The sequence below is a fragment of the Macaca nemestrina genome, chromosome Y (genome assembly GCF_043159975.1).
Source record: "Macaca nemestrina isolate mMacNem1 chromosome Y, mMacNem.hap1, whole genome shotgun sequence".
Lineage (NCBI taxonomy): Eukaryota > Metazoa > Chordata > Mammalia > Primates > Cercopithecidae > Macaca > Macaca nemestrina.
This window is the reverse complement of record NC_092146.1, coordinates 15,236,100-15,308,188: the sequence shown is the minus strand read 5'-3', so window position 1 is coordinate 15,308,188 and position 72,089 is coordinate 15,236,100.

Below are 72,089 nucleotides of genomic sequence, written 5' to 3'. Positions count from 1 at the left end.
CACACAGAGTTACAACCGAGTCTTCAGGAAGCCGTTCGCTAACACTGTTTCCGTGGAATCTGCAAAGTGATATTTGGGGGCGCATTGAGGCCCATGGTGAACACGGAGACATCCTCCGATAATAACTAGAAAGAAGCTGTCTCAGAAATTGCTCTGTGATGTTGAATCCACCACACAGAGATTCACCTTTACCTTCTCGTAGCGGTTTGCTAACACCGTTGCCGTGGATTCTGCAAAGTGATCTTTGGGAGCTCATTGTGGGCTACGGGGAACAGAAAATATCCTCAGATAAGAACCGGAAAGAAGCTTTCTGAGAAACTGCCTTGCGGTGTGTGAATGCGCCTCACGGAGTTACACTTTTCTCTTCAGTGATCAGTTTGCCAGCACCTCGTTTTCTTGAAGTTTGCGACGAGATACTTCTCAGCGCTATGCAGCTTACGGTGACAAAGGAAATATCCTCAGATAAGAAATGAAAGAAGCTTCCTCGGGAATTGCTTTCAGATACGAGACTTCAGCTCCCGGAGTTGCATCACTGGGTCTTGGAGCCGTTTCCTAGCACGGTTTTTGTGGATTCTGAGAACTCACAATTTCGGATGGGCTTGAAGAGTATAGGGGGACAGGAACTATCCTCCGAGAAAAACCGGAAGGAAGCTCTCTGAGAAACTGCTTCGTGATGTGTGAATTCATTTCACAGGGTTACACCACTCCTTCCTGGAGGAGTTTGCTAGCACTGTGTTTGTAGAATCTCACGAGTGATATCTTGGATAGCGTTGAATCCCATGGTGAATCGTGAAATCTCGAGACTCAGACAAATCCGCAGGGAGGATTCTCCTCAGAAACTCAAAGGAGTTTCTCCTCAGAAACTCCTTTGCTGTGGGTGAATTCGGCTCACAGAGTTCTATCATTGTTTCCATGGAGAAGCTTGCTAACAGTGTTTTCGCAGAACCTGCTCTAAGACACACAGTGGAGCTCCGAGACCACAAATAACCTCAGCTCGAAAACAAAAATATAGAAGCTTTCTGAGAAACTGCTTTGTGATGTGTGACTTCAACTCACTGAATTACACCTGTGCTTCATGGAGCCGTTGGCTACCCCTGTTTCTGTGGAATCTGGAAACTGATATTTCAGACCCCTTTGAGGACTACGGGGCCAAAGGAAATATCCTCCGTTACAAAGGAGAGGGAAGCTTTCTGAGAAACTTCTTTGTGATCTGTGAATTCATCTCACAGAATTGCAGCTTTCTCCTCCTGAAGCCCTTCGCGAAGACTGTTCTCGTGGAATTTGCAAAGCGATATTTGGGAGCTCATTGAGGGCTCCGGTGAAAAGGAAATAGCCTCAGATGCACACTGGCAAGAAGCTTTGTGAGAAACTGCATTGCGCTGTGTGAGTGCACCTCACAGAGTTACACTTTTCCCTTCAGTGATGAGTTTGACAAGACCGTTTCCTTGAAATCCGCAATGGGAGACTTCTTGGAGCTACGCAGCTTACCGTGACAAAGGAAGTATCCTCAGATAAAAATGACAGAAGCTTCCTCAGAAATTGCTTTCAGATACGTGACTTCATCTGACCGAGTTACATCACTGTTTCTTGGAGCCGTTCCCCAGCGCTGTTTTTGTGGATTCTGAGAACCGATATTTCGGATGGGTTTGGAGAGTGTGGGGAGAAAGGGAATATCCTCCGAGAAAAACCGGAGTGCAGCTTTCTGAGAAACAGCTTTGTGACGTGTGAGTTCATTTCAAAGGCTTACACCACTCTTGGGAGCCCACGGAGGGATATGGTGGAAAGAGAAACGTCCTCAGATACAAACTGGAAAGAAGCCTTCGGAGAAACTGCATTGTGACATGTGAATGCGACTCCTAGACTTCCACGCACCTTTTCACTGACCCGTTTGCTAACACTGTTTGATTGCAATCTGCACTGGGCTATTTCTCAGCGCAATGAAGCTCATGGTGACCAAGGAACTATCGTGAAATGAAAACTGGAAAGAGGCTTTGTGAGAAACTTCTCAGTGAAACGTGAATTCATCTCACAGAGTTCCCACTTAGTCTTCACGAAGCAGTTTGCTAACACCGTTTCCGTGGAATCTGCATAGTGCTATCTGGGAGCGCACTGAGGGCCCACGGTGAAAACGGAAACATCCTCAGGTCGTGACGAGAAAGAAGCTGTCTCCGAAATTGCTTTGTGATGTGTCAATTCACCACACAGAGATTCACCTTCCCTTCTTGTAGCAGTTGGCTAGCACTGTTTTCCTGGATTCCGCAAAGTGATATTTGGGAGCTCATTGAGGGCTACGGGGAAAAGGAAATAGCCTCCGATAAAAACTGGAAGGAAGCGTTCTGAGAAACTGCGTTGCGATGTGCGAATGCAACTCCCAGAGTGACACTTTTCTCTTCAGTGACCAGTTTGCTCACACAGTTTCCTTGAAATCTGCCTTGGGATGCTTCTTAGCGCAATGAAGCTTACGGGGACAAAGGAAATCTCCTCAGATCAAATGAAAAGAAGCTTTCTTAGAAACTGGTTTGCGATGTGTGAAATCATCTCCCAGCGTCACACCGGCGTTTCGTGGGGCAGTCGTTTAACACTGTCTCTCAGGAACCCGAGAAGGGCTACTTTGGATGGAATTGAGGCCTACGCTGAGGAAGGACATATCCCCAATTAAAAACGTGAGAGAAGCTTTGTGAGACACTTCTCTGTGCTACGTGAATTCAACACACAGAGTTACAGCTGAATCTTCAGGAAGCAGTTTGCTACCACTGTTTTCCTGGAATCTGCAAGGCGATATTTGGGGGCGCATTCAGGGCCCATGGTGCAAACGGAAACGTCCTCAGATGATAACTAGAGAGAAGCCGTCTCAGACATTGCTTTGTGATGTTGAATTCCCCACACGGAGCGTCACCTTTACCATCTTGTAGCAGTATGCTAACACTGTTTTCATGGATTCCGCAAAGGGATATTTGGGAGCTCATTGAGGCCTATGGTGAAAAGGGAAATGTCCTCAGACAAAAACAGGAAAGAAGTGTTTTGAGAAACGGCGTCGGGATGTGTGAATGCAACTCACAGAGTTACAGTTTTCTCTTCAGTGATCAACTTGCTAACACAGTTTTCCTGAAATCTGCCATGGCATATTTCTTAGCGCAATGAAGCTTACAGAGGACATATCCTCAGATAAAATGAGAAAGAAGCTGTCTTAGAAACTGGATTGTGATGTGAGAATTCATCTCACAGAGTTACACGCCCCTTTCATGGAAGAGTCATTTAACACGGTCTTTGAGGAACCTGAGGAGGGCTACTTTGGTTCGAATTCAGGCCTACGCTGAAATACCCTCGATGCAAAACGTGAGCGAAGCTGCGTGAGAAACTTCTCTGTGATACGTGAATTCATCACACAGACTTACAACCGAGTCTTCAGGAAGCCGTTCGCTAACACTGTTTCCGTGGAATCTGCAAAGTGATATTTGGGGGCGCATTGAGGCCCATGGTGAACACGGAGACATCCTCCGATAATAACTAGAAAGAAGCTGTCTCAGAAATTGCTCTGTGATGTTGAATCCACCACACAGAGATTCACCTTTACCTTCTCGTAGCGGTTTGCTAACACCGTTGCCGTGGATTCTGCAAAGTGATCTTTGGGAGCTCATTGTGGGCTACGGGGAACAGAAAATATCCTCAGATAAGAACCGGAAAGAAGCTTTCTGAGAAACTGCCTTGCGGTGTGTGAATGCGCCTCACGGAGTTACACTTTTCTCTTCAGTGATCAGTTTGCCAGCACCTCGTTTTCTTGAAGTTTGCGACGAGATACTTCTCAGCGCTATGCAGCTTACGGTGACAAAGGAAATATCCTCAGATAAGAAATGAAAGAAGCTTCCTCGGGAATTGCTTTCAGATACGAGACTTCAGCTCCCGGAGTTGCATCACTGGGTCTTGGAGCCGTTTCCTAGCACGGTTTTTGTGGATTCTGAGAACTCATAATTTCGGATGGGCTTGAAGAGTATAGGGGGACAGGAACTATCCTCCGAGAAAAACCGGAAGGAAGCTCTCTGAGAAACTGCTTCGTGATGTGTGAATTCATTTCACAGGGTTACACCACTCCTTCCTGGAGGAGTTTGCTAGCACTGTGTTTGTAGACTCTCACGAGTGATATCTTGGATAGCGTTGAATCCCATGGTGAATCGTGAAATCTCGAGACTCAGACAAATCCGCAGGGAGGATTCTCCTCAGAAACTCAAAGGAGTTTCTCCTCAGAAACTCCTTTGCTGTGGGTGAATTCGGCTCACAGAGTTCTATCATTGTTTCCATGGAGAAGCTTGCTAACAGTGTTTTCGCAGAACCTGCTCTAAGACACACAGTGGAGCTCCGAGACCACAAATAACCTCAGCTCGAAAACAAAAATATAGAAGCTTTCTGAGAAACTGCTTTGTGATGTGTGACTTCAACTCACTGAATTACACCTGTGCTTCATGGAGCCGTTGGCTACCCCTGTTTCTGTGGAATCTGGAAACTGATATTTCAGACCCCTTTGAGGACTACGGGGCCAAAGGAAATATCCTCCGTTACAAAGGAGAGGGAAGCTTTCTGAGAAACTTCTTTGTGATCTGTGAATTCATCTCACAGAATTGCAGCTTTCTCCTCCTGAAGCCCTTCGCGAAGACTGTTCTCGTGGAATTTGCAAAGCGATATTTGGGAGCTCATTGAGGGCTCCAGTGAAAAGGAAATAGCCTCAGATGCACACTGGCAAGAAGCTTTGTGAGAAACTGCATTGCGCTGTGTGAGTGCACCTCACAGAGTTACACTTTTCTCTTCAGTGATGAGTTTGACAAGACCGTTTCCTTGAAATCCGCAATGGGAGACTTCTTGGAGCTACGCAGCTTACCGTGACAAAGGAAGTATCCTCAGATAAAAATGACAGAAGCTTCCTCAGAAATTGCTTTCAGATACGTGACTTCATCTGACCGAGTTACATCACTGTTTCTTGGAGCCGTTCCCCAGCGCTGTTTTTGTGGATTCTGAGAACCGATATTTCGGATGGGTTTGGAGAGTGTGGGGAGAAAGGGAATATCCTCCGAGAAAAACCGGAGTGCAGCTTTCTGAGAAACAGCTTTGTGACGTGTGAGTTCATTTCAAAGGCTTACACCACTCTTGGGAGCCCACGGAGGGATATGGTGAAAAGAGAAACGTCCTCAGATACAAACTGGAAAGAAGCCTTCGGAGAAACTGCATTGTGACATGTGAATGCGACTCCTAGACTTCCACGCACCTTTTCACTGACCCGTTTGCTAACACTGTTTGATTGCAATCTGCACTGGGCTATTTCTCAGCGCAATGAAGCTCATGGTGACCAAGGAACTATCGTGAAATGAAAACTGGAAAGAGGCTTTGTGAGAAACTTCTCAGTGAAACGTGAATTCATCTCACAGAGTTCCCACTTAGTCTTCACGAAGCAGTTTGCTAACACCGTTTCCGTGGAATCTGCATAGTGCTATCTGGGAGCGCACTGAGGGCCCACGGTGAAAACGGAAACATCCTCAGGTCGTGACGAGAAAGAAGCTGTCTCCGAAATTGCTTTGTGATGTGTCAATTCACCACACAGAGATTCACCTTCCTTTCTTGTAGCAGTTGGCTAGCACTGTTTTCCTGGATTCCGCAAAGTGATATTTGGGAGCTCATTGAGGGCTACGGGGAAAAGGAAATAGCCTCCGATAAAAACTGGAAGGAAGCGTTCTGAGAAACTGCGTTGCGATGTGCGAATGCAACTCCCAGAGTGACACTTTTCTCTTCAGTGACCAGTTTGCTCACACAGTTTCCTTGAAATCTGCCTTGGGATGCTTCTTAGCGCAATGAAGCTTACGGGGACAAAGGAAATCTCCTCAGATCAAATAAAAAGAAGCTTTCTTAGAAACTGGTTTGCGATGTGTGAAATCATCTCCCAGCGTCACACCGGCGTTTCGTGGGGCAGTCGTTTAACACTGTCTCTCAGGAACCCGAGAAGGGCTACTTTGGATGGAATTGAGGCCTACGCTGAGGAAGGACATATCCCCAATTAAAAACGTGAGAGAAGCTTTGTGAGACACTTCTCTGTGCTACGTGAATTCAACACACAGAGTTACAGCTGAATCTTCAGGAAGCAGTTTGCTACCACTGTTTTCCTGGAATCTGCAAGGCGATATTTGGGGGCGCATTCAGGGCCCATGGTGCAAACGGAAACGTCCTCAGATGATAACTAGAGAGAAGCCGTCTCAGACATTGCTTTGTGATGTTGAATTCCCCACACGGAGCGTCACCTTTACCATCTTGTAGCAGTATGCTAACACTGTTTTCATGGATTCCGCAAAGGGATATTTGGGAGCTCATTGAGGCCTATGGTGAAAAGGGAAATGTCCTCAGACAAAAACAGGAAAGAAGTGTTTTGAGAAACGGCGTCGGGATGTGTGAATGCAACTCACGGAGTTACAGTTTTCTCTTCAGTGATCAACTTGCTAACACAGTTTTCCTGAAATCTGCCATGGCATATTTCTTAGCGCAATGAAGCTTACAGAGGACATATCCTCAGATAAAATGAGAAAGAAGCTGTCTTAGAAACTGGATTGTGATGTGAGAATTCATCTCACAGAGTTACACGCCCCTTTCATGGAAGAGTCATTTAACACGGTCTTTGAGGAACCTGAGGAGGGCTACTTTGGTTCGAATTCAGGCCTACGCTGAAATACCCTCGATGCAAAACGTGAGCGAAGCTGCGTGAGAAAATTCTCTGTGATACGTGAATTCATCACACAGAGTTACAACCGAGTCTTCAGGAAGCCGTTTGCTAACACTGTTTCCGTGGAATCTGCAAAGTGATATTTGCGGGCTCATTGAGGCCCATGGTGAACACGGAGACATCCTCCGATAATAACTAGAAAGAAGCTGTCTCAGAAATTGCTCTGTGATGTTGAATCCACCACACAGAGATTCACCTTTACCTTCTCGTAGCGGTTTGCTAACACCGTTGCCGTGGATTCTGCAAAGTGATCTTTGGGAGCTCATTGTGGGCTACGGGGAACAGAAAATATCCTCAGATAAGAACCGGAAAGAAGCTTTCTGAGAAACTGCCTTGCGGTGTGTGAATGCGCCTCACGGAGTTACACTTTTCTCTTCAGTGATCAGTTTGCCAGCACCTCGTTTTCTTGAAGTTTGCGACGAGATACTTCTCAGCGCTATGCAGCTTACGGTGACAAAGGAAATATCCTCAGATAAGAAATGAAAGAAGCTTCCTCGGGAATCGCTTTCAGATACGAGACTTCAGCTCCCGGAGTTGCATCACTGGGTCTTGGAGCCGTTTCCTAGCACGGTTTTTGTGGATTCTGAGAACTCATAATTTCGGATGGGCTTGAAGAGTATAGGGGGACAGGAACTATCCTCCGAGAAAAACCGGAAGGAAGCTCTCTGAGAAACTGCTTCATGATGTGTGAATTCATTTCACAGGGTTACACCACTCCTTCCTGGAGGAGTTTGCTAGCACTGTGTTTGTAGAATCTCACGAGTGATATCTTGGATAGCGTTGAATCCCATGGTGAATCGTGAAATCTCGAGACTCAGACAAATCCGCAGGGAGGATTCTCCTCAGAAACTCCTTTGCTGTGGGTGAATTCGGCTCACAGAGTTCTATCATTGTTTCCATGGAGAAGCTTGCTAACAGTGTTTTCGCAGAACCTGCTCTAAGACACACAGTGGAGCTCCGAGACCACAAATAACCTCAGCTCGAAAACAAAAATATAGAAGCTTTCTGAGAAACTGCTTTGTGATGTGTGACTTCAACTCACTGAATTACACCTGTGCTTCATGGAGCCGTTGGCTACCCCTGTTTCTGTGGAATCTGGAAACTGATATTTCAGACCCCTTTGAGGACTACGGGGCCAAAGGAAATATCCTCCGTTACAAAGGAGAGGGAAGCTTTCTGAGAAACTTCTTTGTGATCTGTGAATTCATCTCACAGAATTGCAGCTTTCTCCTCCTGAAGCCCTTCGCGAAGACTGTTCTCGTGGAATTTGCAAAGCGATATTTGGGAGCTCATTGAGGGCTCCGGTGAAAAGGAAATAGCCTCAGATGCACACTGGCAAGAAGCTTTGTGAGAAACTGCATTGCGCTGTGTGAGTGCACCTCACACAGTTACACTTTTCTCTTCAGTGATGAGTTTGACAAGACCGTTTCCTTGAAATCCGCAATGGGAGACTTCTTGGAGCTACGCAGCTTACCGTGACAAAGGAAGTATCCTCAGATAAAAATGACAGAAGCTTCCTCAGAAATTGCTTTCAGATACGTGACTTCATCTGACCGAGTTACATCACTGTTTCTTGGAGCCGTTCCCCAGCGCTGTTTTTGTGGATTCTGAGAACCGATATTTCGGATGGGTTTGGAGAGTGTGGGGAGAAAGGGAATATCCTCCGAGAAAAACCGGAGTGCAGCTTTCTGAGAAACAGCTTTGTGACGTGTGAGTTCATTTCAAAGGCTTACACCACTCTTGGGAGCCCACGGAGGGATATGGTGAAAAGAGAAACGTCCTCAGATACAAACTGGAAAGAAGCCTTCGGAGAAACTGCATTGTGACATGTGAATGCGACTCCTAGACTTCCACGCACCTTTTCACTGACCCGTTTGCTAACACTGTTTGATTGCAATCTGCACTGGGCTATTTCTCAGCGCAATGAAGCTCATGGTGACCAAGGAACTATCGTGAAATGAAAACTGGAAAGAGGCTTTGTGAGAAACTTCTCAGTGAAACGTGAATTCATCTCACAGAGTTCCCACTTAGTCTTCACGAAGCAGTTTGCTAACACCGTTTCCGTGGAATCTGCATAGTGCTATCTGGGAGCGCACTGAGGGCCCACGGTGAAAACGGAAACATCCTCAGGTCGTGACGAGAAAGAAGCTGTCTCCGAAATTGCTTTGTGATGTGTCAATTCACCACACAGAGATTCACCTTCCCTTCTTGTAGCAGTTGGCTAGCACTGTTTTCCTGGATTCCGCAAAGTGATATTTGGGAGCTCATTGAGGGCTACGGGGAAAAGGAAATAGCCTCCGATAAAAACTGGAAGGAAGCGTTCTGAGAAACTGCGTTGCGATGTGCGAATGCAACTCCCAGAGTGACACTTTTCTCTTCAGTGACCAGTTTGCTCACACAGTTTCCTTGAAATCTGCCTTGGGATGCTTCTTAGCACAATGAAGCTTACGGGGACAAAGGAAATCTCCTCAGATCAAATGAAAAGAAGCTTTCTTAGAAACTGGTTTGCGATGTGTGAAATCATCTCCCAGCGTCACACCGGCGTTTCGTGGGGCAGTCGTTTAACACTGTCTCTCAGGAACCCGAGAAGGGCTACTTTGGATGGAATTGAGGCCTACGCTGAGGAAGGACATATCCCCAATTAAAAACGTGAGAGAAGCTTTGTGAGACACTTCTCTGTGCTACGTGAATTCAACACACAGAGTTACAGCTGAATCTTCAGGAAGCAGTTTGCTACCACTGTTTTCCTGGAATCTGCAAGGCGATATTTGGGGGCGCATTCAGGGCCCATGGTGCAAACGGAAACGTCCTCAGATGATAACTAGAAAGAAGCCGTCTCAGACATTGCTTTGTGATGTTGAATTCCCCACACGGAGCGTCACCTTTACCATCTTGTAGCAGTATGCTAACACTGTTTTCATGGATTCCGCAAAGGGATATTTGGGAGCTCATTGAGGCCTATGGTGAAAAGGGAAATGTCCTCAGACAAAAACAGGAAAGAAGTGTTTTGAGAAACGGCGTCGGGATGTGTGAATGCAACTCACGGAGTTACAGTTTTCTCTTCAGTGATCAACTTGCTAACACAGTTTTCCTGAAATCTGCCATGGCATATTTCTTAGCGCAATGAAGCTTACAGAGGACATATCCTCAGATAAAATGAGAAAGAAGCTGTCTTAGAAACTGGATTGTGATGTGAGAATTCATCTCACAGAGTTACACGCCCCTTTCATGGAAGAGTCATTTAACACGGTCTTTGAGGAACCTGAGGAGGGCTACTTTGGTTCGAATTCAGGCCTACGCTGAAATACCCTCGATGCAAAACGTGAGCGAAGCTGCGTGAGAAACTTCTCTGTGATACGTGAATTCATCACACAGAGTTACAACCGAGTCTTCAGGAAGCCGTTCGCTAACACTGTTTCCGTGGAATCTGCAAAGTGATATTTGCGGGCGCATTGAGGCCCATGGTGAACACGGAGACATCCTCCGATAATAACTAGAAAGAAGCTGTCTCAGAAATTGCTCTGTGATGTTGAATCCACCACACAGAGATTCACCTTTACCTTCTCGTAGCGGTTTGCTAACACCGTTGCCGTGGATTCTGCAAAGTGATCTTTGGGAGCTCATTGTGGGCTACGGGGAACAGAAAATATCCTCAGATAAGAACCGGAAAGAAGCTTTCTGAGAAACTGCCTTGCGGTGTGTGAATGCGCCTCACGGAGTTACACTTTTCTCTTCAGTGATCAGTTTGCCAGCACCTCGTTTTCTTGAAGTTTGCGACGAGATACTTCTCAGCGCTATGCAGCTTATGGTGACAAAGGAAATATCCTCAGATAAGAAATGAATGAAGCTTCCTCGGGAATCGCTTTCAGATACGAGACTTCAGCTCCCGGAGTTGCATCACTGGGTCTTGGAGCCGTTTCCTAGCACGGTTTTTGTGGATTCTGAGAACTCATAATTTCGGATGGGCTTGAAGAGTATAGGGGGACAGGAACTATCCTCCGAGAAAAACCGGAAGGAAGCTCTCTGAGAAACTGCTTCGTGATGTGTGAATTCATTTCACAGGGTTACACCACTCCTTCCTGGAGGAGTTTGCTAGCACTGTGTGTGTAGAATCTCACGAGTGATATCTTGGATAGCGTTGAATCCCATGGTGAATCGTGAAATCTCGAGACTCAGACAAATCCGCAGGGAGGATTCTCCTCAGAAACTCAAAGGAGTTTCTCCTCAGAAACTCCTTTGCTGTGGGTGAATTCGGCTCAAAGAGTTCTATCATTGTTTCCATGGAGAAGCTTGCTAACAGTGTTTTCGCAGAACCTGCTCTAAGACACACAGTGGAGCTCCGAGACCACAAATAACCTCAGCTCGAAAACAAAAATATAGAAGCTTTCTGAGAAACTGCTTTGTGATGTGTGACTTCAACTCACTGAATTACACCTGTGCTTCATGGAGCCGTTGGCTACCCCTGTTTCTGTGGAATCTGGAAACTGATATTTCAGACCCCTTTGAGGACTACGGGGCCAAAGGAAATATCCTCCGTTACAAAGGAGAGGGAAGCTTTCTGAGAAACTTCTTTGTGATCTGTGAATTCATCTCACAGAATTGCAGCTTTCTCCTCCTGAAGCCCTTCGCGAAGACTGTTCTCGTGGAATTTGCAAAGCGATATTTGGGAGCTCATTGAGGGCTCCGGTGAAAAGGAAATAGCCTCAGATGCACACTGGCAAGAAGCTTTGTGAGAAACTGCATTGCGCTGTGTGAGTGCACCTCACACAGTTACACTTTTCTCTTCAGTGATGAGTTTGACAAGACCGTTTCCTTGAAATCCGCAATGGGAGACTTCTTGGAGCTACGCAGCTTACCGTGACAAAGGAAGTATCCTCAGATAAAAATGACAGAAGCTTCCTCAGAAATTGCTTTCAGATACGTGACTTCATCTGACCGAGTTACATCACTGTTTCTTGGAGCCGTTCCCCAGCGCTGTTTTTGTGGATTCTGAGAACCGATATTTCGGATGGGTTTGGAGAGTGTGGGGAGAAAGGGAATATCCTCCGAGAAAAACCGGAGTGCAGCTTTCTGAGAAACAGCTTTGTGACGTGTGAGTTCATTTCAAAGGCTTACACCACTCTTGGGAGCCCACGGAGGGATATGGTGAAAAGAGAAACGTCCTCAGATACAAACTGGAAAGAAGCCTTCGGAGAAACTGCATTGTGACATGTGAATGCGACTCCTAGACTTCCACGCACCTTTTCACTGACCCGTTTGCTAACACTGTTTGATTGCAATCTGCACTGGGCTATTTCTCAGCGCAATGAAGCTCATGGTGACCAAGGAACTATCGTGAAATGAAAACTGGAAAGAGGCTTTGTGAGAAACTTCTCAGTGAAACGTGAATTCATCTCACAGAGTTCCCACTTAGTCTTCACGAAGCAGTTTGCTAACACCGTTTCCGTGGAATCTGCATAGTGCTATCTGGGAGCGCACTGAGGGCCCACGGTGAAAACGGAAACATCCTCAGGTCGTGACGAGAAAGAAGCTGTCTCCGAAATTGCTTTGTGATGTGTCAATTCACCACACAGAGATTCACCTTCCCTTCTTGTAGCAGTTGGCTAGCACTGTTTTCCTGGATTCCGCAAAGTGATATTTGGGAGCTCATTGAGGGCTACGGGGAAAAGGAAATAGCCTCCGATAAAAACTGGAAGGAAGCGTTCTGAGAAACTGCGTTGCGATGTGCGAATGCAACTCCCAGAGTGACACTTTTCTCTTCAGTGACCAGTTTGCTCACACAGTTTCCTTGAAATCTGCCTTGGGATGCTTCTTAGCGCAATGAAGCTTACGGGGACAAAGGAAATCTCCTCAGATCAAATGAAAAGAAGCTTTCTTAGAAACTGGTTTGCGATGTGTGAAATCATCTCCCAGCGTCACACCGGCGTTTCGTGGGGCAGTCGTTTAACACTGTCTCTCAGGAACCCGAGAAGGGCTACTTTGGATGGAATTGAGGCCTACGCTGAGGAAGGACATATCCCCAATTAAAAACGTGAGAGAAGCTTTGTGAGACACTTCTCTGTGCTACGTGAATTCAACACACAGAGTTACAGCTGAATCTTCAGGAAGCAGTTTGCTACCACTGTTTTCCTGGAATCTGCAAGGCGATATTTGGGGGCGCATTCAGGGCCCATGGTGCAAACGGAAACGTCCTCAGATGATAACTAGAGAGAAGCCGTCTCAGACATTGCTTTGTGATGTTGAATTCCCCACACGGAGCGTCACCTTTACCATCTTGTAGCAGTATGCTAACACTGTTTTCATGGATTCCGCAAAGGGATATTTGGGAGCTCATTGAGGCCTATGGTGAAAAGGGAAATGTCCTCAGACAAAAACAGGAAAGAAGTGTTTTGAGAAACGGCGTCGGGATGTGTGAATGCAACTCACGGAGTTACAGTTTTCTCTTCAGTGATCAACTTGCTAACACAGTTTTCCTGAAATCTGCCATGGCATATTTCTTAGCGCAATGAAGCTTACAGAGGACATATCCTCAGATAAAATGAGAAAGAAGCTGTCTTAGAAACTGGATTGTGATGTGAGAATTCATCTCACAGAGTTACACGCCCCTTTCATGGAAGAGTCATTTAACACGGTCTTTGAGGAACCTGAGGAGGGCTACTTTGGTTCGAATTCAGGCCTACGCTGAAATACCCTCGATGCAAAACGTGAGCGAAGCTGCGTGAGAAACTTCTCTGTGATACGTGAATTCATCACACAGAGTTACAACCGAGTCTTCAGGAAGCCGTTCGCTAACACTGTTTCCGTGGAATCTGCAAAGTGATATTTGCGGGCGCATTGAGGCCCATGGTGAACACGGAGACATCCTCCGATAATAACTAGAAAGAAGCTGTCTCAGAAATTGCTCTGTGATGTTGAATCCACCACACAGAGATTCACCTTTACCTTCTCGTAGCGGTTTGCTAACACCGTTGCCGTGGATTCTGCAAAGTGATCTTTGGGAGCTCATTGTGGGCTACGGGGAACAGAAAATATCCTCAGATAAGAACCGGAAAGAAGCTTTCTGAGAAACTGCCTTGCGGTGTGTGAATGCGCCTCACGGAGTTACACTTTTCTCTTCAGTGATCAGTTTGCCAGCACCTCGTTTTCTTGAAGTTTGCGACGAGATACTTCTCAGCGCTATGCAGCTTACGGTGACAAAGGAAATATCCTCAGATAAGAAATGAAAGAAGCTTCCTCGGGAATTGCTTTCAGATACGAGACTTCAGCTCCCGGAGTTGCATCACTGGGTCTTGGAGCCGTTTCCTAGCACGGTTTTTGTGGATTCTGAGAACTCACAATTTCGGATGGGCTTGAAGAGTATAGGGGGACAGGAACTATCCTCCGAGAAAAACCGGAAGGAAGCTCTCTGAGAAACTGCTTCGTGATGTGTGAATTCATTTCACAGGGTTACACCACTCCTTCCTGGAGGAGTTTGCTAGCACTGTGTGTGTAGAATCTCACGAGTGATATCTTGGATAGCGTTGAATCCCATGGTGAATCGTGAAATCTCGAGACTCAGACAAATCCGCAGGGAGGATTCTCCTCAGAAACTCAAAGGAGTTTCTCCTCAGAAACTCCTTTGCTGTGGGTGAATTCGGCTCACAGAGTTCTATCATTGTTTCCATGGAGAAGCTTGCTAACAGTGTTTTCGCAGAACCTGCTCTAAGACACACAGTGGAGCTCCGAGACCACAAATAACCTCAGCTCGAAAACAAAAATATAGAAGCTTTCTGAGAAACTGCTTTGTGATGTGTGACTTCAACTCACTGAATTACACCTGTGCTTCATGGAGCCGTTGGCTACCCCTGTTTCTGTGGAATCTGGAAACTGATATTTCAGACCCCTTTGAGGACTACGGGGCCAAAGGAAATATCCTCCGTTACAAAGGAGAGGGAAGCTTTCTGAGAAACTTCTTTGTGATCTGTGAATTCATCTCACAGAATTGCAGCTCTCTCCTCCTGAAGCCCTTCGCGAAGACTGTTCTCGTGGAATTTGCAAAGCGATATTTGGGAGCTCATTGAGGGCTCCGGTGAAAAGGAAATAGCCTCAGATGCACACTGGCAAGAAGCTTTGTGAGAAACTGCATTGCGCTGTGTGAGTGCACCTCACACAGTTACACTTTTCTCTTCAGTGATGAGTTTGACAAGACCGTTTCCTTGAAATCCGCAATGGGAGACTTCTTGGAGCTACGCAGCTTACCGTGACAAAGGAAGTATCCTCAGATAAAAATGACAGAAGCTTCCTCAGAAATTGCTTTCAGATACGTGACTTCATCTGACCGAGTTACATCACTGTTTCTTGGAGCCGTTCCCCAGCGCTGTTTTTGTGGATTCTGAGAACCGATATTTCGGATGGGTTTGGAGAGTGTGGGGAGAAAGGGAATATCCTCCGAGAAAAACCGGAGTGCAGCTTTCTGAGAAACAGCTTTGTGACGTGTGAGTTCATTTCAAAGGCTTACACCACTCTTGGGAGCCCACGGAGGGATATGGTGAAAAGAGAAACGTCCTCAGATACAAACTGGAAAGAAGCCTTCGGAGAAACTGCATTGTGACATGTGAATGCGACTCCTAGACTTCCACGCACCTTTTCACTGACCCGTTTGCTAACACTGTTTGATTGCAATCTGCACTGGGCTATTTCTCAGCGCAATGAAGCTCATGGTGACCAAGGAACTATCGTGAAATGAAAACTGGAAAGAGGCTTTGTGAGAAACTTCTCAGTGAAACGTGAATTCATCTCACAGAGTTCCCACTTAGTCTTCACGAAGCAGTTTGCTAACACCGTTTCCGTGGAATCTGCATAGTGCTATCTGGGAGCGCACTGAGGGCCCACGGTGAAAACGGAAACATCCTCAGGTCGTGACGAGAAAGAAGCTGTCTCCGAAATTGCTTTGTGATGTGTCAATTCACCACACAGAGATTCACCTTCCTTTCTTGTAGCAGTTGGCTAGCACTGTTTTCCTGGATTCCGCAAAGTGATATTTGGGAGCTCATTGAGGGCTACGGGGAAAAGGAAATAGCCTCCGATAAAAACTGGAAGGAAGCGTTCTGAGAAACTGCGTTGCGATGTGCGAATGCAAATCCCAGAGTGACACTTTTCTCTTCAGTGACCAGTTTGCTCACACAGTTTCCTTGAAATCTGCCTTGGGATGCTTCTTAGCGCAATGAAGCTTACGGGGACAAAGGAAATCTCCTCAGATCAAATGAAAAGAAGCTTTCTTAGAAACTGGTTTGCGATGTGTGAAATCATCTCCCAGCGTCACACCGGCGTTTCGTGGGGCAGTCGTTTAACACTGTCTCTCAGGAACCCGAGAAGGGCTACTTTGGATGGAATTGAGGCCTACGCTGAGGAAGGACATATCCCCAATTAAAAACGTGAGAGAAGCTTTGTGAGACACTTCTCTGTGCTACGTGAATTCAACACACAGAGTTACAGCTGAATCTTCAGGAAGCAGTTTGCTACCACTGTTTTCCTGGAATCTGCAAGGCGATATTTGGGGGCGCATTCAGGGCCCATGGTGCAAACGGAAACGTCCTCAGATGATAACTAGAAAGAAGCCGTCTCAGACATTGCTTTGTGATGTTGAATTCCCCACACGGAGCGTCACCTCTACCATCTTGTAGCAGTATGCTAACACTGTTTTCATGGATTCCGCAAAGGGATATTTGGGAGCTCATTGAGGCCTATGGTGAAAAGGGAAATGTCCTCAGACAAAAACAGGAAAGAAGTGTTTTGAGAAACGGCGTCGGGATGTGTGAATGCAACTCACGGAGTTACAGTTTTCTCTTCAGTGATCAACTAGCTAACACAGTTTTCCTGAAATCTGCCATGGCATATTTCTTAGCGCAATGAAGCTTACAGAGGACATATCCTCAGATAAAATGAGAAAGAAGCTGTCTTAGAAACTGGATTGTGATGTGAGAATTCATCTCACAGAGTTACACGCCCCTTTCATGGAAGAGTCATTTAACACGGTCTTTGAGGAACCTGAGGATGGCTACTTTGGTTCGAATTCAGGCCTACGCTGAAATACCCTCGATGCAAAACGTGAGCGAAGCTGCCTGAGAAACTTCTCTGTGATACGTGAATTCATCACACAGAGTTACAACCGAGTCTTCAGGAAGCCGTTCGCTAACACTGTTTCCGTGGAATCTGCAAAGTGATATTTGGGGGCGCATTGAGGCCCATGGTGAACACGGAGACATCCTCCGATAATAACTAGAAAGAAGCTGTCTCAGAAATTGCTCTGTGATGTTGAATCCACCACACAGAGATTCACCTTTACCTTCTCGTAGCGGTTTGCTAACACCGTTGCCGTGGATTCTGCAAAGTGATCTTTGGGAGCTCATTGTGGGCTACGGGGAACAGAAAATATCCTCAGATAAGAACCGGAAAGAAGCTTTCTGAGAAACTGCCTTGCGGTGTGTGAATGCGCCTCACGGAGTTACACTTTTCTCTTCAGTGATCAGTTTGCCAGCACCTCGTTTTCTTGAAGTTTGCGACGAGATACTTCTCAGCGCTATGCAGCTTACGGTGACAAAGGAAATATCCTCAGATAAGAAATGAAAGAAGCTTCCTCGGGAATTGCTTTCAGATACGAGACTTCAGCTCCCGGAGTTGCATCACTGGGTCTTGGAGCCGTTTCCTAGCACGGTTTTTGTGGATTCTGAGAACTCATAATTTCGGATGGGCTTGAAGAGTATAGGGGGACAGGAACTATCCTCCGAGAAAAACCGGAAGGAAGCTCTCTGAGAAACTGCTTCGTGATGTGTGAATTCATTTCACAGGGTTACACCACTCCTTCCTGGAGGAGTTTGCTAGCACTGTGTTTGTAGACTCTCACGAGTGATATCTTGGATAGCGTTGAATCCCATGGTGAATCGTGAAATCTCGAGACTCAGACAAATCCGCAGGGAGGATTCTCCTCAGAAACTCAAAGGAGTTTCTCCTCAGAAACTCCTTTGCTGTGGGTGAATTCGGCTCACAGAGTTCTATCATTGTTTCCATGGAGAAGCTTGCTAACAGTGTTTTCGCAGAACCTGCTCTAAGACACACAGTGGAGCTCCGAGACCACAAATAACCTCAGCTCGAAAACAAAAATATAGAAGCTTTCTGAGAAACTGCTTTGTGATGTGTGACTTCAACTCACTGAATTACACCTGTGCTTCATGGAGCCGTTGGCTACCCCTGTTTCTGTGGAATCTGGAAACTGATATTTCAGACCCCTTTGAGGACTACGGGGCCAAAGGAAATATCCTCCGTTACAAAGGAGAGGGAAGCTTTCTGAGAAACTTCTTTGTGATCTGTGAATTCATCTCACAGAATTGCAGCTCTCTCCTCCTGAAGCCCTTCGCGAAGACTGTTCTCGTGGAATTTGCAAAGCGATATTTGGGAGCTCATTGAGGGCTCCGGTGAAAAGGAAATAGCCTCAGATGCACACTGGCAAGAAGCTTTGTGAGAAACTGCATTGCGCTGTGTGAGTGCACCTCACACAGTTACACTTTTCTCTTCAGTGATGAGTTTGACAAGACCGTTTCCTTGAAATCCGCAATGGGAGACTTCTTGGAGCTACGCAGCTTACCGTGACAAAGGAAGTATCCTCAGATAAAAATGACAGAAGCTTCCTCAGAAATTGCTTTCAGATACGTGACTTCATCTGACCGAGTTACATCACTGTTTCTTGGAGCCGTTCCCCAGCGCTGTTTTTGTGGATTCTGAGAACCGATATTTCGGATGGGTTTGGAGAGTGTGGGGAGAAAGGGAATATCCTCCGAGAAAAACCGGAGTGCAGCTTTCTGAGAAACAGCTTTGTGACGTGTGAGTTCATTTCAAAGGCTTACACCACTCTTGGGAGCCCACGGAGGGATATGGTGAAAAGAGAAACGTCCTCAGATACAAACTGGAAAGAAGCCTTCGGAGAAACTGCATTGTGACATGTGAATGCGACTCCTAGACTTCCACGCACCTTTTCACTGACCCGTTTGCTAACACTGTTTGATTGCAATCTGCACTGGGCTATTTCTCAGCGCAATGAAGCTCATGGTGACCAAGGAACTATCGTGAAATGAAAACTGGAAAGAGGCTTTGTGAGAAACTTCTCAGTGAAACGTGAATTCATCTCACAGAGTTCCCACTTAGTCTTCACGAAGCAGTTTGCTAACACCGTTTCCGTGGAATCTGCATAGTGCTATCTGGGAGCGCACTGAGGGCCCACGGTGAAAACGGAAACATCCTCAGGTCGTGACGAGAAAGAAGCTGTCTCCGAAATTGCTTTGTGATGTGTCAATTCACCACACAGAGATTCACCTTCCCTTCTTGTAGCAGTTGGCTAGCACTGTTTTCCTGGATTCCGCAAAGTGATATTTGGGAGCTCATTGAGGGCTACGGGGAAAAGGAAATAGCCTCCGATAAAAACTGGAAGGAAGCGTTCTGAGAAACTGCGTTGCGATGTGCGAATGCAACTCCCAGAGTGACACTTTTCTCTTCAGTGACCAGTTTGCTCACACAGTTTCCTTGAAATCTGCCTTGGGATGCTTCTTAGCGCAATGAAGCTTACGGGGACAAAGGAAATCTCCTCAGATCAAATGAAAAGAAGCTTTCTTAGAAACTGGTTTGCGATGTGTGAAATCATCTCCCAGCGTCACACCGGCGTTTCGTGGGGCAGTCGTTTAACACTGTCTCTCAGGAACCCGAGAAGGGCTACTTTGGATGGAATTGAGGCCTACGCTGAGGAAGGACATATCCCCAATTAAAAACGTGAGAGAAGCTTTGTGAGACACTTCTCTGTGCTACGTGAATTCAACACACAGAGTTACAGCTGAATCTTCAGGAAGCAGTTTGCTACCACTGTTTTCCTGGAATCTGCAAGGCGATATTTGGGGGCGCATTCAGGGCCCATGGTGCAAACGGAAACGTCCTCAGATGATAACTAGAAAGAAGCCGTCTCAGACATTGCTTTGTGATGTTGAATTCCCCACACGGAGCGTCACCTTTACCATCTTGTAGCAGTATGCTAACACTGTTTTCATGGATTCCGCAAAGGGATATTTGGGAGCTCATTGAGGCCTATGGTGAAAAGGGAAATGTCCTCAGACAAAAACAGGAAAGAAGTGTTTTGAGAAACGGCGTCGGGATGTGTGAATGCAACTCACGGAGTTACAGTTTTCTCTTCAGTGATCAACTTGCTAACACAGTTTTCCTGAAATCTGCCATGGCATATTTCTTAGCGCAATGAAGCTTACAGAGGACATATCCTCAGATAAAATGAGAAAGAAGCTGTCTTAGAAACTGGATTGTGATGTGAGAATTCATCTCACAGAGTTACACGCCCCTTTCATGGAAGAGTCATTTAACACGGTCTTTGAGGAACCTGAGGAGGGCTACTTTGGTTCGAATTCAGGCCTACGCTGAAATACCCTCGATGCAAAACGTGAGCGAAGCTGCGTGAGAAACTTCTCTGTGATACGTGAATTCATCACACAGAGTTACAACCGAGTCTTCAGGAAGCCGTTCGCTAACACTGTTTCCGTGGAATCTGCAAAGTGATATTTGCGGGCGCATTGAGGCCCATGGTGAACACGGAGACATCCTCCGATAATAACTAGAAAGAAGCTGTCTCAGAAATTGCTCTGTGATGTTGAATCCACCACACAGAGATTCACCTTTACCTTCTCGTAGCGGTTTGCTAACACCGTTGCCGTGGATTCTGCAAAGTGATCTTTGGGAGCTCATTGTGGGCTACGGGGAACAGAAAATATCCTCAGATAAGAACCGGAAAGAAGCTTTCTGAGAAACTGCCTTGCGGTGTGTGAATGCGCCTCACGGAGTTACACTTTTCTCTTCAGTGATCAGTTTGCCAGCACCTCGTTTTCTTGAAGTTTGCGACGAGATACTTCTCAGCGCTATGCAGCTTACGGTGACAAAGGAAATATCCTCAGATAAGAAATGAAAGAAGCTTCCTCGGGAATTGCTTTCAGATACGAGACTTCAGCTCCCGGAGTTGCATCACTGGGTCTTGGAGCCGTTTCCTAGCACGGTTTTTGTGGATTCTGAGAACTCATAATTTCGGATGGGCTTGAAGAGTATAGGGGGACAGGAACTATCCTCCGAGAAAAACCGGAAGGAAGCTCTCTGAGAAACTGCTTCGTGATGTGTGAATTCATTTCACAGGGTTACACCACTCCTTCCTGGAGGAGTTTGCTAGCACTGTGTGTGTAGAATCTCACGAGTGATATCTTGGATAGCGTTGAATCCCATGGTGAATCGTGAAATCTCGAGACTCAGACAAATCCGCAGGGAGGATTCTCCTCAGAAACTCAAAGGAGTTTCTCCTCAGAAACTCCTTTGCTGTGGGTGAATTCGGCTCACAGAGTTCTATCATTGTTTCCATGGAGAAGCTTGCTAACAGTGTTTTCGCAGAACCTGCTCTAAGACACACAGTGGAGCTCCGAGACCACAAATAACCTCAGCTCGAAAACAAAAATATAGAAGCTTTCTGAGAAACTGCTTTGTGATGTGTGACTTCAACTCACTGAATTACACCTGTGCTTCATGGAGCCGTTGGCTACCCCTGTTTCTGTGGAATCTGGAAACTGATATTTCAGACCCCTTTGAGGACTACGGGGCCAAAGGAAATATCCTCCGTTACAAAGGAGAGGGAAGCTTTCTGAGAAACTTCTTTGTGATCTGTGAATTCATCTCACAGAATTGCAGCTTTCTCCTCCTGAAGCCCTTCGCGAAGACTGTTCTCGTGGAATTTGCAAAGCGATATTTGGGAGCTCATTGAGGGCTCCGGTGAAAAGGAAATAGCCTCAGATGCACACTGGCAAGAAGCTTTGTGAGAAACTGCATTGCGCTGTGTGAGTGCACCTCACAGAGTTACACTTTTCTCTTCAGTGATGAGTTTGACAAGACCGTTTCCTTGAAATCCGCAATGGGAGACTTCTTGGAGCTACGCAGCTTACCGTGACAAAGGAAGTATCCTCAGATAAAAATGACAGAAGCTTCCTCAGAAATTGCTTTCAGATACGTGACTTCATCTGACCGAGTTACATCACTGTTTCTTGGAGCCGTTCCCCAAGCTGTTTTTGTGGATTCTGAGAACCGATATTTCGGATGGGTTTGGAGAGTGTGGGGAGAAAGGGAATATCCTCCGAGAAAAACCGGAGTGCAGCTTTCTGAGAAACAGCTTTGTGACGTGTGAGTTCATTTCAAAGGCTTACACCACTCTTGGGAGCCCACGGAGGGATATGGTGAAAAGAGAAACGTCCTCAGATACAAACTGGAAAGAAGCCTTCGGAGAAACTGCATTGTGACATGTGAATGCGACTCCTAGACTTCCACGCACCTTTTCACTGACCCGTTTGCTAACACTGTTTGATTGCAATCTGCACTGGGCTATTTCTCAGCGCAATGAAGCTCATGGTGACCAAGGAACTATCGTGAAATGAAAACTGGAAAGAGGCTTTGTGAGAAACTTCTCAGTGAAACGTGAATTCATCTCACAGAGTTCCCACTTAGTCTTCACGAAGCAGTTTGCTAACACCGTTTCCGTGGAATCTGCATAGTGCTATCTGGGAGCGCACTGAGGGCCCACGGTGAAAACGGAAACATCCTCAGGTCGTGACGAGAAAGAAGCTGTCTCCGAAATTGCTTTGTGATGTGTCAATTCACCACACAGAGATTCACCTTCCCTTCTTGTAGCAGTTGGCTAGCACTGTTTTCCTGGATTCCGCAAAGTGATATTTGGGAGCTCATTGAGGGCTACGGGGAAAAGGAAATAGCCTCCGATAAAAACTGGAAGGAAGCGTTCTGAGAAACTGCGTTGCGATGTGCGAATGCAACTCCCAGAGTGACACTTTTCTCTTCAGTGACCAGTTTGCTCACACAGTTTCCTTGAAATCTGCCTTGGGATGCTTCTTAGCGCAATGAAGCTTACGGGGACAAAGGAAATCTCCTCAGATCAAATGAAAAGAAGCTTTCTTAGAAACTGGTTTGCGATGTGTGAAATCATCTCCCAGCGTCACACCGGCGTTTCGTGGGGCAGTCGTTTAACACTGTCTCTCAGGAACCCGAGAAGGGCTACTTTGGATGGAATTGAGGCCTACGCTGAGGAAGGACATATCCCCAATTAAAAACGTGAGAGAAGCTTTGTGAGACACTTCTCTGTGCTACGTGAATTCAACACACAGAGTTACAGCTGAATCTTCAGGAAGCAGTTTGCTACCACTGTTTTCCTGGAATCTGCAAGGCGATATTTGGGGGCGCATTCAGGGCCCATGGTGCAAACGGAAACGTCCTCAGATGATAACTAGAAAGAAGCCGTCTCAGACATTGCTTTGTGATGTTGAATTCCCCACACGGAGCGTCACCTTTACCATCTTGTAGCAGTATGCTAACACTGTTTTCATGGATTCCGCAAAGGGATATTTGGGAGCTCATTGAGGCCTATGGTGAAAAGGGAAATGTCCTCAGACAAAAACAGGAAAGAAGTGTTTTGAGAAACGGCGTCGGGATGTGTGAATGCAACTCACGGAGTTACAGTTTTCTCTTCAGTGATCAACTTGCTAACACAGTTTTCCTGAAATCTGCCATGGCATATTTCTTAGCGCAATGAAGCTTACAGAGGACATATCCTCAGATAAAATGAGAAAGAAGCTGTCTTAGAAACTGGATTGTGATGTGAGAATTCATCTCACAGAGTTACACGCCCCTTTCATGGAAGAGTCATTTAACACGGTCTTTGAGGAACCTGAGGAGGGCTACTTTGGTTCGAATTCAGGCCTACGCTGAAATACCCTCGATGCAAAACGTGAGCGAAGCTGCGTGAGAAACTTCTCTGTGATACGTGAATTCATCACACAGAGTTACAACCGAGTCTTCAGGAAGCCGTTCGCTAACACTGTTTCCGTGGAATCTGCAAAGTGATATTTGCGGGCGCATTGAGGCCCATGGTGAACACGGAGACATCCTCCGATAATAACTAGAAAGAAGCTGTCTCAGAAATTGCTCTGTGATGTTGAATCCACCACACAGAGATTCACCTTTACCTTCTCGTAGCGGTTTGCTAACACCGTTGCCGTGGATTCTGCAAAGTGATCTTTGGGAGCTCATTGTGGGCTACGGGGAACAGAAAATATCCTCAGATAAGAACCGGAAAGAAGCTTTCTGAGAAACTGCCTTGCGGTGTGTGAATGCGCCTCACGGAGTTACACTTTTCTCTTCAGTGATCAGTTTGCCAGCACCTCGTTTTCTTGAAGTTTGCGACGAGATACTTCTCAGCGCTATGCAGCTTATGGTGACAAAGGAAATATCCTCAGATAAGAAATGAAAGAAGCTTCCTCGGGAATTGCTTTCAGATACGAGACTTCAGCTCCCGGAGTTGCATCACTGGGTCTTGGAGCCGTTTCCTAGCACGGTTTTTGTGGATTCTGAGAACTCATAATTTCGGATGGGCTTGAAGAGTATAGGGGGACAGGAACTATCCTCCGAGAAAAACCGGAAGGAAGCTCTCTGAGAAACTGCTTCGTGATGTGTGAATTCATTTCACAGGGTTACACCACTCCTTCCTGGAGGAGTTTGCTAGCACTGTGTGTGTAGAATCTCACGAGTGATATCTTGGATAGCGTTGAATCCCATGGTGAATCGTGAAATCTCGAGACTCAGACAAATCCGCAGGGAGGATTCTCCTCAGAAACTCAAAGGAGTTTCTCCTCAGAAACTCCTTTGCTGTGGGTGAATTCGGCTCACAGAGTTCTATCATTGTTTCCATGGAGAAGCTTGCTAACAGTGTTTTCGCAGAACCTGCTCTAAGACACACAGTGGAGCTCCGAGACCACAAATAACCTCAGCTCGAAAACAAAAATATAGAAGCTTTCTGAGAAACTGCTTTGTGATGTGTGACTTCAACTCACTGAATTACACCTGTGCTTCATGGAGCCGTTGGCTACCCCTGTTTCTGTGGAATCTGGAAACTGATATTTCAGACCCCTTTGAGGACTACGGGGCCAAAGGAAATATCCTCCGTTACAAAGGAGAGGGAAGCTTTCTGAGAAACTTCTTTGTGATCTGTGAATTCATCTCACAGAATTGCAGCTTTCTCCTCCTGAAGCCCTTCGCGAAGACTGTTCTCGTGGAATTTGCAAAGCGATATTTGGGAGCTCATTGAGGGCTCCGGTGAAAAGGAAATAGCCTCAGATGCACACTGGCAAGAAGCTTTGTGAGAAACTGCATTGCGCTGTGTGAGTGCACCTCACAGAGTTACACTTTTCTCTTCAGTGATGAGTTTGACAAGACCGTTTCCTTGAAATCCGCAATGGGAGACTTCTTGGAGCTACGCAGCTTACCGTGACAAAGGAAGTATCCTCAGATAAAAATGACAGAAGCTTCCTCAGAAATTGCTTTCAGATACGTGACTTCATCTGACCGAGTTACATCACTGTTTCTTGGAGCCGTTCCCCAAGCTGTTTTTGTGGATTCTGAGAACCGATATTTCGGATGGGTTTGGAGAGTGTGGGGAGAAAGGGAATATCCTCCGAGAAAAACCGGAGTGCAGCTTTCTGAGAAACAGCTTTGTGACGTGTGAGTTCATTTCAAAGGCTTACACCACTCTTGGGAGCCCACGGAGGGATATGGTGAAAAGAGAAACGTCCTCAGATACAAACTGGAAAGAAGCCTTCGGAGAAACTGCATTGTGACATGTGAATGCGACTCCTAGACTTCCACGCACCTTTTCACTGACCCGTTTGCTAACACTGTTTGATTGCAATCTGCACTGGGCTATTTCTCAGCGCAATGAAGCTCATGGTGACCAAGGAACTATCGTGAAATGAAAACTGGAAAGAGGCTTTGTGAGAAACTTCTCAGTGAAACGTGAATTCATCTCACAGAGTTCCCACTTAGTCTTCACGAAGCAGTTTGCTAACACCGTTTCCGTGGAATCTGCATAGTGCTATCTGGGAGCGCACTGAGGGCCCACGGTGAAAACGGAAACATCCTCAGGTCGTGACGAGAAAGAAGCTGTCTCCGAAATTGCTTTGTGATGTGTCAATTCACCACACAGAGATTCACCTTCCCTTCTTGTAGCAGTTGGCTAGCACTGTTTTCCTGGATTCCGCAAAGTGATATTTGGGAGCTCATTGAGGGCTACGGGGAAAAGGAAATAGCCTCCGATAAAAACTGGAAGGAAGCGTTCTGAGAAACTGCGTTGCGATGTGCGAATGCAACTCCCAGAGTGACACTTTTCTCTTCAGTGACCAGTTTGCTCACACAGTTTCCTTGAAATCTGCCTTGGGATGCTTCTTAGCGCAATGAAGCTTACGGGGACAAAGGAAATCTCCTCAGATCAAATGAAAAGAAGCTTTCTTAGAAACTGGTTTGCGATGTGTGAAATCATCTCCCAGCGTCACACCGGCGTTTCGTGGGGCAGTCGTTTAACACTGTCTCTCAGGAACCCGAGAAGGGCTACTTTGGATGGAATTGAGGCCTACGCTGAGGAAGGACATATCCCCAATTAAAAACGTGAGAGAAGCTTTGTGAGACACTTCTCTGTGCTACGTGAATTCAACACACAGAGTTACAGCTGAATCTTCAGGAAGCAGTTTGCTACCACTGTTTTCCTGGAATCTGCAAGGCGATATTTGGGGGCGCATTCAGGGCCCATGGTGCAAACGGAAACGTCCTCAGATGATAACTAGAGAGAAGCCGTCTCAGACATTGCTTTGTGATGTTGAATTCCCCACACGGAGCGTCACCTTTACCATCTTGTAGCAGTATGCTAACACTGTTTTCATGGATTCCGCAAAGGGATATTTGGGAGCTCATTGAGGCCTATGGTGAAAAGGGAAATGTCCTCAGACAAAAACAGGAAAGAAGTGTTTTGAGAAACGGCGTCGGGATGTGTGAATGCAACTCACGGAGTTACAGTTTTCTCTTCAGTGATCAACTTGCTAACACAGTTTTCCTGAAATCTGCCATGGCATATTTCTTAGCGCAATGAAGCTTACAGAGGACATATCCTCAGATAAAATGAGAAAGAAGCTGTCTTAGAAACTGGATTGTGATGTGAGAATTCATCTCACAGAGTTACACGCCCCTTTCATGGAAGAGTCATTTAACACGGTCTTTGAGGAACCTGAGGAGGGCTACTTTGGTTCGAATTCAGGCCTACGCTGAAATACCCTCGATGCAAAACGTGAGCGAAGCTGCGTGAGAAACTTCTCTGTGATACGTGAATTCATCACACAGAGTTACAACCGAGTCTTCAGGAAGCCGTTCGCTAACACTGTTTCCGTGGAATCTGCAAAGTGATATTTGCGGGCGCATTGAGGCCCATGGTGAACACGGAGACATCCTCCGATAATAACTAGAAATAAGCTGTCTCAGAAATTGCTCTGTGATGTTGAATCCACCACACAGAGATTCACCTTTACCTTCTCGTAGCGGTTTGCTAACACCGTTGCCGTGGATTCTGCAAAGTGATCTTTGGGAGCTCATTGTGGGCTACGGGGAACAGAAAATATCCTCAGATAAGAACCGGAAAGAAGCTTTCTGAGAAACTGCCTTGCGGTGTGTGAATGCGCCTCACGGAGTTACACTTTTCTCTTCAGTGATCAGTTTGCCAGCACCTCGTTTTCTTGAAGTTTGCGACGAGATACTTCTCAGCGCTATGCAGCTTACGGTGACAAAGGAAATATCCTCAGATAAGAAATGAAAGAAGCTTCCTCGGGAATTGCTTTCAGATACGAGACTTCAGCTCCCGGAGTTGCATCACTGGGTCTTGGAGCCGTTTCCTAGCACGGTTTTTGTGGATTCTGAGAACTCATAATTTCGGATGGGCTTGAAGAGTATAGGGGGACAGGAACTATCCTCCGAGAAAAACCGGAAGGAAGCTCTCTGAGAAACTGCTTCGTGATGTGTGAATTCATTTCACAGGGTTACACCACTCCTTCCTGGAGGAGTTTGCTAGCACTGTGTGTGTAGAATCTCACGAGTGATATCTTGGATAGCGTTGAATCCCATGGTGAATCGTGAAATCTCGAGACTCAGACAAATCCGCAGGGAGGATTCTCCTCAGAAACTCAAAGGAGTTTCTCCTCAGAAACTCCTTTGCTGTGGGTGAATTCGGCTCACAGAGTTCTATCATTGTTTCCATGGAGAAGCTTGCTAACAGTGTTTTCGCAGAACCTGCTCTAAGACACACAGTGGAGCTCCGAGACCACAAATAACCTCAGCTCGAAAACAAAAATATAGAAGCTTTCTGAGAAACTGCTTTGTGATGTGTGACTTCAACTCACTGAATTACACCTGTGCTTCATGGAGCCGTTGGCTACCCCTGTTTCTGTGGAATCTGGAAACTGATATTTCAGACCCCTTTGAGGACTACGGGGCCAAAGGAAATATCCTCCGTTACAAAGGAGAGGGAAGCTTTCTGAGAAACTTCTTTGTGATCTGTGAATTCATCTCACAGAATTGCAGCTTTCTCCTCCTGAAGCCCTTCGCGAAGACTGTTCTCGTGGAATTTGCAAAGCGATATTTGGGAGCTCATTGAGGGCTCCGGTGAAAAGGAAATAGCCTCAGATGCACACTGGCAAGAAGCTTTGTGAGAAACTGCATTGCGCTGTGTGAGTGCACCTCACAGAGTTACACTTTTCTCTTCAGTGATGAGTTTGACAAGACCGTTTCCTTGAAATCCGCAATGGGAGACTTCTTGGAGCTACGCAGCTTACCGTGACAAAGGAAGTATCCTCAGATAAAAATGACAGAAGCTTCCTCAGAAATTGCTTTCAGATACGTGACTTCATCTGACCGAGTTACATCACTGTTTCTTGGAGCCGTTCCCCAAGCTGTTTTTGTGGATTCTGAGAACCGATATTTCGGATGGGTTTGGAGAGTGTGGGGAGAAAGGGAATATCCTCCGAGAAAAACCGGAGTGCAGCTTTCTGAGAAACAGCTTTGTGACGTGTGAGTTCATTTCAAAGGCTTACACCACTCTTGGGAGCCCACGGAGGGATATGGTGAAAAGAGAAACGTCCTCAGATACAAACTGGAAAGAAGCCTTCGGAGAAACTGCATTGTGACATGTGAATGCGACTCCTAGACTTCCACGCACCTTTTCACTGACCCGTTTGCTAACACTGTTTGATTGCAATCTGCACTGGGCTATTTCTCAGCGCAATGAAGCTCATGGTGACCAAGGAACTATCGTGAAATGAAAACTGGAAAGAGGCTTTGTGAGAAACTTCTCAGTGAAACGTGAATTCATCTCACAGAGTTCCCACTTAGTCTTCACGAAGCAGTTTGCTAACACCGTTTCCGTGGAATCTGCATAGTGCTATCTGGGAGCGCACTGAGGGCCCACGGTGAAAACGGAAACATCCTCAGGTCGTGACGAGAAAGAAGCTGTCTCCGAAATTGCTTTGTGATGTGTCAATTCACCACACAGAGATTCACCTTCCCTTCTTGTAGCAGTTGGCTAGCACTGTTTTCCTGGATTCCGCAAAGTGATATTTGGGAGCTCATTGAGGGCTACGGGGAAAAGGAAATAGCCTCCGATAAAAACTGGAAGGAAGCGTTCTGAGAAACTGCGTTGCGATGTGCGAATGCAACTCCCAGAGTGACACTTTTCTCTTCAGTGACCAGTTTGCTCACACAGTTTCCTTGAAATCTGCCTTGGGATGCTTCTTAGCGCAATGAAGCTTACGGGGACAAAGGAAATCTCCTCAGATCAAATGAAAAGAAGCTTTCTTAGAAACTGGTTTGCGATGTGTGAAATCATCTCCCAGCGTCACACCGGCGTTTCGTGGGGCAGTCGTTTAACACTGTCTCTCAGGAACCCGAGAAGGGCTACTTTGGATGGAATTGAGGCCTACGCTGAGGAAGGACATATCCCCAATTAAAAACGTGAGAGAAGCTTTGTGAGACACTTCTCTGTGCTACGTGAATTCAACACACAGAGTTACAGCTGAATCTTCAGGAAGCAGTTTGCTACCACTGTTTTCCTGGAATCTGCAAGGCGATATTTGGGGGCGCATTCAGGGCCCATGGTGCAAACGGAAACGTCCTCAGATGATAACTAGAAAGAAGCCGTCTCAGACATTGCTTTGTGATGTTGAATTCCCCACACGGAGCGTCACCTTTACCATCTTGTAGCAGTATGCTAACACTGTTTTCATGGATTCCGCAAAGGGATATTTGGGAGCTCATTGAGGCCTATGGTGAAAAGGGAAATGTCCTCAGACAAAAACAGGAAAGAAGTGTTTTGAGAAACGGCGTCGGGATGTGTGAATGCAACTCACGGAGTTACAGTTTTCTCTTCAGTGATCAACTTGCTAACACAGTTTTCCTGAAATCTGCCATGGCATATTTCTTAGCGCAATGAAGCTTACAGAGGACATATCCTCAGATAAAATGAGAAAGAAGCTGTCTTAGAAACTGGATTGTGATGTGAGAATTCATCTCACAGAGTTACACGCCCCTTTCATGGAAGAGTCATTTAACACGGTCTTTGAGGAACCTGAGGATGGCTACTTTGGTTCGAATTCAGGCCTACGCTGAAATACCCTCGATGCAAAACGTGAGCGAAGCTGCGTGAGAAACTTCTCTGTGATACGTGAATTCATCACACAGAGTTACAACCGAGTCTTCAGGAAGCCGTTCGCTAACACTGTTTCCGTGGAATCTGCAAAGTGATATTTGGGGGCGCATTGAGGCCCATGGTGAACACGGAGACATCCTCCGATAATAACTAGAAAGAAGCTGTCTCAGAAATTGCTCTGTGATGTTGAATCCACCACACAGAGATTCACCTTTACCTTCTCGTAGCGGTTTGCTAACACCGTTGCCGTGGATTCTGCAAAGTGATCTTTGGGAGCTCATTGTGGGCTACGGGGAACAGAAAATATCCTCAAATAAGAACCGGAAAGAAGCTTTCTGAGAAACTGCCTTGCGGTGTGTGAATGCGCCTCACGGAGTTACACTTTTCTCTTCAGTGATCAGTTTGCCAGCACCTCGTTTTCTTGAAGTTTGCGACGAGATACTTCTCAGCGCTATGCAGCTTACGGTGACAAAGGAAATATCCTCAGATAAGAAATGAAAGAAGCTTCCTCGGGAATTGCTTTCAGATACGAGACTTCAGCTCCCGGAGTTGCATCACTGGGTCTTGGAGCCGTTTCCTAGCACGGTTTTTGTGGATTCTGAGAACTCATAATTTCGGATGGGCTTGAAGAGTATAGGGGGACAGGAACTATCCTCCGAGAAAAACCGGAAGGAAGCTCTCTGAGAAACTGCTTCGTGATGTGTGAATTCATTTCACAGGGTTACACCACTCCTTCCTGGAGGAGTTTGCTAGCACTGTGTTTGTAGAATCTCACGAGTGATATCTTGGATAGCGTTGAATCCCATGGTGAATCGTGAAATCTCGAGACTCAGACAAATCCGCAGGGAGGATTCTCCTCAGAAACTCAAAGGAGTTTCTCCTCAGAAACTCCTTTGCTGTGGGTGAATTCGGCTCACAGAGTTCTATCATTGTTTCCATGGAGAAGCTTGCTAACAGTGTTTTCGCAGAACCTGCTCTAAGACACACAGTGGAGCTCCGAGACCACAAATAACCTCAGCTCGAAAACAAAAATATAGAAGCTTTCTGAGAAACTGCTTTGTGATGTGTGACTTCAACTCACTGAATTACACCTGTGCTTCATGGAGCCGTTGGCTACCCCTGTTTCTGTGGAATCTGGAAACTGATATTTCAGACCCCTTTGAGGACTACGGGGCCAAAGGAAATATCCTCCGTTACAAAGGAGAGGGAAGCTTTCTGAGAAACTTCTTTGTGATCTGTGAATTCATCTCACAGAATTGCAGCTCTCTCCTCCTGAAGCCCTTCGCGAAGACTGTTCTCGTGGAATTTGCAAAGCGATATTTGGGAGCTCATTGAGGGCTCCGGTGAAAAGGAAATAGCCTCAGATGCACACTGGCAAGAAGCTTTGTGAGAAACTGCATTGCGCTGTGTGAGTGCACCTCACACAGTTACACTTTTCTCTTCAGTGATGAGTTTGACAAGACCGTTTCCTTGAAATCCGCAATGGGAGACTTCTTGGAGCTACGCAGCTTACCGTGACAAAGGAAGTATCCTCAGATAAAAATGACAGAAGCTTCCTCAGAAATTGCTTTCAGATACGTGACTTCATCTGACCGAGTTACATCACTGTTTCTTGGAGCCGTTCCCCAGCGCTGTTTTTGTGGATTCTGAGAACCGATATTTCGGATGGGTTTGGAGAGTGTGGGGAGAAAGGGAATATCCTCCGAGAAAAACCGGAGTGCAGCTTTCTGAGAAACAGCTTTGTGACGTGTGAGTTCATTTCAAAGGCTTACACCACTCTTGGGAGCCCACGGAGGGATATGGTGAAAAGAGAAACGTCCTCAGATACAAACTGGAAAGAAGCCTTCGGAGAAACTGCATTGTGACATGTGAATGCGACTCCTAGACTTCCACGCACCTTTTCACTGACCCGTTTGCTAACACTGTTTGATTGCAATCTGCACTGGGCTATTTCTCAGCGCAATGAAGCTCATGGTGACCAAGGAACTATCGTGAAATGAAAACTGGAAAGAGGCTTTGTGAGAAACTTCTCAGTGAAACGTGAATTCATCTCACAGAGTTCCCACTTAGTCTTCACGAAGCAGTTTGCTAACACCGTTTCCGTGGAATCTGCATAGTGCTATCTGGGAGCGCACTGAGGGCCCACGGTGAAAACGGAAACATCCTCAGGTCGTGACGAGAAAGAAGCTGTCTCCGAAATTGCTTTGTGATGTGTCAATTCACCACACAGAGATTCACCTTCCCTTCTTGTAGCAGTTGGCTAGCACTGTTTTCCTGGATTCCGCAAAGTGATATTTGGGAGCTCATTGAGGGCTACGGGGAAAAGGAAATAGCCTCCGATAAAAACTGGAAGGAAGCGTTCTGAGAAACTGCGTTGCGATGTGCGAATGCAAATCCCAGAGTGACACTTTTCTCTTCAGTGACCAGTTTGCTCACACAGTTTCCTTGAAATCTGCCTTGGGATGCTTCTTAGCACAATGAAGCTTACGGGGACAAAGGAAATCCCCTCAGATCAAATGAAAAGAAGCTTTCTTAGAAACTGGTTTGCGATGTGTGAAATCATCTCCCAGCGTCACACCGGCGTTTCGTGGGGCAGTCGTTTAACACTGTCTCTCAGGAACCCGAGAAGGGCTACTTTGGATGGAATTGAGGCCTACGCTGAGGAAGGACATATCCCCAATTAAAAACGTGAGAGAAGCTTTGTGAGACACTTCTCTGTGCTACGTGAATTCAACACACAGAGTTACAGCTGAATCTTCAGGAAGCAGTTTGCTACCACTGTTTTCCTGGAATCTGCAAGGCGATATTTGGGGGCGCATTCAGGGCCCATGGTGCAAACGGAAACGTCCTCAGATGATAACTAGAGAGAAGCCGTCTCAGACATTGCTTTGTGATGTTGAATTCCCCACACGGAGCGTCACCTTTACCATCTTGTAGCAGTATGCTAACACTGTTTTCATGGATTCCGCAAAGGGATATTTGGGAGCTCATTGAGGCCTATGGTGAAAAGGGAAATGTCCTCAGACAAAAACAGGAAAGAAGTGTTTTGAGAAACGGCGTCAGGATGTGTGAATGCAACTCACGGAGTTACAGTTTTCTCTTCAGTGATCAACTTGCTAACACAGTTTTCCTGAAATCTGCCATGGCATATTTCTTAGCGCAATGAAGCTTACAGAGGACATATCCTCAGATAAAATGAGAAAGAAGCTGTCTTAGAAACTGGATTGTGATGTGAGAATTCATCTCACAGAGTTACACGCCCCTTTCATGGAAGAGTCATTTAACACGGTCTTTGAGGAACCTGAGGAGGGCTACTTTGGTTCGAATTCAGGCCTACGCTGAAATACCCTCGATGCAAAACGTGAGCGAAGCTGCGTGAGAAACTTCTCTGTGATACGTGAATTCATCACACAGAGTTACAACCGAGTCTTCAGGAAGCCGTTCGCTAACACTGTTTCCGTGGAATCTGCAAAGTGATATTTGGGGGCGCATTGAGGCCCATGGTGAACACGGAGACATCCTCCGATAATAACTAGAAAGAAGCTGTCTCAGAAATTGCTCTGTGATGTTGAATCCACCGCACAGAGATTCACCTTTACCTTCTCGTAGCGGTTTGCTAACACCGTTGCCGTGGATTCTGCAAAGTGATCTTTGGGAGCTCATTGTGGGCTACGGGGAACAGAAAATATCCTCAGATAAGAACCGGAAAGAAGCTTTCTGAGAAACTGCCTTGCGGTGTGTGAAAGCGCCTCACAGAGTTACACTTTTCTCTTCAGTGATCAGTTTGCCAGCACCTCGTTTTCTTGAAGTTTGCGACGAGATACTTCTCAGCGCTATGCAGCTTACGGTGACAAAGGAAATATCCTCAGATAAGAAATGAAAGAAGCTTCCTCGGGAATTGCTTTCAGATACGAGACTTCAGCTCCCGGAGTTGCATCACTGGGTCTTGGAGCCGTTTCCTAGCACGGTTTTTGTGGATTCTGAGAACTCATAATTTCGGATGGGCTTGAAGAGTATAGGGGGACAGGAACTATCCTCCGAGAAAAACCGGAAGGAAGCTCTCTGAGAAACTGCTTCGTGATGTGTGAATTCATTTCACAGGGTTACACCACTCCTTCCTGGAGGAGTTTGCTAGCACTGTGTGTGTAGAATCTCACGAGTGATATCTTGGATAGCGTTGAATCCCATGGTGAATCGTGAAATCTCGAGACTCAGACAAATCCGCAGGGAGGATTCTCCTCAGAAACTCAAAGGAGTTTCTCCTCAGAAACTCCTTTGCTGTGGGTGAATTCGGCTCACAGAGTTCTATCATTGTTTCCATGGAGAAGCTTGCTAACAGTGTTTTCGCAGAACCTGCTCTAAGACACACAGTGGAGCTCCGAGACCACAAATAACCTCAGCTCGAAAACAAAAATATAGAAGCTTTCTGAGAAACTGCTTTGTGATGTGTGACTTCAACTCACTGAATTACACCTGTGCTTCATGGAGCCGTTGGCTACCCCTGTTTCTGTGGAATCTGGAAACTGATATTTCAGACCCCTTTGAGGACTACGGGGCCAAAGGAAATATCCTCCGTTACAAAGGAGAGGGAAGCTTTCTGAGAAACTTCTTTGTGATCTGTGAATTCATCTCACAGAATTGCAGCTCTCTCCTCCTGAAGCCCTTCGCGAAGACTGTTCTCGTGGAATTTGCAAAGCGATATTTGGGAGCTCATTGAGGGCTCCGGTGAAAAGGAAATAGCCTCAGATGCACACTGGCAAGAAGCTTTGTGAGAAACTGCATTGCGCTGTGTGAGTGCACCTCACACAGTTACACTTTTCTCTTCAGTGATGAGTTTGACAAGACCGTTTCCTTGAAATCCGCAATGGGAGACTTCTTGGAGCTACGCAGCTTACCGTGACAAAGGAAGTATCCTCAGATAAAAATGACAGAAGCTTCCTCAGAAATTGATTTCAGATACGTGACTTCATCTGACCGAGTTACATCACTGTTTCTTGGAGCCGTTCCCCAGCGCTGTTTTTGTGGATTCTGAGAACCGATATTTCGGATGGGTTTGGAGAGTGTGGGGAGAAAGGGAATATCCTCCGAGAAAAACCGGAGTGCAGCTTTCTGAGAAACAGCTTTGTGACGTGTGAGTTCATTTCAAAGGCTTACACCACTCTTGGGAGCCCACGGAGGGATATGGTGAAAAGAGAAACGTCCTCAGATACAAACTGGAAAGAAGCCTTCGGAGAAACTGCATTGTGACATGTGAATGCGACTCCTAGACTTCCACGCACCTTTTCACTGACCCGTTTGCTAACACTGTTTGATTGCAATCTGCACTGGGCTATTTCTCAGCGCAATGAAGCTCATGGTGACCAAGGAACTATCGTGAAATGAAAACTGGAAAGAGGCTTTGTGAGAAACTTCTCAGTGAAACGTGAATTCATCTCACAGAGTTCCCACTTAGTCTTCACGAAGCAGTTTGCTAACACCGTTTCCGTGGAATCTGCATAGTGCTATCTGGGAGCGCACTGAGGGCCCATGGTGAAAACGGAAACATCCTCAGGTCGTGACGAGAAAGAAGCTGTCTCCGAAATTGCTTTGTGATGTGTCAATTCACCACACAGAGATTCACCTTCCCTTCTTGTAGCAGTTGGCTAGCACTGTTTTCCTGGATTCCGCAAAGTGATATTTGGGAGCTCATTGAGGGCTACGGGGAAAAGGAAATAGCCTCCGATAAAAACTGGAAGGAAGCGTTCTGAGAAACTGCGTTGCGATGTGCGAATGCAACTCCCAGAGTGACACTTTTCTCTTCAGTGACCAGTTTGCTCACACAGTTTCCTTGAAATCTGCCTTGGGATGCTTCTTAGCGCAATGAAGCTTACGGGGACAAAGGAAATCTCCTCAGATCAAATGAAAAGAAGCTTTCTTAGAAACTGGTTTGCGATGTGTGAAATCATCTCCCAGCGTCACACCGGCGTTTCGTGGGGCAGTCGTTTAACACTGTCTCTCAGGAACCCGAGAAGGGCTACTTTGGATGGAATTGAGGCCTACGCTGAGGAAGGACATATCCCCAATTAAAAACGTGAGAGAAGCTTTGTGAGACACTTCTCTGTGCTACGTGAATTCAACACACAGAGTTACAGCTGAATCTTCAGGAAGCAGTTTGCTACCACTGTTTTCCTGGAATCTGCAAGGCGATATTTGGGGGCGCATTCAGGGCCCATGGTGCAAACGGAAACGTCCTCAGATGATAACTAGAAAGAAGCCGTCTCAGACATTGCTTTGTGATGTTGAATTCCCCACACGGAGCGTCACCTTTACCATCTTGTAGCAGTATGCTAACACTCTTTTCATGGATTCCGCAAAGGGATATTTGGGAGCTCATTGAGGCCTATGGTGAAAAGGGAAATGTCCTCAGACAAAAACAGGAAAGAAGTGTTTTGAGAAACGGCGTCGGGATGTGTGAATGCAACTCACGGAGTTACAGTTTTCTCTTCAGTGATCAACTTGCTAACACAGTTTTCCTGAAATCTGCCATGGCATATTTCTTAGCGCAATGAAGCTTACAGAGGACATATCCTCAGATAAAATGAGAAAGAAGCTGTCTTAGAAACTGGATTGTGATGTGAGAATTCATCTCACAGAGTTACACGCCCCTTTCATGGAAGAGTCATTTAACACGGTCTTTGAGGAACCTGAGGAGGGCTACTTTGGTTCGAATTCAGGCCTACGCTGAAATACCCTCGATGCAAAACGTGAGCGAAGCTGCCTGAGAAACTTCTCTGTGATACGTGAATTCATCACACAGAGTTACAACCGAGTCTTCAGGAAGCCGTTCGCTAACACTGTTTCCGTGGAATCTGCAAAGTGATATTTGCGGGCGCATTGAGGCCCATGGTGAACACGGAGACATCCTCCGATAATAACTAGAAAGAAGCTGTCTCAGAAATTGCTCTGTGATGTTGAATCCACCACACAGAGATTCACCTTTACCTTCTCGTAGCGGTTTGCTAACACCGTTGCCGTGGATTCTGCAAAGTGATCTTTGGGAGCTCATTGTGGGCTACGGGGAACAGAAAATATCCTCAGATAAGAACCGGAAAGAAGCTTTCTGAGAAACTGCCTTGCGGTGTGTGAATGCGCCTCACGGAGTTACACTTTTCTCTTCAGTGATCAGTTTGCCAGCACCTCGTTTTCTTGAAGTTTGCGACGAGATACTTCTCAGCGCTATGCAGCTTACGGTGACAAAGGAAATATCCTCAGATAAGAAATGAAAGAAGCTTCCTCGGGAATTGCTTTCAGATACGAGACTTCAGCTCCCGGAGTTGCATCACTGGGTCTTGGAGCCGTTTCCTAGCACGGTTTTTGTGGATTCTGAGAACTCATAATTTCGGATGGGCTTGAAGAGTATAGGGGGACAGGAACTATCCTCCGAGAAAAACCGGAAGGAAGCTCTCTGAGAAACTGCTTCGTGATGTGTGAATTCATTTCACAGGGTTACACCACTCCTTCCTGGAGGAGTTTGCTAGCACTGTGTGTGTAGAATCTCACGAGTGATATCTTGGATAGCGTTGAATCCCATGGTGAATCGTGAAATCTCGAGACTCAGACAAATCCGCAGGGAGGATTCTCCTCAGAAACTCAAAGGAGTTTCTCCTCAGAAACTCCTTTGCTGTGGGTGAATTCGGCTCACAGAGTTCTATCATTGTTTCCATGGAGAAGCTTGCTAACAGTGTTTTCGCAGAACCTGCTCTAAGACACACAGTGGAGCTCCGAGACCACAAATAACCTCAGCTCGAAAACAAAAATATAGAAGCTTTCTGAGAAACTGCTTTGTGATGTGTGACTTCAACTCACTGAATTACACCTGTGCTTCATGGAGCCGTTGGCTACCCCTGTTTCTGTGGAATCTGGAAACTGATATTTCAGACCCCTTTGAGGACTACGGGGCCAAAGGAAATATCCTCCGTTACAAAGGAGAGGGAAGCTTTCTGAGAAACTTCTTTGTGATCTGTGAATTCATCTCACAGAATTGCAGCTTTCTCCTCCTGAAGCCCTTCGCGAAGACTGTTCTCGTGGAATTTGCAAAGCGATATTTGGGAGCTCATTGAGGGCTCCGGTGAAAAGGAAATAGCCTCAGATGCACACTGGCAAGAAGCTTTGTGAGAAACTGCATTGCGCTGTGTGAGTGCACCTCACACAGTTACACTTTTCTCTTCAGTGATGAGTTTGACAAGACCGTTTCCTTGAAATCCGCAATGGGAGACTTCTTGGAGCTACGCAGCTTACCGTGACAAAGGAAGTATCCTCAGATAAAAATGACAGAAGCTTCCTCAGAAATTGCTTTCAGATACGTGACTTCATCTGACCGAGTTACATCACTGTTTCTTGGAGCCGTTCCCCAGCGCTGTTTTTGTGGATTCTGAGAACCGATATTTTGGATGGGTTTGGAGAGTGTGGGGAGAAAGGGAATATCCTCCGAGAAAAACCGGAGTGCAGCTTTCTGAGAAACAGCTTTGTGACGTGTGAGTTCATTTCAAAGGCTTACACCACTCTTGGGAGCCCACGGAGGGATATGGTGAAAAGAGAAACGTCCTCAGATACAAACTGGAAAGAAGCCTTCGGAGAAACTGCATTGTGACATGTGAATGCGACTCCTAGACTTCCACGCACCTTTTCACTGACCCGTTTGCTAACACTGTTTGATTGCAATCTGCACTGGGCTATTTCTCAGCGCAATGAAGCTCATGGTGACCAAGGAACTATCGTGAAATGAAAACTGGAAAGAGGCTTTGTGAGAAACTTCTCAGTGAAACGTGAATTCATCTCACAGAGTTCCCACTTAGTCTTCACGAAGCAGTTTGCTAACACCGTTTCCGTGGAATCTGCATAGTGCTATCTGGGAGCGCACTGAGGGCCCACGGTGAAAACGGAAACATCCTCAGGTCGTGACGAGAAAGAAGCTGTCTCCGAAATTGCTTTGTGATGTGTCAATTCACCACACAGAGATTCACCTTCCCTTCTTGTAGCAGTTGGCTAGCACTGTTTTCCTGGATTCCGCAAAGTGATATTTGGGAGCTCATTGAGGGCTACGGGGAAAAGGAAATAGCCTCCGATAAAAACTGGAAGGAAGCGTTCTGAGAAACTGCGTTGCGATGTGCGAATGCAACTCCCAGAGTGACACTTTTCTCTTCAGTGACCAGTTTGCTCACACAGTTTCCTTGAAATCTGCCTTGGGATGCTTCTTAGCGCAATGAAGCTTACGGGGACAAAGGAAATCTCCTCAGATCAAATGAAAAGAAGCTTTCTTAGAAACTGGTTTGCGATGTGTGAAATGATCTCCCAGCGTCACACCGGCGTTTCGTGGGGCAGTCGTTTAACACTGTCTCTCAGGAACCCGAGAAGGGCTACTTTGGATGGAATTGAGGCCTACGCTGAGGAAGGACATATCCCCAATTAAAAACGTGAGAGAAGCTTTGTGAGACACTTCTCTGTGCTACGTGAATTCAACACACAGAGTTACAGCTGAATCTTCAGGAAGCAGTTTGCTACCACTGTTTTCCTGGAATCTGCAAGGCGATATTTGGGGGCGCATTCAGGGCCCATGGTGCAAACGGAAACGTCCTCAGATGATAACTAGAAAGAAGCCGTCTCAGACATTGCTTTGTGATGTTGAATTCCCCACACGGAGCGTCACCTTTACCATCTTGTAGCAGTATGCTAACACTGTTTTCATGGATTCCGCAAAGGGATATTTGGGAGCTCATTGAGGCCTATGGTGAAAAGGGAAATGTCCTCAGACAAAAACAGGAAAGAAGTGTTTTGAGAAACGGCGTCGGGATGTGTGAATGCAACTCACGGAGTTACAGTTTTCTCTTCAGTGATCAACTTGCTAACACAGTTTTCCTGAAATCTGCCATGGCATATTTCTTAGCGCAATGAAGCTTACAGAGGACATATCCTCAGATAAAATGAGAAAGAAGCTGTCTTAGAAACTGGATTGTGATGTGAGAATTCATCTCACAGAGTTACACGCCCCTTTCATGGAAGAGTCATTTAACACGGTCTTTGAGGAACCTGAGGAGGGCTACTTTGGTTCGAATTCAGGCCTACGCTGAAATACCCTCGATGCAAAACGTGAGCGAAGCTGCGTGAGAAACTTCTCTGTGATACGTGAATTCATCACACAGAGTTACAACCGAGTCTTCAGGAAGCCGTTCGCTAACACTGTTTCCGTGGAATCTGCAAAGTGATATTTGGGGGCGCATTGAGGCCCATGGTGAACACGGAGACATCCTCCGATAATAACTAGAAAGAAGCTGTCTCAGAAATTGCTCTGTGATGTTGAATCCACCACACAGAGATTCACCTTTACCTTCTCGTAGCGGTTTGCTAACACCGTTGCCGTGGATTCTGCAAAGTGATCTTTGGGAGCTCATTGTGGGCTACGGGGAACAGAAAATATCCTCAGATAAGAACCGGAAAGAAGCTTTCTGAGAAACTGCCTTGCGGTGTGTGAATGCGCCTCACGGAGTTACACTTTTCTCTTCAGTGATCAGTTTGCCAGCACCTCGTTTTCTTGAAGTTTGCGACGAGATACTTCTCAGCGCTATGCAGCTTACGGTGACAAAGGAAATATCCTCAGATAAGAAATGAAAGAAGCTTCCTCGGGAATTGCTTTCAGATACGAGACTTCAGCTCCCGGAGTTGCATCACTGGGTCTTGGAGCCGTTTCCTAGCACGGTTTTTGTGGATTCTGAGAACTCATAATTTCGGATGGGCTTGAAGAGTATAGGGGGACAGAAACTATCCTCCGAGAAAAACCGGAAGGAAGCTCTCTGAGAAACTGCTTCGTGATGTGTGAATTCATTTCACAGGGTTACACCACTCCTTCCTGGAGGAGTTTGCTAGCACTGTGTTTGTAGAATCTCACGAGTGATATCTTGGATAGCGTTGAATCCCATGGTGAATCGTGAAATCTCGAGACTCAGACAAATCCGCAGGGAGGATTCTCCTCAGAAACTCAAAGGAGTTTCTCCTCAGAAACTCCTTTGCTGTGGGTGAATTCGGCTCACAGAGTTCTATCATTGTTTCCATGGAGAAGCTTGCTAACAGTGTTTTCGCAGAACCTGCTCTAAGACACACAGTGGAGCTCCGAGACCACAAATAACCTCAGCTCGAAAACAAAAATATAGAAGCTTTCTGAGAAACTGCTTTGTGATGTGTGACTTCAACTCACTGAATTACACCTGTGCTTCATGGAGCCGTTGGCTACCCCTGTTTCTGTGGAATCTGGAAACTGATATTTCAGACCCCTTTGAGGACTACGGGGCCAAAGGAAATATCCTCCGTTACAAAGGAGAGGGAAGCTTTCTGAGAAACTTCTTTGTGATCTGTGAATTCATCTCACAGAATTGCAGCTCTCTCCTCCTGAAGCCCTTCGCGAAGACTGTTCTCGTGGAATTTGCAAAGCGATATTTGGGAGCTCATTGAGGGCTCCGGTGAAAAGGAAATAGCCTCAGATGCACACTGGCAAGAAGCTTTGTGAGAAACTGCATTGCGCTGTGTGAGTGCACCTCACACAGTTACACTTTTCTCTTCAGTGATGAGTTTGACAAGACCGTTTCCTTGAAATCCGCAATGGGAGACTTCTTGGAGCTACGCAGCTTACCGTGACAAAGGAAGTATCCTCAGATAAAAATGACAGAAGCTTCCTCAGAAATTGCTTTCAGATACGTGACTTCATCTGACCGAGTTACATCACTGTTTCTTGGAGCCGTTCCCCAGCGCTGTTTTTGTGGATTCTGAGAACCGATATTTCGGATGGGTTTGGAGAGTGTGGGGAGAAAGGGAATATCCTCCGAGAAAAACCGGAGTGCAGCTTTCTGAGAAACAGCTTTGTGACGTGTGAGTTCATTTCAAAGGCTTACACCACTCTTGGGAGCCCACGGAGGGATATGGTGAAAAGAGAAACGTCCTCAGATACAAACTGGAAAGAAGCCTTCGGAGAAACTGCATTGTGACATGTGAATGCGACTCCTAGACTTCCACGCACCTTTTCACTGACCCGTTTGCTAACACTGTTTGATTGCAATCTGCACTGGGCTATTTCTCAGCGCAATGAAGCTCATGGTGACCAAGGAACTATCGTGAAATGAAAACTGGAAAGAGGCTTTGTGAGAAACTTCTCAGTGAAACGTGAATTCATCTCACAGAGTTCCCACTTAGTCTTCACGAAGCAGTTTGCTAACACCGTTTCCGTGGAATCTGCATAGTGCTATCTGGGAGCGCACTGAGGGCCCACGGTGAAAACGGAAACATCCTCAGGTCGTGACGAGAAAGAAGCTGTCTCCGAAATTGCTTTGTGATGTGTCAATTCACCACACAGAGATTCACCTTCCCTTCTTGTAGCAGTTGGCTAGCACTGTTTTCCTGGATTCCGCAAAGTGATATTTGGGAGCTCATTGAGGGCTACGGGGAAAAGGAAATAGCCTCCGATAAAAACTGGAAGGAAGCGTTCTGAGAAACTGCGTTGCGATGTGCGAATGCAACTCCCAGAGTGACACTTTTCTCTTCAGTGACCAGTTTGCTCACACAGTTTCCTTGAAATCTGCCTTGGGATGCTTCTTAGCGCAATGAAGCTTACGGGGACAAAGGAAATCCCCTCAGATCAAATGAAAAGAAGCTTTCTTAGAAACTGGTTTGCGATGTGTGAAATCATCTCCCAGCGTCACACCGGCGTTTCGTGGGGCAGTCGTTTAACACTGTCTCTCAGGAACCCGAGAAGGGCTACTTTGGATGGAATTGAGGCCTACGCTGAGGAAGGACATATCCCCAATTAAAAACGTGAGAGAAGCTTTGTGAGACACTTCTCTGTGCTACGTGAATTCAACACACAGAGTTACAGCTGAATCTTCAGGAAGCAGTTTGCTACCACTGTTTTCCTGGAATCTGCAAGGCGATATTTGGGGGCGCATTCAGGGCCCATGGTGCAAACGGAAACGTCCTCAGATGATAACTAGAGAGAAGCCGTCTCAGACATTGCTTTGTGATGTTGAATTCCCCACACGGAGCGTCACCTTTACCATCTTGTAGCAGTATGCTAACACTGTTTTCATGGATTCCGCAAAGGGATATTTGGGAGCTCATTGAGGCCTATGGTGAAAAGGGAAATGTCCTCAGACAAAAACAGGAAAGAAGTGTTTTGAGAAACGGCGTCGGGATGTGTGAATGCAACTCACGGAGTTACAGTTTTCTCTTCAGTGATCAACTTGCTAACACAGTTTTCCTGAAATCTGCCATGGCATATTTCTTAGCGCAATGAAGCTTACAGAGGACATATCCTCAGATAAAATGAGAAAGAAGCTGTCTTAGAAACTGGATTGTGATGTGAGAATTCATCTCACAGAGTTACACGCCCCTTTCATGGAAGAGTCATTTAACACGGTCTTTGAGGAACCTGAGGATGGCTACTTTGGTTCGAATTCAGGCCTACGCTGAAATACCCTCGATGCAAAACGTGAGCGAAGCTGCGTGAGAAACTTCTCTGTGATACGTGAATTCATCACACAGAGTTACAACCGAGTCTTCAGGAAGCCGTTCGCTAACACTGTTTCCGTGGAATCTGCAAAGTGATATTTGGGGGCGCATTGAGGCCCATGGTGAACACGGAGACATCCTCCGATAATAACTAGAAAGAAGCTGTCTCAGAAATTGCTCTGTGATGTTGAATCCACCACACAGAGATTCACCTTTACCTTCTCGTAGCGGTTTGCTAACACCGTTGCCGTGGATTCTGCAAAGTGATCTTTGGGAGCTCATTGTGGGCTACGGGGAACAGAAAATATCCTCAGATAAGAACCGGAAAGAAGCTTTCTGAGAAACTGCCTTGCGGTGTGTGAATGCGCCTCACGGAGTTACACTTTTCTCTTCAGTGATCAGTTTGCCAGCACCTCGTTTTCTTGAAGTTTGCGACGAGATACTTCTCAGCGCTATGCAGCTTACGGTGACAAAGGAAATATCCTCAGATAAGAAATGAAAGAAGCTTCCTCGGGAATTGCTTTCAGATACGAGACTTCAGCTCCCGGAGTTGCATCACTGGGTCTTGGAGCCGTTTCCTAGCACGGTTTTTGTGGATTCTGAGAACTCATAATTTTGGATGGGCTTGAAGAGTATAGGGGGACAGGAACTATCCTCCGAGAAAAACCGGAAGGAAGCTCTCTGAGAAACTGCTTCGTGATGTGTGAATTCATTTCACAGGGTTACACCACTCCTTCCTGGAGGAGTTTGCTAGCACTGTGTTTGTAGAATCTCACGAGTGATATCTTGGATAGCGTTGAATCCCATGGTGAATCGTGAAATCTCGAGACTCAGACAAATCCGCAGGGAGGATTCTCCTCAGAAACTCAAAGGAGTTTCTCCTCAGAAACTCCTTTGCTGTGGGTGAATTCGGCTCACAGAGTTCTATCATTGTTTCCATGGAGAAGCTTGCTAACAGTGTTTTCGCAGAACCTGCTCTAAGACACACAGTGGAGCTCCGAGACCACAAATAACCTCAGCTCGAAAACAAAAATATAGAAGCTTTCTGAGAAACTGCTTTGTGATGTGTGACTTCAACTCACTGAATTACACCTGTGCTTCATGGAGCCGTTGGCTACCCCTGTTTCTGTGGAATCTGGAAACTGATATTTCAGACCCCTTTGAGGACTACGGGGCCAAAGGAAATATCCTCCGTTACAAAGGAGAGGGAAGCTTTCTGAGAAACTTCTTTGTGATCTGTGAATTCATCTCACAGAATTGCAGCTCTCTCCTCCTGAAGCCTTTCGCGAAGACTGTTCTCGTGGAATTTGCAAAGCGATATTTGGGAGCTCATTGAGGGCTCCGGTGAAAAGGAAATAGCCTCAGATGCACACTGGCAAGAAGCTTTGTGAGAAACTGCATTGCGCTGTGTGAGTGCACCTCACACAGTTACACTTTTCTCTTCAGTGATGAGTTTGACAAGACCGTTTCCTTGAAATCCGCAATGGGAGACTTCTTGGAGCTACGCAGCTTACCGTGACAAAGGAAGTATCCTCAGATAAAAATGACAGAAGCTTCCTCAGAAATTGCTTTCAGATACGTGACTTCATCTGACCGAGTTACATCACTGTTTCTTGGAGCCGTTCCCCAGCGCTGTTTTTGTGGATTCTGAGAACCGATATTTCGGATGGGTTTGGAGAGTGTGGGGAGAAAGGGAATATCCTCCGAGAAAAACCGGAGTGCAGCTTTCTGAGAAACAGCTTTGTGACGTGTGAGTTCATTTCAAAGGCTTACACCACTCTTGGGAGCCCACGGAGGGATATGGTGAAAAGAGAAACGTCCTCAGATACAAACTGGAAAGAAGCCTTCGGAGAAACTGCATTGTGACATGTGAATGCGACTCCTAGACTTCCACGCACCTTTTCACTGACCCGTTTGCTAACACTGTTTGATTGCAATCTGCACTGGGCTATTTCTCAGCGCAATGAAGCTCATGGTGACCAAGGAACTATCGTGAAATGAAAACTGGAAAGAGGCTTTGTGAGAAACTTCTCAGTGAAACGTGAATTCATCTCACAGAGTTCCCACTTAGTCTTCACGAAGCAGTTTGCTAACACCGTTTCCGTGGAATCTGCATAGTGCTATCTGGGAGCGCACTGAGGGCCCACGGTGAAAACGGAAACATCCTCAGGTCGTGACGAGAAAGAAGCTGTCTCCGAAATTGCTTTGTGATGTGTCAATTCACCACACAGAGATTCACCTTCCCTTCTTGTAGCAGTTGGCTAGCACTGTTTTCCTGGATTCCGCAAAGTGATATTTGGGAGCTCATTGAGGGCTACGGGGAAAAGGAAATAGCCTCCGATAAAAACTGGAAGGAAGCGTTCTGAGAAACTGCGTTGCGATGTGCGAATGCAACTCCCAGAGTGACACTTTTCTCTTCAGTGACCAGTTTGCTCACACAGTTTCCTTGAAATCTGCCTTGGGATGCTTCTTAGCGCAATGAAGCTTACGGGGACAAAGGAAATCCCCTCAGATCAAATGAAAAGAAGCTTTCTTAGAAACTGGTTTGCGATGTGTGAAATCATCTCCCAGCGTCACACCGGCGTTTCGTGGGGCAGTCGTTTAACACTGTCTCTCAGGAACCCGAGAAGGGCTACTTTGGATGGAATTGAGGCCTACGCTGAGGAAGGACATATCCCCAATTAAAAACGTGAGAGAAGATTTGTGAGACACTTCTCTGTGCTACGTGAATTCAACACACAGAGTTACAGCTGAATCTTCAGGAAGCAGTTTGCTACCACTGTTTTCCTGGAATCTGCAAGGCGATATTTGGGGGCGCATTCAGGGCCCATGGTGCAAACGGAAACGTCCTCAGATGATAACTAGAGAGAAGCCGTCTCAGACATTGCTTTGTGATGTTGAATTCCCCACACGGAGCGTCACCTTTACCATCTTGTAGCAGTATGCTAACACTGTTTTCATGGATTCCGCAAAGGGATATTTGGGAGCTCATTGAGGCCTATGGTGAAAAGGGAAATGTCCTCAGACAAAAACAGGAAAGAAGTGTTTTGAGAAACGGCGTCGGGATGTGTGAATGCAACTCACGGAGTTACAGTTTTCTCTTCAGTGATCAACTTGCTAACACAGTTTTCCTGAAATCTGCCATGGCATATTTCTTAGCGCAATGAAGCTTACAGAGGACATATCCTCAGATAAAATGAGAAAGAAGCTGTCTTAGAAACTGGATTGTGATGTGAGAATTCATCTCACAGAGTTACACGCCCCTTTCATGGAAGAGTCATTTAACACGGTCTTTGAGGAACCTGAGGATGGCTACTTTGGTTCGAATTCAGGCCTACGCTGAAATACCCTCGATGCAAAACGTGAGCGAAGCTGCCTGAGAAACTTCTCTGTGATACGTGAATTCATCACACAGAGTTACAACCGAGTCTTCAGGAAGCCGTTCGCTAACACTGTTTCCGTGGAATCTGCAAAGTGATATTTGGGGGCGCATTGAGGCCCATGGTGAACACGGAGACATCCTCCGATAATAACTAGAAAGAAGCTGTCTCAGAAATTGCTCTGTGATGTTGAATCCACCACACAGAGATTCACCTTTACCTTCTCGTAGCGGTTTGCTAACACCGTTGCCGTGGATTCTGCAAAGTGATCTTTGGGAGCTCATTGTGGGCTACGGGGAACAGAAAATATCCTCAGATAAGAACCGGAAAGAAGCTTTCTGAGAAACTGCCTTGCGGTGTGTGAATGCGCCTCACGGAGTTACACTTTTCTCTTCAGTGATCAGTTTGCCAGCACCTCGTTTTCTTGAAGTTTGCGACGAGATACTTCTCAGCGCTATGCAGCTTACGGTGACAAAGGAAATATCCTCAGATAAGAAATGAAAGAAGCTTCCTCGGGAATTGCTTTCAGATACGAGACTTCAGCTCCCGGAGTTGCATCACTGGGTCTTGGAGCCGTTTCCTAGCACGGTTTTTGTGGATTCTGAGAACTCATAATTTCGGATGGGCTTGAAGAGTATAGGGGGACAGGAACTATCCTCCGAGAAAAACCGGAAGGAAGCTCTCTGAGAAACTGCTTCGTGATGTGTGAATTCATTTCACAGGGTTACACCACTCCTTCCTGGAGGAGTTTGCTAGCACTGTGTTTGTAGAATCTCACGAGTGATATCTTGGATAGCGTTGAATCCCATGGTGAATCGTGAAATCTCGAGACTCAGACAAATCCGCAGGGAGGATTCTCCTCAGAAACTCAAAGGAGTTTCTCCTCAGAAACTCCTTTGCTGTGGGTGAATTCGGCTCACAGAGTTCTATCATTGTTTCCATGGAGAAGCTTGCTAACAGTGTTTTCGCAGAACCTGCTCTAAGACACACAGTGGAGCTCCGAGACCACAAATAACCTCAGCTCGAAAACAAAAATATAGAAGCTTTCTGAGAAACTGCTTTGTGATGTGTGACTTCAACTCACTGAATTACACCTGTGCTTCATGGAGCCGTTGGCTACCCCTGTTTCTGTGGAATCTGGAAACTGATATTTCAGACCCCTTTGAGGACTACGGGGCCAAAGGAAATATCCTCCGTTACAAAGGAGAGGGAAGCTTTCTGAGAAACTTCTTTGTGATCTGTGAATTCATCTCACAGAATTGCAGCTCTCTCCTCCTGAAGCCTTTCGCGAAGACTGTTCTCGTGGAATTTGCAAAGCGATATTTGGGAGCTCATTGAGGGCTCCGGTGAAAAGGAAATAGCCTCAGATGCACACTGGCAAGAAGCTTTGTGAGAAACTGCATTGCGCTGTGTGAGTGCACCTCACACAGTTACACTTTTCTCTTCAGTGATGAGTTTGACAAGACCGTTTCCTTGAAATCCGCAATGGGAGACTTCTTGGAGCTACGCAGCTTACCGTGACAAAGGAAGTATCCTCAGATAAAAATGACAGAAGCTTCCTCAGAAATTGCTTTCAGATACGTGACTTCATCTGACCGAGTTACATCACTGTTTCTTGGAGCCGTTCCCCAGCGCTGTTTTTGTGGATTCTGAGAACCGATATTTTGGATGGGTTTGGAGAGTGTGGGGAGAAAGGGAATATCCTCCGAGAAAAACCGGAGTGCAGCTTTCTGAGAAACAGCTTTGTGACGTGTGAGTTCATTTCAAAGGCTTACACCACTCTTGGGAGCCCACGGAGGGATATGGTGAAAAGAGAAACGTCCTCAGATACAAACTGGAAAGAAGCCTTCGGAGAAACTGCATTGTGACATGTGAATGCGACTCCTAGACTTCCACGCACCTTTTCACTGACCCGTTTGCTAACACTGTTTGATTGCAATCTGCACTGGGCTATTTCTCAGCGCAATGAAGCTCATGGTGACCAAGGAACTATCGTGAAATGAAAACTGGAAAGAGGCTTTGTGAGAAACTTCTCAGTGAAACGTGAATTCATCTCACAGAGTTCCCACTTAGTCTTCACGAAGCAGTTTGCTAACACCGTTTCCGTGGAATCTGCATAGTGCTATCTGGGAGCGCACTGAGGGCCCACGGTGAAAACGGAAACATCCTCAGGTCGTGACGAGAAAGAAGCTGTCTCCGAAATTGCTTTGTGATGTGTCAATTCACACACAGAGATTCACCTTCCCTTCTTGTAGCAGTTGGCTAGCACTGTTTTCCTGGATTCCGCAAAGTGATATTTGGGAGCTCATTGAGGGCTACGGGGAAAAGGAAATAGCCTCCGATAAAAACTGGAAGGAAGCGTTCTGAGAAACTGCGTTGCGATGTGCGAATGCAACTCCCAGAGTGACACTTTTCTCTTCAGTGACCAGTTTGCTCACACAGTTTCCTTGAAATCTGCCTTGGGATGCTTCTTAGCGCAATGAAGCTTACGGGGACAAAGGAAATCTCCTCAGATCAAATGAAAAGAAGCTTTCTTAGAAACTGGTTTGCGATGTGTGAAATCATCTCCCAGCGTCACACCGGCGTTTCGTGGGGCAGTCGTTTAACACTGTCTCTCAGGAACCCGAGAAGGGCTACTTTGGATGGAATTGAGGCCTATGCTGAGGAAGGACATATCCCCAATTAAAAACGTGAGAGAAGCTTTGTGAGACACTTCTCTGTGCTACGTGAATTCAACACACAGAGTTACAGCTGAATCTTCAGGAAGCAGTTTGCTACCACTGTTTTCCTGGAATCTGCAAGGCGATATTTGGGGGCGCATTCAGGGCCCATGGTGCAAACGGAAACGTCCTCAGATGATAACTAGAAAGAAGCCGTCTCAGACATTGCTTTGTGATGTTGAATTCCCCACACGGAGCGTCACCTTTACCATCTTGTAGCAGTATGCTAACACTGTTTTCATGGATTCCGCAAAGGGATATTTGGGAGCTCATTGAGGCCTATGGTGAAAAGGGAAATGTCCTCAGACAAAAACAGGAAAGAAGTGTTTTGAGAAACGGCGTCGGGATGTGTGAATGCAACTCACGGAGTTACAGTTTTCTCTTCAGTGATCAACTTGCTAACACAGTTTTCCTGAAATCTGCCATGGCATATTTCTTAGCGCAATGAAGCTTACAGAGGACATATCCTCAGATAAAATGAGAAAGAAGCTGTCTTAGAAACTGGATTGTGATGTGAGAATTCATCTCACAGAGTTACACGCCCCTTTCATGGAAGAGTCATTTAACACGGTCTTTGAGGAACCTGAGGAGGGCTACTTTGGTTCGAATTCAGGCCTACGCTGAAATACCCTCGATGCAAAACGTGAGCGAAGCTGCGTGAGAAACTTCTCTGTGATACGTGAATTCATCACACAGAGTTACAACCGAGTCTTCAGGAAGCCGTTCGCTAACACTGTTTCCGTGGAATCTGCAAAGTGATATTTGCGGGCGCATTGAGGCCCATGGTGAACACGGAGACATCCTCCGATAATAACTAGAAAGAAGCTGTCTCAGAAATTGCTCTGTGATGTTGAATCCACCACACAGAGATTCACCTTTACCTTCTCGTAGCGGTTTGCTAACACCGTTGCCGTGGATTCTGCAAAGTGATCTTTGGGAGCTCATTGTGGGCTACGGGGAACAGAAAATATCCTCAGATAAGAACCGGAAAGAAGCTTTCTGAGAAACTGCCTTGCGGTGTGTGAATGCGCCTCACGGAGTTACACTTTTCTCTTCAGTGATCAGTTTGCCAGCACCTCGTTTTCTTGAAGTTTGCGACGAGATACTTCTCAGCGCTATGCAGCTTACGGTGACAAAGGAAATATCCTCAGATAAGAAATGAAAGAAGCTTCCTCGGGAATTGCTTTCAGATACGAGACTTCAGCTCCCGGAGTTGCATCACTGGGTCTTGGAGCCGTTTCCTAGCACGGTTTTTGTGGATTCTGAGAACTCATAATTTCGGATGGGCTTGAAGAGTATAGGGGGACAGGAACTATCCTCCGAGAAAAACCGGAAGGAAGCTCTCTGAGAAACTGCTTCGTGATGTGTGAATTCATTTCACAGGGTTACACCACTCCTTCCTGGAGGAGTTTGCTAGCACTGTGTGTGTAGAATCTCACGAGTGATATCTTGGATAGCGTTGAATCCCATGGTGAATCGTGAAATCTCGAGACTCAGACAAATCCGCAGGGAGGATTCTCCTCAGAAACTCAAAGGAGTTTCTCCTCAGAAACTCCTTTGCTGTGGGTGAATTCGGCTCACAGAGTTCTATCATTGTTTCCATGGAGAAGCTTGCTAACAGTGTTTTCGCAGAACCTGCTCTAAGACACACAGTGGAGCTCCGAGACCACAAATAACCTCAGCTCGAAAACAAAAATATAGAAGCTTTCTGAGAAACTGCTTTGTGATGTGTGACTTCAACTCACTGAATTACACCTGTGCTTCATGGAGCCGTTGGCTACCCCTGTTTCTGTGGAATCTGGAAACTGATATTTCAGACCCCTTTGAGGACTACGGGGCCAAAGGAAATATCCTCCGTTACAAAGGAGAGGGAAGCTTTCTGAGAAACTTCTTTGTGATCTGTGAATTCATCTCACAGAATTGCAGCTTTCTCCTCCTGAAGCCCTTCGCGAAGACTGTTCTCGTGGAATTTGCAAAGCGATATTTGGGAGCTCATTGAGGGCTCCGGTGAAAAGGAAATAGCCTCAGATGCACACTGGCAAGAAGCTTTGTGAGAAACTGCATTGCGCTGTGTGAGTGCACCTCACAGAGTTACACTTTGCTCTTCAGTGATGAGTTTGACAAGACCGTTTCCTTGAAATCCGCAATGGGAGACTTCTTGGAGCTACGCAGCTTACCGTGACAAAGGAAGTATCCTCAGATAAAAATGACAGAAGCTTCCTCAGAAATTGCTTTCAGATACGTGACTTCATCTGACCGAGTTACATCACTGTTTCTTGGAGCCGTTCCCCAAGCTGTTTTTGTGGATTCTGAGAACCGATATTTCGGATGGGTTTGGAGAGTGTGGGGAGAAAGGGAATATCCTCCGAGAAAAACCGGAGTGCAGCTTTCTGAGAAACAGCTTTGTGACGTGTGAGTTCATTTCAAAGGCTTACACCACTCTTGGGAGCCCACGGAGGGATATGGTGAAAAGAGAAACGTCCTCAGATACAAACTGGAAAGAAGCCTTCGGAGAAACTGCATTGTGACATGTGAATGCGACTCCTAGACTTCCACGCACCTTTTCACTGACCCGTTTGCTAACACTGTTTGATTGCAATCTGCACTGGGCTATTTCTCAGCGCAATGAAGCTCATGGTGACCAAGGAACTATCGTGAAATGAAAACTGGAAAGAGGCTTTGTGAGAAACTTCTCAGTGAAACGTGAATTCATCTCACAGAGTTCCCACTTAGTCTTCACGAAGCAGTTTGCTAACACCGTTTCCGTGGAATCTGCATAGTGCTATCTGGGAGCGCACTGAGGGCCCACGGTGAAAACGGAAACATCCTCAGGTCGTGACGAGAAAGAAGCTGTCTCCGAAATTGCTTTGTGATGTGTCAATTCACCACACAGAGATTCACCTTCCCTTCTTGTAGCAGTTGGCTAGCACTGTTTTCCTGGATTCCGCAAAGTGATATTTGGGAGCTCATTGAGGGCTACGGGGAAAAGGAAATAGCCTCCGATAAAAACTGGAAGGAAGCGTTCTGAGAAACTGCGTTGCGATGTGCGAATGCAACTCCCAGAGTGACACTTTTCTCTTCAGTGACCAGTTTGCTCACACAGTTTCCTTGAAATCTGCCTTGGGATGCTTCTTAGCGCAATGAAGCTTACGGGGACAAAGGAAATCTCCTCAGATCAAATGAAAAGAAGCTTTCTTAGAAACTGGTTTGCGATGTGTGAAATCATCTCCCAGCGTCACACCGGCGTTTCGTGGGGCAGTCGTTTAACACTGTCTCTCAGGAACCCGAGAAGGGCTACTTTGGATGGAATTGAGGCCTACGCTGAGGAAGGACATATCCCCAATTAAAAACGTGAGAGAAGCTTTGTGAGACACTTCTCTGTGCTACGTGAATTCAACACACAGAGTTACAGCTGAATCTTCAGGAAGCAGTTTGCTACCACTGTTTTCCTGGAATCTGCAAGGCGATATTTGGGGGCGCATTCAGGGCCCATGGTGCAAACGGAAACGTCCTCATATGATAACTAGAAAGAAGCCGTCTCAGACATTGCTTTGTGATGTTGAATTCCCCACACGGAGCGTCACCTTTACCATCTTGTAGCAGTATGCTAACACTGTTTTCATGGATTCCGCAAAGGGATATTTGGGAGCTCATTGAGGCCTATGGTGAAAAGGGAAATGTCCTCAGACAAAAACAGGAAAGAAGTGTTTTGAGAAACGGCGTCGGGATGTGTGAATGCAACTCACGGAGTTACAGTTTTCTCTTCAGTGATCAACTTGCTAACACAGTTTTCCTGAAATCTGCCATGGCATATTTCTTAGCGCAATGAAGCTTACAGAGGACATATCCTCAGATAAAATGAGAAAGAAGCTGTCTTAGAAACTGGATTGTGATGTGAGAATTCATCTCACAGAGTTACACGCCCCTTTCATGGAAGAGTCATTTAACACGGTCTTTGAGGAACCTGAGGATGGCTACTTTGGTTCGAATTCAGGCCTACGCTGAAATACCCTCGATGCAAAACGTGAGCGAAGCTGCCTGAGAAACTTCTCTGTGATACGTGAATTCATCACACAGAGTTACAACCGAGTCTTCAGGAAGCCGTTCGCTAACACTGTTTCCGTGGAAACTGCAAAGTGATATTTGCGGGCGCATTGAGGCCCATGGTGAACACGGAGACATCCTCCGATAATAACTAGAAAGAAGCTGTCTCAGAAATTGCTCTGTGATGTTGAATCCACCACACAGAGATTCACCTTTACCTTCTCGTAGCGGTTTGCTAACACCGTTGCCGTGGATTCTGCAAAGTGATCTTTGGGAGCTCATTGTGGGCTACGGGGAACAGAAAATATCCTCAGATAAGAACCGGAAAGAAGCTTTCTGAGAAACTGCCTTGCGGTGTGTGAATGCGCCTCACGGAGTTACACTTTTCTCTTCAGTGATCAGTTTGCCAGCACCTCGTTTTCTTGAAGTTTGCGACGAGGTACTTCTCAGCGCTATGCAGCTTACGGTGACAAAGGAAATATCCTCAGATAAGAAATGAAAGAAGCTTCCTCGGGAATTGCTTTCAGATACGAGACTTCAGCTCCCGGAGTTGCATCACTGGGTCTTGGAGCCGTTTCCTAGCACGGTTTTTGTGGATTCTGAGAACTCACAATTTCGGATGGGCTTGAAGAGTATAGGGGGACAGGAACTATCCTCCGAGAAAAACCGGAAGGAAGCTCTCTGAGAAACTGCTTCGTGATGTGTGAATTCATTTCACAGGGTTACACCACTCCTTCCTGGAGGAGTTTGCTAGCACTGTGTGTGTAGAATCTCACGAGTGATATCTTGGATAGCGTTGAATCCCATGGTGAATCGTGAAATCTCGAGACTCAGACAAATCCGCAGGGAGGATTCTCCTCAGAAACTCAAAGGAGTTTCTCCTCAGAAACTCCTTTGCTGTGGGTGAATTCGGCTCACAGAGTTCTATCATTGTTTCCATGGAGAAGCTTGCTAACAGTGTTTTCGCAGAACCTGCTCTAAGACACACAGTGGAGCTCCGAGACCACAAATAACCTCAGCTCGAAAACAAAAATATAGAAGCTTTCTGAGAAACTGCTTTGTGATGTGTGACTTCAACTCACTGAATTACACCTGTGCTTCATGGAGCCGTTGGCTACCCCTGTTTCTGTGGAATCTGGAAACTGATATTTCAGACCCCTTTGAGGACTACGGGGCCAAAGGAAATATCCTCCGTTACAAAGGAGAGGGAAGCTTTCTGAGAAACTTCTTTGTGATCTGTGAATTCATCTCACAGAATTGCAGCTTTCTCCTCCTGAAGCCCTTCGCGAAGACTGTTCTCGTGGAATTTGCAAAGCGATATTTGGGAGCTCATTGAGGGCTCCGGTGAAAAGGAAATAGCCTCAGATGCACACTGGCAAGAAGCTTTGTGAGAAACTGCATTGCGCTGTGTGAGTGCACCTCACACAGTTACACTTTTCTCTTCAGTGATGAGTTTGACAAGACCGTTTCCTTGAAATCCGCAATGGGAGACTTCTTGGAGCTACGCAGCTTACCGTGACAAAGGAAGTATCCTCAGATAAAAATGACAGAAGCTTCCTCAGAAATTGCTTTCAGATACGTGACTTCATCTGACCGAGTTACATCACTGTTTCTTGGAGCCGTTCCCCAAGCTGTTTTTGTGGATTCTGAGAACCGATATTTCGGATGGGTTTGGAGAGTGTGGGGAGAAAGGGAATATCCTCCGAGAAAAACCGGAGTGCAGCTTTCTGAGAAACAGCTTTGTGACGTGTGAGTTCATTTCAAAGGCTTACACCACTCTTGGGAGCCCACGGAGGGATATGGTGAAAAGAGAAACGTCCTCAGATACAAACTGGAAAGAAGCCTTCGGAGAAACTGCATTGTGACATGTGAATGCGACTCCTAGACTTCCACGCACCTTTTCACTGACCCGTTTGCTAACACTGTTTGATTGCAATCTGCACTGGGCTATTTCTCAGCGCAATGAAGCTCATGGTGACCAAGGAACTATCGTGAAATGAAAACTGGAAAGAGGCTTTGTGAGAAACTTCTCAGTGAAACGTGAATTCATCTCACAGAGTTCCCACTTAGTCTTCACGAAGCAGTTTGCTAACACCCTTTCCGTGGAATCTGCATAGTGCTATCTGGGAGCGCACTGAGGGCCCACGGTGAAAACGGAAACATCCTCAGGTCGTGACGAGAAAGAAGCTGTCTCCGAAATTGCTTTGTGATGTGTCAATTCACCACACAGAGATTCACCTTCCCTTCTTGTAGCAGTTGGCTAGCACTGTTTTCCTGGATTCCGCAAAGTGATATTTGGGAGCTCATTGAGGGCTACGGGGAAAAGGAAATAGCCTCCGACAAAAACTGGAAGGAAGCGTTCTGAGAAACTGCGTTGCGATGTGCGAATGCAACTCCCAGAGTGACACTTTTCTCTTCAGTGACCAGTTTGCTCACACAGTTTCCTTGAAATCTGCCTTGGGATGCTTCTTAGCGCAATGAAGCTTACGGGGACAAAGGAAATCTCCTCAGATCAAATGAAAAGAAGCTTTCTTAGAAACTGGTTTGCGATGTGTGAAATCATCTCCCAGCGTCACACCGGCGTTTCGTGGGGCAGTCGTTTAACACTGTCTCTCAGGAACCCGAGAAGGGCTACTTTGGATGGAATTGAGGCCTACGCTGAGGAAGGACATATCCCCAATTAAAAACGTGAGAGAAGCTTTGTGAGACACTTCTCTGTGCTACGTGAATTCAACACACAGAGTTACAGCTGAATCTTCAGGAAGCAGTTTGCTACCACTGTTTTCCTGGAATCTGCAAGGCGATATTTGGGGGCGCATTCAGGGCCCATGGTGCAAACGGAAACGTCCTCAGATGATAACTAGAGAGAAGCCGTCTCAGACATTGCTTTGTGATGTTGAATTCCCCACACGGAGCGTCACCTTTACCATCTTGTAGCAGTATGCTAACACTGTTTTCATGGATTCCGCAAAGGGATATTTGGGAGCTCATTGAGGCCTATGGTGAAAAGGGAAATGTCCTCAGACAAAAACAGGAAAGAAGTGTTTTGAGAAACGGCGTCGGGATGTGTGAATGCAACTCACGGAGTTACAGTTTTCTCTTCAGTGATCAACTTGCTAACACAGTTTTCCTGAAATCTGCCATGGCATATTTCTTAGCGCAATGAAGCTTACAGAGGACATATCCTCAGATAAAATGAGAAAGAAGCTGTCTTAGAAACTGGATTGTGATGTGAGAATTCATCTCACAGAGTTACACGCCCCTTTCATGGAAGAGTCATTTAACACGGTCTTTGAGGAACCTGAGGATGGCTACTTTGGTTCGAATTCAGGCCTACGCTGAAATACCCTCGATGCAAAACGTGAGCGAAGCTGCGTGAGAAACTTCTCTGTGATACGTGAATTCATCACACAGAGTTACAACCGAGTCTTCAGGAAGCCGTTCGCTAACACTGTTTCCGTGGAATCTGCAAAGTGATATTTGGGGGCGCATTGAGGCCCATGGTGAACACGGAGACATCCTCCGATAATAACTAGAAAGAAGCTGTCTCAGAAATTGCTCTGTGATGTTGAATCCACCACACAGAGATTCACCTTTACCTTCTCGTAGCGGTTTGCTAACACCGTTGCCGTGGATTCTGCAAAGTGATCTTTGGGAGCTCATTGTGGGCTACGGGGAACAGAAAATATCCTCAGATAAGAACCGGAAAGAAGCTTTCTGAGAAACTGCCTTGCGGTGTGTGAATGCGCCTCACGGAGTTACACTTTTCTCTTCAGTGATCAGTTTGCCAGCACCTCGTTTTCTTGAAGTTTGCGACGAGATACTTCTCAGCGCTATGCAGCTTACGGTGACAAAGGAAATATCCTCAGATAAGAAATGAAAGAAGCTTCCTCGGGAATTGCTTTCAGATACGAGACTTCAGCTCCCGGAGTTGCATCACTGGGTCTTGGAGCCGTTTCCTAGCACGGTTTTTGTGGATTCTGAGAACTCACAATTTCGGATGGGCTTGAAGAGTATAGGGGGACAGGAACTATCCTCCGAGAAAAACCGGAAGGAAGCTCTCTGAGAAACTGCTTCGTGATGTGTGAATTCATTTCACAGGGTTACACCACTCCTTCCTGGAGGAGTTTGCTAGCACTGTGTGTGTAGAATCTCACGAGTGATATCTTGGATAGCGTTGAATCCCATGGTGAATCGTGAAATCTCGAGACTCAGACAAATCCGCAGGGAGGATTCTCCTCAGAAACTCAAAGGAGTTTCTCCTCAGAAACTCCTTTGCTGTGGGTGAATTCGGCTCACAGAGTTCTATCATTGTTTCCATGGAGAAGCTTGCTAACAGTGTTTTCGCAGAACCTGCTCTAAGACACACAGTGGAGCTCCGAGACCACAAATAACCTCAGCTCGAAAACAAAAATATAGAAGCTTTCTGAGAAACTGCTTTGTGATGTGTGACTTCAACTCACTGAATTACACCTGTGCTTCATGGAGCCGTTGGCTACCCCTGTTTCTGTGGAATCTGGAAACTGATATTTCAGACCCCTTTGAGGACTACGGGGCCAAAGGAAATATCCTCCGTTACAAAGGAGAGGGAAGCTTTCTGAGAAACTTCTTTGTGATCTGTGAATTCATCTCACAGAATTGCAGCTTTCTCCTCCTGAAGCCCTTCGCGAAGACTGTTCTCGTGGAATTTGCAAAGCGATATTTGGGAGCTCATTGAGGGCTCCGGTGAAAAGGAAATAGCCTCAGATGCACACTGGCAAGAAGCTTTGTGAGAAACTGCATTGCGCTGTGTGAGTGCACCTCACAGAGTTACACTTTTCTCTTCAGTGATGAGTTTGACAAGACCGTTTCCTTGAAATCCGCAATGGGAGACTTCTTGGAGCTACGCAGCTTACCGTGACAAAGGAAGTATCCTCAGATAAAAATGACAGAAGCTTCCTCAGAAATTGCTTTCAGATACGTGACTTCATCTGACCGAGTTACATCACTGTTTCTTGGAGCCGTTCCCCAGCGCTGTTTTTGTGGATTCTGAGAACCGATATTTCGGATGGGTTTGGAGAGTGTGGGGAGAAAGGGAATATCCTCCGAGAAAAACCGGAGTGCAGCTTTCTGAGAAACAGCTTTGTGACGTGTGAGTTCATTTCAAAGGCTTACACCACTCTTGGGAGCCCACGGAGGGATATGGTGAAAAGAGAAACGTCCTCAGATACAAACTGGAAAGAAGCCTTCGGAGAAACTGCATTGTGACATGTGAATGCGACTCCTAGACTTCCACGCACCTTTTCACTGACCCGTTTGCTAACACTGTTTGATTGCAATCTGCACTGGGCTATTTCTCAGCGCAATGAAGCTCATGGTGACCAAGGAACTATCGTGAAATGAAAACTGGAAAGAGGCTTTGTGAGAAACTTCTCAGTGAAACGTGAATTCATCTCACAGAGTTCCCACTTAGTCTTCACGAAGCAGTTTGCTAACACCGTTTCCGTGGAATCTGCATAGTGCTATCTGGGAGCGCACTGAGGGCCCACGGTGAAAACGGAAACATCCTCAGGTCGTGACGAGAAAGAAGCTGTCTCCGAAATTGCTTTGTGATGTGTCAATTCACCACACAGAGATTCACCTTCCCTTCTTGTAGCAGTTGGCTAGCACTGTTTTCCTGGAATCCGCAAAGTGATATTTGGGAGCTCATTGAGGGCTACGGGGAAAAGGAAATAGCCTCCGATAAAAACTGGAAGGAAGCGTTCTGAGAAACTGCGTTGCGATGTGCGAATGCAACTCCCAGAGTGACACTTTTCTCTTCAGTGACCAGTTTGCTCACACAGTTTCCTTGAAATCTGCCTTGGGATGCTTCTTAGCGCAATGAAGCTTACGGGGACAAAGGAAATCTCCTCAGATCAAATGAAAAGAAGCTTTCTTAGAAACTGGTTTGCGATGTGTGAAATCATCTCCCAGCGTCACACCGGCGTTTCGTGGGGCAGTCGTTTAACACTGTCTCTCAGGAACCCGAGAAGGGCTACTTTGGATGGAATTGAGGCCTACGCTGAGGAAGGACATATCCCCAATTAAAAACGTGAGAGAAGCTTTGTGAGACACTTCTCTGTGCTACGTGAATTCAACACACAGAGTTACAGCTGAATCTTCAGGAAGCAGTTTGCTACCACTGTTTTCCTGGAATCTGCAAGGCGATATTTGGGGGCGCATTCAGGGCCCATGGTGCAAACGGAAACGTCCTCAGATGATAACTAGAGAGAAGCCGTCTCAGACATTGCTTTGTGATGTTGAATTCCCCACACGGAGCGTCACCTTTACCATCTTGTAGCAGTATGCTAACACTGTTTTCATGGATTCCGCAAAGGGATATTTGGGAGCTCATTGAGGCCTATGGTGAAAAGGGAAATGTCCTCAGACAAAAACAGGAAAGAAGTGTTTTGAGAAACGGCGTCGGGATGTGTGAATGCAACTCACGGAGTTACAGTTTTCTCTTCAGTGATCAACTTGCTAACACAGTTTTCCTGAAATCTGCCATGGCATATTTCTTAGCGCAATGAAGCTTACAGAGGACATATCCTCAGATAAAATGAGAAAGAAGCTGTCTTAGAAACTGGATTGTGATGTGAGAATTCATCTCACAGAGTTACACGCCCCTTTCATGGAAGAGTCATTTAACACGGTCTTTGAGGAACCTGAGGAGGGCTACTTTGGTTCGAATTCAGGCCTACGCTGAAATACCCTCGATGCAAAACGTGAGCGAAGCTGCGTGAGAAACTTCTCTGTGATACGTGAATTCATCACACAGAGTTACAACCGAGTCTTCAGGAAGCCGTTCACTAACACTGTTTCCGTGGAATCTGCAAAGTGATATTTGGGGGCGCATTGAGGCCCATGGTGAACACGGAGACATCCTCCGATAATAACTAGAAAGAAGCTGTCTCAGAAATTGCTCTGTGATGTTGAATCCACCACACAGAGATTCACCTTTACCTTCTCGTAGCGGTTTGCTAACACCGTTGCCGTGGATTCTGCAAAGTGATCTTTGGGAGCTCATTGTGGGCTACGGGGAACAGAAAATATCCTCAGATAAGAACCGGAAAGAAGCTTTCTGAGAAACTGCCTTGCGGTGTGTGAATGCGCCTCACAGAGTTACACTTTTCTCTTCAGTGATCAGTTTGCCAGCACCTCGTTTTCTTGAAGTTTGCGACGAGATACTTCTCAGCGCTATGCAGCTTACGGTGACAAAGGAAATATCCTCAGATAAGAAATGAAAGAAGCTTCCTCGGGAATTGCTTTCAGATACGAGACTTCAGCTCCCGGAGTTGCATCACTGGGTCTTGGAGCCGTTTCCTAGCACGGTTTTTGTGGATTCTGAGAACTCACAATTTCGGATGGGCTTGAAGAGTATAGGGGGACAGGAACTATCCTCCGAGAAAAACCGGAAGGAAGCTCTCTGAGAAACTGCTTCGTGATGTGTGAATTCATTTCACAGGGTTACACCACTCCTTCCTGGAGGAGTTTGCTAGCACTGTGTGTGTAGAATCTCACGAGTGATATCTTGGATAGCGTTGAATCCCATGGTGAATCGTGAAATCTCGAGACTCAGACAAATCCGCAGGGAGGATTCTCCTCAGAAACTCAAAGGAGTTTCTCCTCAGAAACTCCTTTGCTGTGGGTGAATTCGGCTCACAGAGTTCTATCATTGTTTCCATGGAGAAGCTTGCTAACAGTGTTTTCGCAGAACCTGCTCTAAGACACACAGTGGAGCTCCGAGACCACAAATAACCTCAGCTCGAAAACAAAAATATAGAAGCTTTCTGAGAAACTGCTTTGTGATGTGTGACTTCAACTCACTGAATTACACCTGTGCTTCATGGAGCCGTTGGCTACCCCTGTTTCTGTGGAATCTGGAAACTGATATTTCAGACCCCTTTGAGGACTACGGGGCCAAAGGAAATATCCTCCGTTACAAAGGAGAGGGAAGCTTTCTGAGAAACTTCTTTGTGATCTGTGAATTCATCTCACAGAATTGCAGCTTTCTCCTCCTGAAGCCCTTCGCGAAGACTGTTCTCGTGGAATTTGCAAAGCGATATTTGGGAGCTCATTGAGGGCTCCGGTGAAAAGGAAATAGCCTCAGATGCACACTGGCAAGAAGCTTTGTGAGAAACTGCATTGCGCTGTGTGAGTGCACCTCACAGAGTTACACTTTTCTCTTCAGTGATGAGTTTGACAAGACCGTTTCCTTGAAATCCGCAATGGGAGACTTCTTGGAGCTACGCAGCTTACCGTGACAAAGGAAGTATCCTCAGATAAAAATGACAGAAGCTTCCTCAGAAATTGCTTTCAGATACGTGACTTCATCTGACCGAGTTACATCACTGTTTCTTGGAGCCGTTCCCCAGCGCTGTTTTTGTGGATTCTGAGAACCGATATTTCGGATGGGTTTGGAGAGTGTGGGGAGAAAGGGAATATCCTCCGAGAAAAACCGGAGTGCAGCTTTCTGAGAAACAGCTTTGTGACGTGTGAGTTCATTTCAAAGGCTTACACCACTCTTGGGAGCCCACGGAGGGATATGGTGAAAAGAGAAACGTCCTCAGATACAAACTGGAAAGAAGCCTTCGGAGAAACTGCATTGTGACATGTGAATGCGACTCCTAGACTTCCACGCACCTTTTCACTGACCCGTTTGCTAACACTGTTTGATTGCAATCTGCACTGGGCTATTTCTCAGCGCAATGAAGCTCATGGTGACCAAGGAACTATCGTGAAATGAAAACTGGAAAGAGGCTTTGTGAGAAACTTCTCAGTGAAACGTGAATTCATCTCACAGAGTTCCCACTTAGTCTTCACGAAGCAGTTTGCTAACACCGTTTCCGTGGAATCTGCATAGTGCTATCTGGGAGCGCACTGAGGGCCCACGGTGAAAACGGAAACATCCTCAGGTCGTGACGAGAAAGAAGCTGTCTCCGAAATTGCTTTGTGATGTGTCAATTCACCACACAGAGATTCACCTTCCCTTCTTGTAGCAGTTGGCTAGCACTGTTTTCCTGGATTCCGCAAAGTGATATTTGGGAGCTCATTGAGGGCTACGGGGAAAAGGAAATAGCCTCCGATAAAAACTGGAAGGAAGCGTTCTGAGAAACTGCGTTGCGATGTGCGAATGCAACTCCCAGAGTGACACTTTTCTCTTCAGTGACCAGTTTGCTCACACAGTTTCCTTGAAATCTGCCTTGGGATGCTTCTTAGCGCAATGAAGCTTACGGGGACAAAGGAAATCTCCTCAGATCAAATGAAAAGAAGCTTTCTTAGAAACTGGTTTGTGATGTGTGAAATCATCTCCCAGCGTCACACCGGCGTTTCGTGGGGCAGTCGTTTAACACTGTCTCTCAGGAACCCGAGAAGGGCTACTTTGGATGGAATTGAGGCCTACGCTGAGGAAGGACATATCCCCAATTAAAAACGTGAGAGAAGCTTTGTGAGACACTTCTCTGTGCTACGTGAATTCAACACACAGAGTTACAGCTGAATCTTCAGGAAGCAGTTTGCTACCACTGTTTTCCTGGAATCTGCAAGGCGATATTTGGGGGCGCATTCAGGGCCCATGGTGCAAACGGAAACGTCCTCAGATGATAACTAGAGAGAAGCCGTCTCAGACATTGCTTTGTGATGTTGAATTCCCCACACGGAGCGTCACCTTTACCATCTTGTAGCAGTATGCTAACACTGTTTTCATGGATTCCGCAAAGGGATATTTGGGAGCTCATTGAGGCCTATGGTGAAAAGGGAAATGTCCTCAGACAAAAACAGGAAAGAAGTGTTTTGAGAAACGGCGTCGGGATGTGTGAATGCAACTCACGGAGTTACAGTTTTCTCTTCAGTGATCAACTTGCTAACACAGTTTTCCTGAAATCTGCCATGGCATATTTCTTAGCGCAATGAAGCTTACAGAGGACATATCCTCAGATAAAATGAGAAAGAAGCTGTCTTAGAAACTGGATTGTGATGTGAGAATTCATCTCACAGAGTTACACGCCCCTTTCATGGAAGAGTCATTTAACACGGTCTTTGAGGAACCTGAGGAGGGCTACTTTGGTTCGAATTCAGGCCTACGCTGAAATACCCTCGATGCAAAACGTGAGCGAAGCTGCGTGAGAAACTTCTCTGTGATACGTGAATTCATCACACAGAGTTACAACCGAGTCTTCAGGAAGCCGTTCGCTAACACTGTTTCCGTGGAATCTGCAAAGTGATATTTGGGGGCGCATTGAGGCCCATGGTGAACACGGAGACATCCTCCGATAATAACTAGAAAGAAGCTGTCTCAGAAATTGCTCTGTGATGTTGAATCCACCACACAGAGATTCACCTTTACCTTCTCGTAGCGGTTTGCTAACACCGTTGCCGTGGATTCTGCAAAGTGATCTTTGGGAGCTCATTGTGGGCTACGGGGAACAGAAAATATCCTCAGATAAGAACCGGAAAGAAGCTTTCTGAGAAACTGCCTTGCGGTGTGTGAATGCGCCTCACGGAGTTACACTTTTCTCTTCAGTGATCAGTTTGCCAGCACCTCGTTTTCTTGAAGTTTGCGACGAGATACTTCTCAGCGCTATGCAGCTTACGGTGACAAAGGAAATATCCTCAGATAAGAAATGAAAGAAGCTTCCTCGGGAATTGCTTTCAGATACGAGACTTCAGCTCCCGGAGTTGCATCACTGGGTCTTGGAGCCGTTTCCTAGCACGGTTTTTGTGGATTCTGAGAACTCACAATTTCGGATGGGCTTGAAGAGTATAGGGGGACAGGAACTATCCTCCGAGAAAAACCGGAAGGAAGCTCTCTGAGAAACTGCTTCGTGATGTGTGAATTCATTTCACAGGGTTACACCACTCCTTCCTGGAGGAGTTTGCTAGCACTGTGTTTGTAGAATCTCACGAGTGATATCTTGGATAGCGTTGAATCCCATGGTGAATCGTGAAATCTCGAGACTCAGACAAATCCGCAGGGAGGATTCTCCTCAGAAACTCAAAGGAGTTTCTCCTCAGAAACTCCTTTGCTGTGGGTGAATTCGGCTCACAGAGTTCTATCATTGTTTCCATGGAGAAGCTTGCTAACAGTGTTTTCGCAGAACCTGCTCTAAGACACACAGTGGAGCTCCGAGACCACAAATAACCTCAGCTCGAAAACAAAAATATAGAAGCTTTCTGAGAAACTGCTTTGTGATGTGTGACTTCAACTCACTGAATTACACCTGTGCTTCATGGAGCCGTTGGCTACCCCTGTTTCTGTGGAATCTGGAAACTGATATTTCAGACCCCTTTGAGGACTACGGGGCCAAAGGAAATATCCTCCGTTACAAAGGAGAGGGAAGCTTTCTGAGAAACTTCTTTGTGATCTGTGAATTCATCTCACAGAATTGCAGCTTTCTCCTCCTGAAGCCCTTCGCGAAGACTGTTCTCGTGGAATTTGCAAAGCGATATTTGGGAGCTCATTGAGGGCTCCGGTGAAAAGGAAATAGCCTCAGATGCACACTGGCAAGAAGCTTTGTGAGAAACTGCATTGCGCTGTGTGAGTGCACCTCACAGAGTTACACTTTTCTCTTCAGTGATGAGTTTGACAAGACCGTTTCCTTGAAATCCGCAATGGGAGACTTCTTGGAGCTACGCAGCTTACCGTGACAAAGGAAGTATCCTCAGATAAAAATGACAGAAGCTTCCTCAGAAATTGCTTTCAGATACGTGACTTCATCTGACCGAGTTACATCACTGTTTCTTGGAGCCGTTCCCCAGCGCTGTTTTTGTGGATTCTGAGAACCGATATTTCGGATGGGTTTGGAGAGTGTGGGGAGAAAGGGAATATCCTCCGAGAAAAACCGGAGTGCAGCTTTCTGAGAAACAGCTTTGTGACGTGTGAGTTCATTTCAAAGGCTTACACCACTCTTGGGAGCCCACGGAGGGATATGGTGAAAAGAGAAACGTCCTCAGATACAAACTGGAAAGAAGCCTTCGGAGAAACTGCATTGTGACATGTGAATGCGACTCCTAGACTTCCACGCACCTTTTCACTGACCCGTTTGCTAACACTGTTTGATTGCAATCTGCACTGGGCTATTTCTCAGCGCAATGAAGCTCATGGTGACCAAGGAACTATCGTGAAATGAAAACTGGAAAGAGGCTTTGTGAGAAACTTCTCAGTGAAACGTGAATTCATCTCACAGAGTTCCCACTTAGTCTTCACGAAGCAGTTTGCTAACACCGTTTCCGTGGAATCTGCATAGTGCTATCTGGGAGCGCACTGAGGGCCCACGGTGAAAACGGAAACATCCTCAGGTCGTGACGAGAAAGAAGCTGTCTCCGAAATTGCTTTGTGATGTGTCAATTCACCACACAGAGATTCACCTTCCCTTCTTGTAGCAGTTGGCTAGCACTGTTTTCCTGGATTCCGCAAAGTGATATTTGGGAGCTCATTGAGGGCTACGGGGAAAAGGAAATAGCCTCCGATAAAAACTGGAAGGAAGCGTTCTGAGAAACTGCGTTGCGATGTGCGAATGCAACTCCCAGAGTGACACTTTTCTCTTCAGTGACCAGTTTGCTCACACAGTTTCCTTGAAATCTGCCTTGGGATGCTTCTTAGCGCAATGAAGCTTACGGGGACAAAGGAAAACTCCTCAGATCAAATGAAAAGAAGCTTTCTTAGAAACTGGTTTGTGATGTGTGAAATCATCTCCCAGCGTCACACCGGCGTTTCGTGGGGCAGTCGTTTAACACTGTCTCTCAGGAACCCGAGAAGGGCTACTTTGGATGGAATTGAGGCCTACGCTGAGGAAGGACATATCCCCAATTAAAAACGTGAGAGAAGCTTTGTGAGACACTTCTCTGTGCTACGTGAATTCAACACACAGAGTTACAGCTGAATCTTCAGGAAGCAGTTTGCTACCACTGTTTTCCTGGAATCTGCAAGGCGATATTTGGGGGCGCATTCAGGGCCCATGGTGCAAACGGAAACGTCCTCAGATGATAACTAGAGAGAAGCCGTCTCAGACATTGCTTTGTGATGTTGAATTCCCCACACGGAGCGTCACCTTTACCATCTTGTAGCAGTATGCTAACACTGTTTTCATGGATTCCGCAAAGGGATATTTGGGAGCTCATTGAGGCCTATGGTGAAAAGGGAAATGTCCTCAGACAAAAACAGGAAAGAAGTGTTTTGAGAAACGGCGTCGGGATGTGTGAATGCAACTCACGGAGTTACAGTTTTCTCTTCAGTGATCAACTTGCTAACACAGTTTTCCTGAAATCTGCCATGGCATATTTCTTAGCGCAATGAAGCTTACAGAGGACATATCCTCAGATAAAATGAGAAAGAAGCTGTCTTAGAAACTGGATTGTGATGTGAGAATTCATCTCACAGAGTTACACGCCCCTTTCATGGAAGAGTCATTTAACACGGTCTTTGAGGAACCTGAGGAGGGCTACTTTGGTTCGAATTCAGGCCTACGCTGAAATACCCTCGATGCAAAACGTGAGCGAAGCTGCGTGAGAAACTTCTCTGTGATACGTGAATTCATCACACAGAGTTACAACCGAGTCTTCAGGAAGCCGTTCGCTAACACTGTTTCCGTGGAATCTGCAAAGTGATATTTGGGGGCGCATTGAGGCCCATGGTGAACACGGAGACATCCTCCGATAATAACTAGAAAGAAGCTGTCTCAGAAATTGCTCTGTGATGTTGAATCCACCACACAGAGATTCACCTTTACCTTCTCGTAGCGGTTTGCTAACACCGTTGCCGTGGATTCTGCAAAGTGATCTTTGGGAGCTCATTGTGGGCTACGGGGAACAGAAAATATCCTCAGATAAGAACCGGAAAGAAGCTTTCTGAGAAACTGCCTTGCGGTGTGTGAATGCGCCTCACGGAGTTACACTTTTCTCTTCAGTGATCAGTTTGCCAGCACCTCGTTTTCTTGAAGTTTGCGACGAGATACTTCTCAGCGCTATGCAGCTTACGGTGACAAAGGAAATATCCTCAGATAAGAAATGAAAGAAGCCTCCTCGGGAATTGCTTTCAGATACGAGACTTCAGCTCCCGGAGTTGCATCACTGGGTCTTGGAGCCGTTTCCTAGCACGGTTTTTGTGGATTCTGAGAACTCATAATTTCGGATGGGCTTGAAGAGTATAGGGGGACAGGAACTATCCTCCGAGAAAAACCGGAAGGAAGCTCTCTGAGAAACTGCTTCGTGATGTGTGAATTCATTTCACAGGGTTACACCACTCCTTCCTGGAGGAGTTTGCTAGCACTGTGTTTGTAGAATCTCACGAGTGATATCTTGGATAGCGTTGAATCCCATGGTGAATCGTGAAATCTCGAGACTCAGACAAATCCGCAGGGAGGATTCTCCTCAGAAACTCAAAGGAGTTTCTCCTCAGAAACTCCTTTGCTGTGGGTGAATTCGGCTCACAGAGTTCTATCATTGTTTCCATGGAGAAGCTTGCTAACAGTGTTTTCGCAGAACCTGCTCTAAGACACACAGTGGAGCTCCGAGACCACAAATAACCTCAGCTCGAAAACAAAAATATAGAAGCTTTCTGAGAAACTGCTTTGTGATGTGTGACTTCAACTCACTGAATTACACCTGTGCTTCATGGAGCCGTTGGCTACCCCTGTTTCTGTGGAATCTGGAAACTGATATTTCAGACCCCTTTGAGGACTACGGGGCCAAAGGAAATATCCTCCGTTACAAAGGAGAGGGAAGCTTTCTGAGAAACTTCTTTGTGATCTGTGAATTCATCTCACAGAATTGCAGCTTTCTCCTCCTGAAGCCCTTCGCGAAGACTGTTCTCGTGGAATTTGCAAAGCGATATTTGGGAGCTCATTGAGGGCTCCGGTGAAAAGGAAATAGCCTCAGATGCACACTGGCAAGAAGCTTTGTGAGAAACTGCATTGCGCTGTGTGAGTGCACCTCACAGAGTTACACTTTTCTCTTCAGTGATGAGTTTGACAAGACCGTTTCCTTGAAATCCGCAATGGGAGACTTCTTGGAGCTACGCAGCTTACCGTGACAAAGGAAGTATCCTCAGATAAAAATGACAGAAGCTTCCTCAGAAATTGCTTTCAGATACGTGACTTCATCTGACCGAGTTACATCACTGTTTCTTGGAGCCGTTCCCCAAGCTGTTTTTGTGGATTCTGAGAACCGATATTTCGGATGGGTTTGGAGAGTGTGGGGAGAAAGGGAATATCCTCCGAGAAAAACCGGAGTGCAGCTTTCTGAGAAACAGCTTTGTGACGTGTGAGTTCATTTCAAAGGCTTACACCACTCTTGGGAGCCCACGGAGGGATATGGTGAAAAGAGAAACGTCCTCAGATACAAACTGGAAAGAAGCCTTCGGAGAAACTGCATTGTGACATGTGAATGCGACTCCTAGACTTCCACGCACCTTTTCACTGACCCGTTTGCTAACACTGTTTGATTGCAATCTGCACTGGGCTATTTCTCAGCGCAATGAAGCTCATGGTGACCAAGGAACTATCGTGAAATGAAAACTGGAAAGAGGCTTTGTGAGAAACTTCTCAGTGAAACGTGAATTCATCTCACAGAGTTCCCACTTAGTCTTCACGAAGCAGTTTGCTAACACCGTTTCCGTGGAATCTGCATAGTGCTATCTGGGAGCGCACTGAGGGCCCACGGTGAAAACGGAAACATCCTCAGGTCGTGACGAGAAAGAAGCTGTCTCCGAAATTGCTTTGTGATGTGTCAATTCACCACACAGAGATTCACCTTCCCTTCTTGTAGCAGTTGGCTAGCACTGTTTTCCTGGATTCCGCAAAGTGATATTTGGGAGCTCATTGAGGGCTACGGGGAAAAGGAAATAGCCTCCGATAAAAACTGGAAGGAAGCGTTCTGAGAAACTGCGTTGCGATGTGCGAATGCAACTCCCAGAGTGACACTTTTCTCTTCAGTGACCAGTTTGCTCACACAGTTTCCTTGAAATCTGCCTTGGGATGCTTCTTAGCGCAATGAAGCTTACGGGGACAAAGGAAATCCCCTCAGATCAAATGAAAAGAAGCTTTCTTAGAAACTGGTTTGCGATGTGTGAAATCATCTCCCAGCGTCACACCGGCGTTTCGTGGGGCAGTCGTTTAACACTGTCTCTCAGGAACCCGAGAAGGGCTACTTTGGATGGAATTGAGGCCTACGCTGAGGAAGGACATATCCCCAATTAAAAACGTGAGAGAAGCTTTGTGAGACACTTCTCTGTGCTACGTGAATTCAACACACAGAGTTACAGCTGAATCTTCAGGAAGCAGTTTGCTACCACTGTTTTCCTGGAATCTGCAAGGCGATATTTGGGGGCGCATTCAGGGCCCATGGTGCAAACGGAAACGTCCTCAGATGATAACTAGAGAGAAGCCGTCTCAGACATTGCTTTGTGATGTTGAATTCCCCACACGGAGCGTCACCTTTACCATCTTGTAGCAGTATGCTAACACTGTTTTCATGGATTCCGCAAAGGGATATTTGGGAGCTCATTGAGGCCTATGGTGAAAAGGGAAATGTCCTCAGACAAAAACAGGAAAGAAGTGTTTTGAGAAACGGCGTCGGGATGTGTGAATGCAACTCACGGAGTTACAGTTTTCTCTTCAGTGATCAACTTGCTAACACAGTTTTCCTGAAATCTGCCATGGCATATTTCTTAGCGCAATGAAGCTTACAGAGGACATATCCTCAGATAAAATGAGAAAGAAGCTGTCTTAGAAACTGGATTGTGATGTGAGAATTCATCTCACAGAGTTACACGCCCCTTTCATGGAAGAGTCATTTAACACGGTCTTTGAGGAACCTGAGGAGGGCTACTTTGGTTCGAATTCAGGCCTACGCTGAAATACCCTCGATGCAAAACGTGAGCGAAGCTGCGTGAGAAACTTCTCTGTGATACGTGAATTCATCACACAGAGTTACAACCGAGTCTTCAGGAAGCCGTTCGCTAACACTGTTTCCGTGGAATCTGCAAAGTGATATTTGGGGGCGCATTGAGGCCCATGGTGAACACGGAGACATCCTCCGATAATAACTAGAAAGAAGCTGTCTCAGAAATTGCTCTGTGATGTTGAATCCACCACACAGAGATTCACCTTTACCTTCTCGTAGCGGTTTGCTAACACCGTTGCCGTGGATTCTGCAAAGTGATCTTTGGGAGCTCATTGTGGGCTACGGGGAACAGAAAATATCCTCAGATAAGAACCGGAAAGAAGCTTTCTGAGAAACTGCCTTGCGGTGTGTGAATGCGCCTCATGGAGTTACACTTTTCTCTTCAGTGATCAGTTTGCCAGCACCTCGTTTTCTTGAAGTTTGCGACGAGATACTTCTCAGCGCTATGCAGCTTACGGTGACAAAGGAAATATCCTCAGATAAGAAATGAAAGAAGCTTCCTCGGGAATTGCTTTCAGATACGAGACTTCAGCTCCCGGAGTTGCATCACTGGGTCTTGGAGCCGTTTCCTAGCACGGTTTTTGTGGATTCTGAGAACTCACAATTTCGGATGGGCTTGAAGAGTATAGGGGGACAGGAACTATCCTCCGAGAAAAACCGGAAGGAAGCTCTCTGAGAAACTGCTTCGTGATGTGTGAATTCATTTCACAGGGTTACACCACTCCTTCCTGGAGGAGTTTGCTAGCACTGTGTGTGTAGAATCTCACGAGTGATATCTTGGATAGCGTTGAATCCCATGGTGAATCGTGAAATCTCGAGACTCAGACAAATCCGCAGGGAGGATTCTCCTCAGAAACTCAAAGGAGTTTCTCCTCAGAAACTCCTTTGCTGTGGGTGAATTCGGCTCACAGAGTTCTATCATTGTTTCCATGGAGAAGCTTGCTAACAGTGTTTTCGCAGAACCTGCTCTAAGACACACAGTGGAGCTCCGAGACCACAAATAACCTCAGCTCGAAAACAAAAATATAGAAGCTTTCTGAGAAACTGCTTTGTGATGTGTGACTTCAACTCACTGAATTACACCTGTGCTTCATGGAGCCGTTGGCTACCCCTGT